Source organism: Haemaphysalis longicornis, unplaced genomic scaffold (assembly GCF_048455015.1).
Source record: "Haemaphysalis longicornis isolate Haplotype H1 unplaced genomic scaffold, Haemaphysalis longicornis Haplotype H1 scaffold_10, whole genome shotgun sequence".
Classification (NCBI taxonomy): Eukaryota; Metazoa; Arthropoda; class Arachnida; order Ixodida; family Ixodidae; genus Haemaphysalis; species Haemaphysalis longicornis.
This window is the reverse complement of record NW_027526204.1, coordinates 23,576,677-23,647,653: the sequence shown is the minus strand read 5'-3', so window position 1 is coordinate 23,647,653 and position 70,977 is coordinate 23,576,677. Positions and strand designations below refer to the sequence as shown.

General features: G+C 46.5%; 3 protein-coding genes across 5 annotated transcripts; 2 read left to right on the top strand and 1 right to left on the bottom strand.

The window, feature by feature from the left end:
* The first annotated feature begins 1,909 nt into the window (after positions 1-1,909).
* LOC144159762 (acyl-coenzyme A thioesterase 13-like) lies at positions 1,910-13,122 on the top strand. Its single transcript, XM_077691455.1, has 2 exons — positions 1,910-2,118; positions 9,652-13,122. The coding sequence occupies exons 1-2, from the start codon at positions 1,910-1,912 to the stop codon at positions 9,818-9,820; spliced, it is 378 nt and encodes a 125-aa protein (XP_077547581.1). The 3' UTR covers positions 9,821-13,122.
* Positions 13,123-21,976: 8,854 nt separating this feature from the next.
* On the top strand, positions 21,977-60,202 carry LOC144158295 (acyl-coenzyme A thioesterase 13-like). 3 transcript variants are annotated; one of them, XM_077689098.1, is made up of 4 exons: positions 21,977-22,118; positions 41,048-41,235; positions 49,408-49,522; positions 60,065-60,202. In XM_077689098.1, the coding sequence occupies exons 1-4, from the start codon at positions 22,047-22,049 to the stop codon at positions 60,077-60,079; spliced, it is 390 nt and encodes a 129-aa protein (XP_077545224.1). In that variant the 5' UTR covers positions 21,977-22,046; the 3' UTR covers positions 60,080-60,202. The 3 variants fall into 3 exon arrangements, with proteins under 3 accessions (XP_077545224.1, XP_077545223.1, XP_077545226.1); XM_077689097.1 differs by lacking the exon at positions 60,065-60,202 and having other exon boundaries at positions 49,408-51,443; XM_077689100.1 differs by lacking the exons at positions 21,977-22,118; positions 60,065-60,202 and adding an exon at positions 32,594-32,816 and having other exon boundaries at positions 49,408-51,449.
* LOC144158294 (uncharacterized) lies at positions 54,671-60,511 on the bottom strand. Its single transcript, XM_077689096.1, has 2 exons — positions 60,044-60,511; positions 54,671-55,589 (listed from the first exon to the last, which is right to left on the bottom strand). The coding sequence occupies exons 1-2, from the start codon at positions 60,469-60,471 to the stop codon at positions 55,235-55,237; spliced, it is 783 nt and encodes a 260-aa protein (XP_077545222.1). The 5' UTR covers positions 60,472-60,511; the 3' UTR covers positions 54,671-55,234.
* Between the last annotated feature and the right edge of the window lie 10,466 nt (positions 60,512-70,977).

Genomic DNA, 70,977 nt, shown 5'->3' with positions numbered 1-70,977 from the left:
ACAGAACGAACATGACCTGGACTTTGCACTGTGTGCAGAGTTTGAAAGACCCATTTTCGAAGCAGAGCCCATGATTTTTTTTGTGTAAGAATTTTTTTAAAACCACGAATGAATGCATGAAACAAAAGAGGCGCAGACAAAATAATGCTGCCAGCATAACTGGAGGGAAAGACAAAAATGAAGTGGTGAAACTGGATGCATCGTCTGCTCAAATTTCAGCAAGGAATGAACAACAAAAGGTGCAATATCTGTCGAACAATTGCAATAATAAAAAAATTATCCACTTTCGTATTCACCTATGGTATTCTTGGTGTGCCTTGATATTGAATACTGGCGAATAAAGTGCCTTTTTACTCCCAAAAGTGCAGCTTCTAAGTCAGGATATTTAGTTTGTACGAAGTTCGGTTCAAGTTTGAAGTAAATTTTAATCCAAAGTAGTCATATTCGCATTGTGCTTATGCTTTTTAGGTTAACAGCAAACTTCTTCGAGGTCATGTTTAGAGCTTGTCGGACTGGGGACGGCCAGCTCCGGCTTATTTTATTGAAATATGCCGGGCTTTGGCCTGGTTCGGGCTTATAGTACTGAAGTTTATAAACCTCAGGCCGAGCTTGGGCGCAGATTTTAAAAATTCGTCGGGCTCAGGCCGGGCTCGGGCTCACATTTCAAAAATTTGTCGGGCCCGGGCCGCGTCGGGCCGGGCCTAGAAATCGCGGCCCATGCAGTGCTCTACTCTGCTTTCTTCACCCACTCTGTTATGTTCTCAACGCAAAAATTTTGCTGACGTGCCGATCTATTACCCGCACAAAAAAGGAAAAATGCCAGCCGCTGAGCACCCACACATGCACGACAACATATCCACATAGGGGATTGGCCATTGCTTTGCTAGGAATATCCGAAGAACTGTCCACCGAAATGCATGCTTGCACCAAGGATTTTCGTTCGATGACACCTTCAAGAATTACTGTATAGAATACTGCTGTTGGAGAATTATTAAGGCGACAGCCTTAAGTTCCCCGTTCTGCGAAAAAGCGCCGCTGTTGTTATTGACTGGGCAAGAAAATGACCACCGCTGTAATGAGCTAAGTAAAAAAAAAATTAAAGCCATCCCACTTTGTCAGCAGGCCATAGCAGTGACTCGCCGTAATGGGCTGTGGCGCCGTTATCCGCTCACTCTTTCCACCCATCGCACTCTTCACCGCCCTGTCTCATTCCTCTCCTGGTGAATTCCACGGAGGTTTGTCCAATGCATTTCAAATTTCCCGCCTTCACAGTGCTCGCGTGCCCCTGCCTGAAACTGCACCAGCGGGAGTTCCGTTGTTCTTGTCCTTGCTTTCCCTCCCACACGTGCCAGCGTTGCACTGCCACTCTTTTTGCTTACTGCCGGAAAAACCATCCCAACGAGTGTTCCTAACTAAATGAGTGCTGCCGGGTAATTACGTATATTTTGCCTCAGATGTACCTGCAGTTTTCTTTGCGCTAGACAACGGGGAGATGTACGACAAGCACCAGCAGTTCACGATACATATTACCAGCGGAAAAACAGACAGGGACGAGGAAAGAAGCAGATGGGACACTCGCTAGACTTCAACTGAAAAGTTTACACAAGAAACATGTAATATATGAAAATGCCAACAGACAAGGATGATAGACCTTGGAAGTGATAAAAACAAACTCTATCATCCTTGTCTGTTGGCATTTTCAGCTTATTTTGGTTGGTGTGATGTCCTATAGCGATTTTAATCTCTAGATCGTGTAGTCCCGGCTGGGTTTCCATTGAGGGCTCTCAACTGTGTCTCTTATTCCGTGTGAAAATTTCATGACCCCGCAACCAACCAGCGTATGGTACACCGTTATCTTGCACCCTTTGTTACGCTGTGTGAGTTGGCAACTTATCCTTTTTTTACGTCTATGTTTCTGGTGCTGCCTCAGGTGAAACTTGCGTCCTGCGAGCAAGAGGTGGCCCACTTTGAGATGCTGGTGGAAAAGCCCCACTGCAACTTGAGCGGCACGCTTCATGGTGGCATGGCGGCCACCCTGGTGGATTTCTACACCTGTGTCCTGCTGAGCACAGCCTACGACAGGAGGGTGCTGTTTGTCAGCACCGAGCTTAAGACGAGGTCAGTAACTGGGGATCCCTGCACTGTATGGGAATGGGCAAGTTCGTGAGGTGACCCGCCGCGGTGGCTCAGTGGCTGAGGCGTTGCGCTGCTGAGCATGAGGTCGTGGGTTCAATTCCCGGCTGCAACAGCAGCTTTTCTCATGGAGGTGAAAAGCAAAAACGCGCGTGTGTAGAGATTTTCGCGCACGTTAAAGATCCCCAGGTGGTCAAAATTAATCCGGAGCCCTCCACTACGGCGCGCTTCCTCGCCTGCGTTGCGTCGTCGCGTTAAACCCTACAATCAATCAAGTTCGTGAGGTGGCCAACTTTACACCGAAGATGCGAGCACAGCTGAAGCTTACAAGTTTGAAGGTTGCCCGTTTTTAAGTGTTGAAGGTAAAAACGTAGCACTTTGCAAAGGTGGTGCAGTGAGCAGTGTATGGGGGGTAATAAGATAAATACAAACAATGGGAGCACATAGCCTCTGACTCATATTGTACCGTCTGACCGCAACTTCGGCAAACTGCACACATGCACAGTTCTTACTGAGCTTTTGAGAGTGTGGTCTAGGGAAGTGCTTGATGAAGAAGTGACACCAGTAATTTATTTTGAGGCGCCTTTGCGCCAGAGGCTGTGTGCTCCATTGTTCGTATTTCTTTTTATCCGTCCGCCCTGCACATAAAAGGTTGGGGTGAATAAAAAGTGCAATTTGTTGGTCTTTAAACTCTCCAACACTACTTGCCAACTTGCTTTTCAGAATCAAACGGCATTTATACACACCTGGTGTTCTCTACTCCCATCATATTTTGATTTGTAGTTCTTTGTGTAATCTGATAACTGTGGAGGAAAAATGCAAGCATTGCTCGACCCTTTACTTTTTTTCAGCCCGAAATGCTGTTGTGAGCCAAAAATCCAGCCAATGATGACCGGTTTTAAGTATTGACCTGCAACCGGCCCGCTTTTTAAAGAAAACCAGTTGGGATGGTCAAAAACCAGGCAGGTGGAAAGCCTAGTCAGCACCCTGTAACGACTGTTGATATGTTAGCCCCTGGTTTTTTGATAGTCATTTCTTGACTAGCTCTTCTGTGATAATTAGCCCCTTAACTTCCACAAATTGGATGTGTGATGATGGACAAATGCAATGTTTTGACAACCGACCTCCACTGTTGTTTCCCTGGCATTTCAAAAAGTTTGTTGTTCGTTAGGTAATTTTACGTTTTTTACTTTGCAATAACGCCCGTGGAAAGACATCAGTGGCAAGTGTGACTACAATCATGAAAGATACAGAGAACAAACTGTATTTATCCCCATAAGAGGGGAATTTATATTTACTATACTGCAGACTGCTTGAGTTGAGTTTAAAATACATGTACTTAGATAATTTACACAGTGAGGGAATTTGTCAAAATCTTATTTGGGGCTGCATCGTGGAGTTTATTGAACCCGTATGATTTATTATATGATTATTGGCACAAGTGCAGATTCCTAGTACACTGTAATGGGTGCCAGGAGAGAGAGAAAACACCACACACCATTGAAATCATCTCACCAACTGCTGTAATGATGTCCCACTGGTTTTTACTGGGTTTTCATGCTGCATCAGCTTAAAGATTTCAATTTTCACCCATTTTATGGTACAGATTGGCTAGCTGTTTGTTTGCGCATTGCCATACATAAGTAAATATTCTATCAACCTGCTAATGCTTGCCCTGGGGTTGTTCCAATACATTGTCAGTGCTGACACCAGCTAATTAGTGGGAAGGGTGGTTTTGGATGCACCTTTATTTTTAAAAAAAGGTGTCTAAACGGGCTGAAAGAGCTCCAGGAATGGCCTATTTTATTTATTTATTTATTTGAATACCCTAAAGGCCCCGAGAGGCATTACAAAGGGGGGGATACTATCCATACAATGCATACGTCAACACGCATAAAAAAGACCGCACTGAGAGAACAGACAACTGGGCGAAAGAAACATTCGTAAAAAAAGGAAGGAAAAAAAAGAAGAACAAGAAGCGACATGGAGTTACCACACAGCGCATCTCATACCCGCAGTACATTCCAATGCCAAGAACTACACATGGCAGCCGAACATCAACGCTGCACTGGCACACAAGATACAACAGGGAACAAAAGAAGTATCACTCGGAACTTTCCACATTCAGAAATTTGCGCAGAGCAGATTGGAAGTTAGACGGGTCATCCACCGCTACAATCTCGCGGGGTAGCTCGTTCCACTCGCTTATGGATAGCACAAAAGGGGAATTTTGGTACTTTTTGGTTCTTGCGAATATGGGCAAGACTTTACGATCGTGGTCAGTGCGATTGGACACATAATGGGCTGGAAAAATATGAGCACACGAAAATGATGTAACACCATGATAAAGAGAGTGAAAAAAGGTCAAACGGAAGAATTTACGACGAGTGCTAAGGTCTGGAAGATTAAGAATCTGTTTTAATGCCGATACACTTTGGTATGGCGAGTACGAGCGCAGAATGAACCGGGCAGCCTTATTTTGAATGGACTCGATACAGTCGGACAGAATAGCTGTGTGAGGGTTCCAAAAAATAGAAGCATAGTCGAGGGTTGTACGGACGAGGGAAATGTATGCTCGAAGTCTGGTGACATGGTTTGCAAGATATAAACGGCGCTTTAGAAAGCCAAGTTTTTTTAGTGCCTTGTTTGTTATGTGCTCAATATGCATGGTCCAGTTTAAATCAGGAGTAAATATCACACCTAGATACTTGAAAGGATGGGTTCGTTCAATTGTTGAACTGCATAACGTGTATTGATGAAATGGAGTATTTAGCTTCGAAGAAAATGTCATTACCTTAGTTTTCTCGGTATTAATTTCCATTTTCCACACGTGGCACCATTCTGCGAGGGTATTTAAATCACTTTGTGAAATAGCTACGTCATCGGTGGTAGTGATCTGCCTATAAATTATACAATCATCGGCAAATAGCCGTATTGTTGATGTTATATTGTTCGCAATGTCATTAATATATATCAGGAATAATAAATGCCCTAAAACTGATCCTTGAGGTACTCCTGACCTAACACAACCAGAACTGGAGAGATTATTATTTATATTTACTTTTTGAGAGCGACCAGATAGAAATTCATTAATCCAGCGGGTAGTTTTTACGTCTAACTCTAGGCAATTTATTTTTTGGATAAGCCGTTTGTGGGGAACGCGGTCGAAGGCTTTGGAGAAATCGATAAATACTGCATGTGTATAAACCAATTTGTGCAAAGAGTCGTGTAAGTCCGTGGTTAATTCAAACAACTGTGTTTGGCAAGAACGCTTGTACCTGAACCCATGCTGATTATCGAATAACAATTTATTAGTATTGAGATGTCGCATAATGTGGGAGTAAATTATGTGTTCAAGGAGTTTACAACAAACCGATGTGAGGGAAATCGGGCGGTAGTTTTTTGGACATGAGGGTTCACCAGATTTATAAATGGGTTTGACATGACCAGATTTCCAATCGTCAGGGACGCACCCAGAATCAAGCGATTGTTGAAAAATAAGGCACAATAAAAACGAGGATACGTGACTTGTTAACTTTAGCAGCTTTGAGCTGATGCCGTCAGGTCCAGGGCTGGAGCGAAGCGGAAGTCTAGCAATTGCACGGGATACACCAACTTCAGTAACGATGATAGGCTCGCTTGGGTAAGTTATTGTGGTAGGAGCGACGGTACAGGACTCGTCAAGGGGGGGTTCGTCGGTAAAAACTTCACTAAAGACACTGTTTAATACGTGGGCACATTCTGAGGTGGGTACAATGCAACCATTTGCGTCCTTTAGTGTTATTACACTGTCCGTATCTTTGGGGTTAATTATGCGCCAAAACTTTTTTGGATCAGATTTTAACAAATGCGGCAGCGTATCATTAAAATAATAATTCTTAGCTTCTTTAATCGCTTTTTCCGACTCCCGAGCTAATTCTTTATACTTGTTCCAAGTACTGACACTGTTGCTTTGCGAAGCCTTCTTGTAGGCTCTTTTCTTTTTATTTAGGCACTGTTTAACCTTTTTCGTAAACCAAGGAGCACTTGTTTGTGATGTGAAGGAAACCACTGGAATACACGTATTTTCAATTTTCTTAAGGAAGTCACGAAAAACTATCCAGTTTTCATTAGTTGTACGATTATTAAATTCACTCGAAAAGGAGCTCGAAAACTCAGTTAGCATACAGTTAATTTTTTCACAATCAGCTTTTTTGTAATTACGTATGTGTTTAGGCTTTGTTTCCTTGTTAGGAAGTGGGAGAGGGTGGGAACAGTGTATTACTCTGTGGTCACTAATTTCATCAAGGACATGGACTACAACGTTTGTCGGATTGTTTGTAAAAATTAAGTCGAGAATGCGTTCACCCCTCGTAGGTGCAGTTACCAACTGAGTTAGGTGAAACAGTTTTAACGTACGAAGGAAGCGGGATATCTCAAGACCGACAGATAATGATGGCGATGATGGTGTGACCCAGGTAATGGAGGGGTAATTGAAATCACCGCCAAGCACCAAAACACACTGAGGAAATTTGTTATAAATTAATTCGAGTACATGGGTAAGGTGATCAACAAAATCTGGTTTGCTGTCGGGGGGTCGATAACAGACCCCGATTATACACGTGCAACCTTCAAATTCGGTTTTTACACAGAGCAGCTCGAGAGGGGTATCAATGGCAACAAGGGAAGGTTGATAAGAGCTCCTTATTGCTATCAGCACGCCACCGCCACGAGATGAAGTTCTATCTTTACGGAAGACAGTGAAATAATGTGGAAGCAATAATTCACTATTGCATATGTCTTCGCGGAGCCACGTTTCAGTGCCTAGAATGATATCAGCGGAGCATGCGTGACCTACGGAAAGCAACGAGTCAACTTTATTTATAATGCTACGGAAATTAGCGAGAAGAACGGATAAATTATGTACTTTTGTTTTTATAGGCTTGATTCGGACTGTTTGTCAATCCGTGATGCGCATTTGCGGTGGGTCTGCCTGAACTACTCTTGCAGAAACTGCATCATAGTAGTATATGTGTCCTTTAAGCTTCAGTTTGTTATACCGTATGCTGTAGCGGTCATCCTTCTCTTTGTTCGCTTTAGCGAAATCACGAAGCATTTTTCTTGCGAACTGTATTTTAGGGGAGAAGTCTTCCTCAAGCCAGATTTTAGGTTCAATGTCTTTGAGTTTATGCCCATTTCGAAGGAGAGAATCCTTTGTCTTGAAATTTAGGAACTTTATTATCAACGGGCGCGTAAAGTCGGGACGAGGTTACCCGATTCGATGCGCCCTTTCAATGTCACCGGGTTGCAAGTTTATTTTTAGATGTGTAGAACAGAAATCCTTGACTAATTTTTCGCTAGCCTCATAGTCCTCTTTGTCGACTTCCGCTAAACCTTTGATTAACAAGTTATTTCTGCGTGAACGATTATTTAGGTCATCGACAACATCTTCTAGGCCACCATTAGTCCGCGACAAAGTCATTTTAACTTCCTCAAGTGTGTCATTGACTGCTTTGACGCCAGTGCCTATTTCGGGTACTATAGGTAGATTTTTTTCAACTGCGCAAACTCGGGACCTAATATCAGCAATATCTCGTTGTATTTCTTTCAAGGTATTTGCAGTGGCGTCAAAGTTTACTTTGTTGGCTATGCATTCTTTCAGCAAGGCATACACATCATCTACTTTGGGGCCTGGATTGGCCTCAATGTCCCCAGCACAGAGCAAAAGCAGCGCTAGACAGAATGATAGTGCAAGAGAGGGTTTGGGGCACAAGACACAGAGTAGGCGGGCCTCTGCATGAGGGCGTTCAGCAACCCCTATCCTATTTCTGCAGCAGTTTCTGAAGGCTCCGATACGAACCCTGTAGGTTGCAATGTCAACCCCCATGACTCAACAGACCACAGGAGGGTGAGGCAAGTACAACAGTATGGGGATCAGCAGCCACAGAAAAAAGTAAAAAAAAAACAAAAACAAAAAAACAAGGGTTCAAGTGCATACCTATAACAGAGCAGGAAAGCGTTTGAATCCTGTCGTGCGTGGCCGCATATCCCGGTGGGTCAGGGGCGAGCAGTCCTTTTATGTTGAGCGGTGGCGCTGCGCCAGCAGCTTCCTCTTCTTAGACCGTGACGTCAGACAGGCGACACGATGGCTCAGCCCCTATCTCTTCCCAGGCAGGAGCAAGACGGCGCACGAGCAGCAGGCGGTGGTGATGGCCGATATCTATAACAGAGCAGGAAAGCGTTTGAATCCTGTCGTGCGTGGCCGCATATCCCGGTGGGTCAGGGGCGAGCAGTCCTTTTATGTTGAGCGGTGGCGCTGCGCCAGCAGCTTCCTCTTCTTAGACCGTGACGTCAGACAGGCGACACGATGGCTCAGCCCCTATCTCTTCCCAGGCAGGAGCAAGACGGCGCACGAGCAGCAGGCGGTGGTGATGGCCGATATCAATAACAGAGCAGGAAAGCGTTTGAATCCTGTCGTGCGTGGCCGCATATCCTATGCATGCGTGGCCGCATAGCCTATGCATTCAAAACTTTAATCTGGTGAGGTAGTTAAACAATGTTTACTGCTCTCTGCAGTGTTCCTTTAAAGCCAACTGCATTCAAATTTCAGCTGGGCCAAATTTAGTTTTAACGTACAGTACGTACCACCAAACGAACCGAGGCATGACTGGTAGCACCGTGAAATGCGTTGTTAATCAGTTAGAAACATTTTGTTAAAAGTAACTCCGTCGCAGACGACGCTGCACCTGCTGGTGGATCGCGCAAATAGCCATGAAGCGGAAGTGACATGCCGGTTGGCCCGGTGCTCCATTTTCCGGCTTTTTTTCCATTTTCCAGCTTTTTGCTCCATTTGCTCCAGCTATCCAGCCGCTCCGGGCGCTCGCTTGCCAGCTGCAATGTCACTCCAGCCTGGCTGCAATGGCCACACTTTTCTCAATTTCAATTCCAAATTGCCGATTTTTGCTGGTAGTTTGTGCCGTGCACACGCGTATTTGAGCCATGATATTTTGTATCGCAGTTTTTCTATCAGGCAATATGGAAAGCGGGTTTTCAAGGGGTTGAAATTTTGAGTGCAGTTGGCCTTTAAGCTGTGCTGCTGCAGCGGGCGAGGCAGAAGTTGCATGATCAGTAGCGGGGCTCAACAACGGTGCGCTACTTCTTACAACCCTCCAACGCTGCCGCATGGCTCACTAGGCAATGTTTGGAGCTATGCAACTGCATTCGTTCTAGTTAATGTGTATGTCAGCCTATGGTTATGAGCTCCCCCAGACCTCTCCGTCATCTCATTTTAATCTGAGCTCAGCTGGAAGGCATTGTTACGGAAACTAGTAACAGTGTCACTGCATTGCAAACCGTACACCGATACTCAGAGCACTTTATAATTTAATGTTATTGTTAGTTCCGGGGCAGACGAAAGGTACCTCAGAAGGAGCACGATTCGAGAAGAAAAAGTTAAGGGGGGGGGTAAATTTTTTTTTCACAGTAATAGCAGGTTGTTGGTGTACAGAAACTCAAACAGGTGGCTGTCTTTTGTTTCAGATTTCTGGGCCCTGCCAAGATGGGAGACACTATCCTTATGGAAACCCGGATTATCCATGCTGGGCGGACATTAGCGTGTGCCGAAATGGACATTCTTGACAAGGCATCGAGGAAGATCCTAGTTCAAGGAACACATACTGCGTTCATAGTTCCAGACGAAGGGAAGTGATTGTGTTTGGACCAGGTACATGATCCTGGCAAGTACAACTTCTGCTCGGGAAGCAAGGCATGGTGTGTGAGGACCTCCAGCAAACTAGTTTAATTCTCTGGGGAATCATTCTTCGTTACGGCTTTGCCATGTCTTGGTCATGTCAAGTAGTCTTGTTTGGGCTTGGACGAATTGTTGTACGTTGCTTGACTCTTTAGAGGCAGCAATGTGGACCACTTTACTCTGCAACTATCTGCTGTCTTTCTTTCTTTTTTTGTGATGGGTCAGTTATATACAGTTGCTGACCGTTTTTTCGGACCCGACGGGACCCGCCGATAAGTCCGAAGAAAAGGGTTCACTGAAAAAAAAACTTTATTGGCCCAATGGCTCGAAAAACGTTATGCACGTCTGTACACACCTCTGCCTACACGCGACTAAGTCCGCCTCTATTTCCGCCAGCGTTTGTCCGTCACTGTAGGCAGACAATAGCACTGTTAGGGCTCGCGCTAGATCAGTATTTGGTGCCTCTGGCGTTGGTGGCACGTGAACGTCGGAGTCGCTGTCCACCTGCGCCGTTTCAAGGACCTGGCGTACGATTTTGTCATCATCCAACTCGGCACACAGCAGGACGACACTATCAATGTTGGTGAAATCTTGAAACGTAGCCGCTCCCACATCGACACCGCTAGCACGGAGGTCATCGAAAATGTCGGATGCTGCGGCAGGCGGCATCTCAGCTGTGGGGTTCTGGCCTGTGTGACTATCCTCGTCCTCATTTCCAACCACAAATCCCGCATGCTGAAAGCAGTTGCGGATCATGTCCTGCGTCACTGCCGTCCAAGCATCAGACAGGATGATGATAGCCAACAGCACATCCAAAGCGTAGCTTTTGTCACTGTCCACACGCAGCAGCACACAATTCAGAAGGCGCGATCGGTAGTGCAGCTTCAAGTTCTTGATGACACCTTGGTCCATGGGCTGCAACACACTTGTGGTATTCGGCGGCAAAAATTTCAAGGTGATCGCTTTCTGGTTGCCGGTGTGCCCGTGGGCACCACAGTTATCAACGAACATAAGCACCTTGCTCTTCTGTTGCTTGTACTTACGGTCGAGCTTCCACATGTACTGCTCAAAGAGGTACTGCGTAATCCAGGCCTTCGAGTTCGCTTCGTACCAAACTGGGAGCGATTTAAGTCCTTTAAAACATCTCGGGTTTCTTGATTTGCCTATGACGAGGAGTGGAAGCTTCTCAGTCCCCGACATGTTGGCTCCCACGACAACCGTCAATCGCTCCTTATTTTGCTTCCCGCCGTGGCAGGGTTCGCCAGAGAAGGCAATCGTCTTCTCAGGCAACATCTTGTAAAACAAGCCAGTCTCATCACAGTTGAATATGTTGTCTGGGGTGTACTGGCACAGCAGGGAACAGCTTGTCAGCGCGGTAATTTTCCACAAGGTTTTCGTCGACAGCACTGCTCTCGCCACACATGCATTTAAAGGCCAGGTCGTATCTTTTCTTGAAGTTGCGCAGCCAGCCATCGCTGAACTTGCAGTCCGTAATATCCATGCTCAGGGCGAGCGTCTCTGCCTTTTTCCTAAGCATATTTCCGAAACCGACACCTTTCTAGCCAAAGTTGCGCGCAGCCAAAGGTGCGCGCTGCCTCTTCCAGCTTTGGGTGGCTGCCGTCTCGGAGATTCTTCTTCTTCACTGCAGACACTTTTTCCGCTGCCTGCAGGATTTTCTCCTTGTTCTTTAAGTGATCGAAGACAATTTGCTTTGAAACCAAAAATTCGCGAGCAACTTCGCATTGCGGTCAGCCGCTTTCAACTTGACGGATAGTGGCAGCTTTTTTCTCCACCGTGAGTGTCTGGTAGTTGCCTCGTTTCTTTGTAACTCGGGATAGTTCCTGACGGCGCAGTCCTGACGGCGCAGGTGGTCGTGGTGGCGCGGGTGGTGTCGGGGCCATTTCAGAAGATCAGTCTTAGCCGGCCAAGCAGCAGACTCAACGTTACACAAAGCACACAAAACGACTGACCGTGACGATGGCCAAAATGCGCAAATGTGTATCAGGTAGTCCGACAACTGCCTTGTGTTGTGTTGCGTCTCCGCCAGGTGGCGACACAGGTCCCTTGAGAGCTCCGAAGCTGAAGTCCGAAAAATCGAACGGTGGGCTGTGCAGCGTCCGAAATATCGGTCGTGGATATACATGTACTTCAATGGGACGAGTGGCCATGCCGCGAAGGTGTCCGAATAAACAAGCGTGTCCGAATTGTCGGCGTCCGAATAAACGGTCGGCGACTGTAGTCACTTATATGTAGGCGAAAGGCAAAAACGCCCGTGTGTACGAGATTTCGGTGCACGTTTAAAGATCTCCAGGTGGTCGAAATTAATCCAGAGCCTTCCACTAAGGTGCTCCTCATCGCCTGCATTGCGTCGACGTGTTAAGCTCTACAATCAATCAATCTAAAGTAGCTTCAAAATACAGTAAGCCCTTGCTGTAGCGAAGTTGCTTTATCAAAATTCTTTATTTTTGTAAGTTTTTTCCGGTGCCAACTACAGTCCAGGAAGAGCAAATCGTCTCCACTTTTAACAAAACACTGCTTATAACAAAGTGTCCCGCTTGAAGGCTTGGTTATGGCAAAAGCTTCTGTATAATGTGATGTGTAATATACATTATTTCTGTCAATCTGCCAATATGTGTAGTACCTAGTCTGTTCACATCGCCGTGTTGTAATGCAATTATAGAATTGCTGTTCACGACCTTGTTATCTGTCTGTTAGACACTTCAGCTCTGTGGTAGTGGGGTTAATTCTTTTGAAAGAAATTTATTTTTAAGACCAGTGTTCAATGGGCTTCTACTTGCTGTTATAACAAAGTCAGTGTCCTGCTTAAGGACTTGGTTATAGCAAGTGTTTCTGTATAATGTGATATGTAGGATATATAATTTGTATCAATCTACAAATATATGTAGTGCCTAGTATTTTGTTCATATCGCTGTGTTGTAATACAGTTTCAGAGTTGCTTTTCAGAACTTTTTTTATCTATCTGTTGAACATTTCAGCTCATTGGTAGTGGGGTTAATTCTTTTGAAAGAAACTCGCTTGTCAGGCCAGTGGGCTTCCACTTGCAATGCAGTGTGTATTATTTTAGGGAGAACATTTTAATTGTGAGTTCTTGTTGAGAACTATGTTACATTGTTTTGTAATAGTGGAGCCAGTTGTGTAAGTGCACGAGTGTTTTGATAAAAAGCATAAATGGTTCGTTGAATGGAAAAGCTCCAGAGTCGACGTCTAGTCAGAGCGAAATGCTTCTGAAATGGCTGGTGGCGCTGAGAGAATAAAAGTAAAATGCTTGAGTTGAAAAGAAAATTTGTGAAATTTAGAATTAAATTGGAATCAAAGCCAATGCCTCCGGATGCAAATTGAGCAGTACTTTGGACACTACGGCTGTGTCGCTCTAGTTGACTAGCAGAAGACCCAGTGAGTGCATTGTGGCCTTTGACTTTAAAATTTTGGATGACCAGTACATGCAGCTTCGCGTACAATGAGTTTCATGTTGCTTGGCACACATGTAGTTGAACAAAGTGTTTAGGTAACCCCATGTAAGTCTGAATATCGTTAGACAACATACTCAACTCAGATGGATTGGCCAACGACGATGACAGCTGTCATCAGCGGCTCACAGCCAAATTACCAATAGCCATTGGCTGAAATTTCGGTGTGCACACTTGAAGAAGCCCTCTGCACTGTTCAATTGGGCATGAATGCTTTTTGCATTTGCAGGTCCTAAAAAGATATCCTTTTGAACTACAAACACCGAAATTAATAGTATTGACTAGATTTCAGGGCTATATGCATTCCTTTTTGACCTAGATCTCTAGGAGGCTTGCTAATAATTGTGCATGACCTGCATTTTCAGTGTAACATCATAACTTGTGCACCTAACTCACTCTTCCAGCAATGCGTTATTATGAAGCAAGACACTGTGTGTATGGTACAAGCCTCACTGGTTAGCTGCTTTACAAACGGAACCACATATCTGGCTCTTAAACCTTCTTTGAAAGCCTGTCGTTTGAGCAGCATGATCTAACAAGCCCGCCAAGCTGCTCTCCAATTACAAACTGCCACATTGACAAAGAAATTCCTTGTCTTGGGACTATCTAGCTTATGGGACGGGCTACAAGAAGCTCACAACTTGGCCCAACTTCACGGCCTACTACTGGCTCGACCATGTCAACAGGGGCTGCGAGCCTTGGTTTATTAGCCAGTACCACTGAAAAACCACAGGAAGTGTATCCCACTCGCCATTTGGACAACATCCACGTAGCACCCATACTTCGCAATACACGCCCCAGGCAATGCAGGGAAAAGAACCACCAGGGAAAGGGCCCAGACCAATTATTATATCAATAATGCTGATACGTTATCATCCGATATCACTATCATCATCCGCTAGCATAATGATATGTTATCATCCTGCCCTCATCATCCAGTCCGCGTAGCCAGTGTAGTCAGTGGTGCAGGCCTACAAGTAACAGCCATGGGAGCAACCACAACATCTATCAACACAGCAGAAGAGACTGCAATAGTGTTGACAGCCACCACGAAGAACGAAGCCGTCACCATAATAACAAACTTGCAATTTATGTGCTGAAGCTAGTGACTGGGGAGAATTTCTGCACTTGCTTTGCACAATTTTACGTAATCTGGATACCGAGCCGTGCTGCCGTCACTGATAATGCTCGTGCCGTGGCTGACGAGTTGGTACTACAGGTCATTTTCAAAATTGGCGGCAACAGTAAAAGACCTCCAAGACCCGCTGCAGTGGATTAGAATACAGTAGAATCTCGATAAACGGAAATCGCTTAAACGGAATTGCCGCTTAAACGGAACAGTAGCCTGTAAGTTGGTTGGTTTTGTATTCAGATGATGTAAAAAAAACTCTCGGTAATTGGAACTAAAATTTCCGCATCACCGTGTAAATGGAACCAGAAATGGAACTTCTTGTGTAACTTGTTTGCATGAGAATTAGCGTTTTACGGTTCTGGCTGTTTCGGTTTTTTTTTTCTTCCTCCACATTTTTTTAGCCTCGTAAGCCTTGTCTCGTTTGTGGTCAGCCGTGTTAGCGCAACGAATGCAACATCGCAGTTCTTGTTCCAGTCGTTCGGTCTTGACTCAAGACGCCGAGGTTACAGGGCTCACCTTCTGCCGCCTCGTTCGTGCCATCGTGGTGCTGTTCGTGCTTCATTACCGCGTTGCTGTCTTCTAAATTCGGTGGCCCGTGAGAACTCATGAAGTTGACGCCTCTAGCTTCCGTGAAGATGCAGTTGCAAGGACTCAAACAAAAATAATTGACGCATTTTGTAGTGGAAAGCGACTCATTGTTGCCAAATAAACTTTGTGAATGCTGTTCCTAAACCTCCTGTCGTTTTCTTGCTTTCTGAAAAACTATCAGCTGCATTCCCCTTCTAGTGCTTTGAGTTCCATGAAATGGTATTAAGAGTGTGTACGCACATAAATTTGCACTTTCACACGTCTATCTCCATAAATGGAACTCCTGTTAAATGGAACTAATTTTTTCGGCCCCTTGAAGTTCCGTTTATTGAGAGTCTACTGTATATTGACATGCTGGAACATTACTGCTGTGGACGTTGCAAGTTCCCACACCCACCCTGGCACCTCATGATAGAGGAATCTGTTATGCTTAGAAGACTCCCGACCAGCAAACACCCAACACGAGAAATCTTAATCTTGCAGGATGTCTGTTGTGAACAAATACTCGAGGTTTGTCAGTTGAAACATTTAGTATTCTCACCTGCGGTGAACTGATGTAGATGCTGGCTGTGATGATGGATTATTTATTGATACTCCTTGCATGGTTATACAAATGTCCGGAATATGAATGAATACGTCAGATTATAGGCGTATTATACCCCAGTGAATTACTTTTAAATGCCTTTTATATAAATATTGAGGGTTGTTTTAGTTAATATTGTCCCTAGTCAACATTAGGGTAGCGAATTAGTACTTTTAAATGCCTTCTGTATAAATATTGAGATTTTAGTTTTTATTGTCCCTATTTTACATTAAGTTTTATTTTATACTTACCATAATATTGGGACACATTCATTCAACGTTCGTCTCACTCTGAATGCTTTGTACTTCTGTACAAACACCCTGGCACAAGGTGTTCATAGTGTTTTACTTTCCGTTCTTCATTCCAGCTTTGTGATACAGTTAAAGTCTGCTTTCAGAATGCTTTGAATATACCAATCACTTGAGTTCCAACTGGCTGTCGCAGATACTAAACTACCTAGTACTGCCCATGATAGCTGCTCTTCCGCAAGTGCCTATTAACTTTTCCTAAGGCTAACCTTTTATTTTTTTCAAATTCAACAATCTCTCATCCACCAAATGAAATGCTTAGTTATTTGTGTTTAGCTCAGTGAGTAAATTATCTTGTAGATATATCAGTAAATCAGTAAGTCCCATCTTTCTGCAAAGAAGAACCAGGTACGAGGTACCAGGAACAATGCTCCTTGATGTGTGTTTTATTTTTTTTTATTAATATAGTGGGTGTTTTTCAACATGACAATGCTCCCAACAGCATTGAAGACATTAAGTAGATTTTCGGATTTGAAAAAGTGAGACTTGGTGATTAGTATGCGACTGAATGTATTTTAAATTAATAGCTAATACTTTCTTGCCTATTCGTAGGACTCCTGTTCTAGTCGTGCTACAGCAACGTCGTCCACTTTTTTTTTTTTTTGAAGTGCTGAAATACTCATGTAATCCGAGATACCAGCCACAAAATACTGTTGTCAGGTGCATTGGCTTTTTGGTCAAATAAAGTACGTATTGGCCATGTCACGTGTGCCCAAACCAACGTTGCAAAATGTACCTCATTAGCTTAATCACAACATTGCATAATTTATAGACGCGGGAGACCGAGTTCCAGTAGAACATGTACTTTTATCAAACATTCACGCTTTGAATGTGTTGTTAAAACCGACTCAAGACAGTACCTGCCTTTTATTCAACAATTCAGACTGTGGCTGTAAGAAAAAGTACACAACACTCCAAGGTTATACTTTTGGTAAAATTTATTACTAGATACGGTTAACTTTTCTTTGATGTCTGTCACCTTGACAAAGTGATAGGGCGCATGTTTGTGTTGCAATAGGGCCATTGCATGATTAATTTTATGGGTCTATAGATGCTGTTTAAATCTATACATTCTCTTCCCTCCACCCAAACATGCCGGGTCTCAAAGAACTGACCAAATTGACTTAAATCTATAGCAGACATGACCAATTGTTCTGAATGAATGAGGCAAACGTGTTGCTTCCTGGCAATGGCTTACACTATGAACATATTTGCAACTTCAGATACATTGACTCTTTCAGTGTTTCTGTGTAGGTATAGAGTGGGCCGTAAATGAAGTTTATGTGACAAAATAAATAATTTTGCTCTGCCTTTTGACCTGTCTTTTTTTGTGTATTCTTGGTGGTTACAAACTTTTAATCAGTGCTGTTTCATTAAACCTGTATCCACAAAAATATCACTTTATTTTCTATGGCAGGCTGGGGTGTAGAAATCGCCATGCCTCTGCCACCATACAGCAAGTAAGCTTGTTTTATAGGCAGCGTAAGTATTTTACTACGCATCGAAATCTCACTGATTCCAACACTTATTCCATATGACCAGTACACATTAGCTCTGAAATACAAAGCATTAGCTCTGAAATACAAAGCTCTTCCCTGTTGTTCTTAGATGCTGTTACTAAATAAAAAATATGTCATAAAAAGATTAAAGCAGTTCCACTCCATGTGGAAGCTGTCGGAAGTGCAGAGTAGTGATTCACCATTGGGGCTGTCAGGCCGTTCTCCGCTCCTTGCTACCACATCTCACGGTCCTCCCCTTCCTGTTTTACTGCTCCCTTGATGAATTCAACAGAGTTTTGTTCAATGAAATTCAATTTTCCCGCTTTCTCCCGGGACAGCTTGCATCCTTTTCTTTATCTTTTGTTTCTTCTTTTGCCTGCAGTTGGACGAGTGGAAGTTCTGTTCTTTTTGTGCTTGTTTTCATCTCACACCTGCTGCCTTTAGGTGCCATTTTGAACACGTCGACTTTTTTCTACCGTGGCCACTCTTTTTCGCTTACTATCGTAAAAACCAACCCAACGAGCATTCCTAAGTGAATGCGGGGACTGTTGGTTAAGTGCATATATTTTGCCTCAAATCTACCTGCAGTTTTCTTTGCGCTTAACAATGGGGATATGTACGACTAATGCGAGCAGTTCCAGGAGTTTCGATAGGTTGTCCGTATACAAACCTCTTTTTTAAGTATCCTCTTAACTTTTGGCCGGAAGGCTGAATCGATGAACAGGCGGGTAACCTTTCAAAGCCTCTGTTTGGGTGCGTGACACCGCGGGACTAGTGGCTGGTTAGTGTAGTCTCAAACGATCTACGACGACAAGCCAGGCCCCTAAAGGGCTGTGCACTGGGTCTTTGACACATCGTCTTTTGCCTTCACGAGGCAGAAAATATAACATACCTTCCTCTTACGGCGCTGTCTGCCGCATCACAGAGCTCTATGATTGGATGAGTGAAGTGCTCCACTGGCAACCAAATAAGGCATGCATGCACACGTCTGCTCAGTAACGGAATAAAACTTGCCTTTAGTCCTGTTCTGTTATGAGGTGGTAACATCTTTTGCAACATATATAACATAAAAGTTGGGCTGTGCTAATAGTGATGTTTGCTTCCAAAGTGAATATATGAAGCAAATAATGGTTTTGTTCGAATAGTTGCGAATCGAAGCGAACATTGAGTGATTTCCAGTCAGAAAAGTGAAATTTCCAATTTCTGAAGCATGCTTCAGTAACTAACCTGAAGAAAAATAAAAGGCTCAGGTAAATAAAGGTTTTGCAAGCTTTTCACGTTGCATGAAACAAGCACGAGGAAGCTATCGTGTTGCTTTTAGCTGTACTATTATTAGATTTTACGTAAAGGCTCCTTTCACCTCTTGTGGTGACTTCAAACTCAAGTGCTGAGGTGTATTAGCGTAGTTATAAAGTTTAACTATATATTTTGACGAGCTATATGATTATCACAGTTGCCTTATGGTCAAGAAATGTAAATGGCAATTTCTTATGTGTCAGCTCTAAGAAGGAAAAACAATACCTTGGCATATGTGGCAACGTAAGGCATGAAAAATGAGCCTGATTCTTAAACCCTCCTCTACATGCCTTCGTGGCGTGGTGGTATGATCCTCGCTTCGCACTTGCTTGCGGCTCCATTTCCCAGTACTAGCGGAGTACTCATGAATTTTGCATGTAAAGAGCACTTACGTTTTAAAAGCATACGCCCACAAGAATCTGAAATATGGGTTCTGAGAAGGGTGTGTCATGCCTAATATAAATGTTTAGAAAGAGTTTGACCAAAATCGGCGCACGTGCGTAATAACAGACTCAATTGTGTGATCGCAAATATATGCACGGCAAACCAGCTCCGCGCAAATGCCACAGCATAGAGAAACGAAAAATTATCAGTATTTCTTTCTCTATGGCCACAGTGTCAACGCCTGCTTATCAAGAATGTTCTGTCTCGGTGTCTAGGAGCGTGAAGCTGGACTATTTCATAGTTTTTTCTAGTGGCCCGTGTAGAAAAAATAGCATCACGGATTTTAACTAAAAGATCGATTGGCACATTATTTGATCAGGAAACCGGGGCTCTGGGCCTATGACAATACGAAGCTGGGCTAGAGAGCGTTTAATTATGCATCTCGATCGCGACCACGTTATCAGGATGCGAAAAGAAAAGCATGAGGACGGTGTTGGCCAGATGACAAGGAGGTAAGAGGCTCTGCCCAAAGGCAGCTTTCTCTTTCCGCTTGTTTAGCCACACGTCAGAGGAGCCGTGCGGGGAAGCCCGACGCCGCAGTGGTGAGCAGAGCTCTGCATAGAGCTCTGTGGGGGTATAACAAATATGAAGTAGTAAGAGGAATGTGGAAAGGAGTAATGGTTCCGGGTCTCACGTTTGCGAATGCTGTACTCTGCTTAAAATCAGACGTTCTATCAGGCCTTGAAGTAAACCAGAGAACGGTAGGACGTTTGGCCTTAGGCGCGCATGGAAAAACAACTAACGAAGCAGTTCAGGGAGATATGGGCTGGGCGTCGTTTGAAGTTAGAGAAGCTCAGAGTAAAATATGCTTTGAGATGAGGTTGAGGGCAATGGATCAACGAAGGTGGGCAGCTAAGGTTTTTAGGTACCTATACTTGAAAAGCGTGGACACGCAGTGGTTAAGAAAGACTAGAAGGCTAACGATGAAATACGGAAAGAACAGTGGGCAATCCAAAACAGCCAAGGTAACCAAAAAAGAGGCAAGGCAGATTGAAACGAATAAATGGAGGGAAAAAATGGAAGCTAAAACGTCGTTAGAGATGTAGAGGGCTGAGAAGATGAACATCAGAAAGGAAAATTTCTACGATAATTTCCAGGGCAGTGCTTTGCTTTTTGAGGCTAGAGCAGGTTGCCTGCGAACTAAGAGTTTTGTAGGGAAGTATTCACAAAATGATGCGGTATGCGTGGTCTGCGGAAAAGAAACAGAAACTATGCGGCACATCGTGTTAGAATGTGAGGGTATCCATCCAAATCTACATGAAGGGAATATTGGGCTTTCAGAAGCCCTAGGATTTAAGGGTATCACAGAGGAAGTTACCTTCAAGGCTGTCGAGGGGACGAAAAGAAGATTAGAATTCTGGTGGACGAAAAGCAGAGAGGGGAATATTGCCTAGCACAGTTACCACCTGTAACAGGAAAAAAAAAGCATTTTGTGCCTTATAAGCTTTTTGTGCCAGCCCTAAGCAGCGCTAGTATTAAACCAAAAGTGTAAAACATATGTATATTAGTCCTTTTTAGTAAGATGACATGTCATCACCCCGATACAAAGGGGAAACCAATAGAAATCAATCAATCAATCAAGCACCGGAGCATGTTCTCGAACTTCTAATTAATTGAAAAATTTACTTGCAATTTCCAAATAGTGCATCATGTTTGGAAGCTGAAACGAACAGTGCTATTCGCTTCGATATTCAAATGTCTCGAATATTCGTCCACCCATACATAAAAGGCTATCAGCATGAAAGAAATATGTCAGCGAGAAGACAGCAGGTATTGACACGGCCCTTATCCAGCCTGCCCCGGCAGACCTGTAAGCTATGGCTTCAAAATACACATTTCGCACAAGAGTGGTTGCTTGAACGAGAAGCCACCAAAGCAAAGAGAAACTCTGGGAAGTGAATATCCTTAGGGTTCCCGTTTGAAATATGGTATGTACAAGCTCGAAGCAGGTGTAAGCAAACAACTGGTTTTTTTTTCTGCGCTCAATAGCTTCTGTTTTCATTAGTAGCTGCTTCATTACACACTGCCACTGTCAAACTCCTCCAATGAGGCGAAAGCTCTCAATTTCATCAAAGCGGGAGTTTTATCTATTCAAAGACGCCTAAAATTCTAGATTTTTTTTGTCGTTCATTAAAATCGATAAAAGCGGGATCGCAAGTAACCACGTTTGACTGCGGCTAGGCAGTATATTTCAGTGAGAATTTAGCGCCTAAAACACACCTGGGGCGGTATTCTCGTAACTGTCCCTTTTGAAAACGTCCCTTTTGCGTCCCTTTCATCGTGACCTACTTCCGGTTAAGCAGTGGGCCTTTGGTTCAAATATCGTAACTGTTCTTGCAAACGCATTTTAAAGAACTGAAACCGTATCAGAGTATCTTTTATGTGTTTATTGTTCCGCGAGCGAACCTACAAAAAGGCGACGAAAAATCGTCTGCTCCAAATCGTCTGCTCTGAGTAGCCACGGCTCATAGCTCCGCCGTGCTTGCATGGCGTCACATCCGGGTGTTCGCTTTTAGCCAATCAGGGCTCGCTCAAAAGGGACACTTTTGAAAGGGACACAAAAGGGACAAAACAAGGGAATACTAGCCTAGTGACTCTAGGGAATACCACTTCTGGACAGACACTGTAAACAGTAACTCTGTTCAAGCTTCGCGCCTCCGTTACGGCTGCGCAGAGGTTTCTTCGAATCCATTCCCATCCGCGCGCGGAGTCGGCGAGAATCCAGCGCTTCCCGCACACGCGAACAGCTGACGCAGTTGTAGAGTTCGGCAAGTTCGGGAGTTTTGAGTTAGCATTTGGCTCGTCTGGACAACGCGGGCTCCCCCACCAATATCAGGACATCCAACATGCAGCGAGCAAGCGCAACCATCAGCAGGTGGCTGAAGGATTTGCCCTATTGCGAAGATATTTACGATAAGGTAAGTTGGCGGTCTGTTCAAGGTCTGTTTTCGGCGGTCGTTATCAACGGAAGAAAAGTTCTTGGGTAACCGTTTCAGGCTGTGTACGCAGTCAGTAAGTCTTGCAATGCTTAAACGAGCAGTCTGCACAAAAGTCGATAGCTGCTCGTCAACACGTTTCAAACTGTCTCAGCGCATTAAGCTGTTATTTTCTGGAGAAACGTTCTACGTAACGTGGTACAAAGTAGTTGCACCAAATAGTGGCGATGCAAAATTAAGCGGCAATGATTTCTGATCTTTATTAAATTGCTAAAGTCGATGTTTCGTTCGAAACACGGGTCTACTGGAACCGAAAAATAAGCGGCAAAACGGCCACCGCTACCCTCAAACCGCAAACGGCTACCCTCGTGTATAAAAAGGAACGGGAAAACGATATTGCAATCGGTAGTCGTACTGCCAAACTCAGCAACTGGGCGAAGGGAACGCGCTGTAAACGTTTGTCATTAGTTAGAAAAGACCAAGATCTGACTGTGCCACCGAATAGGGATGTGGGAAGCAAAATGGTTTTGCCAGTCTGGAACTTGTGGCAGTGAAATTAACCCAAGCCCTTCTGCTTACTGTGTGGAGGGAAGGTATAAATATGCGCTTTCTATTCCGGTTTTAAAGGTGCCATGCAGAAAAAATACGAGTTTGTGTTATTCGAAAGATTCGGTGTTTTATAGTGCCTCCAGCACTTTTCCGGCAGCAATTGATTCACCGAGAAATCAATCGATTTAAGTTGAAATTTTGATTCTCGCGCGAAATTGTGTGTTTCTGGACATCTACTATGACGTCACAATGGAAGGATCTTCAAGTGAACTTCAAATGCTTATTTCAGTATGCGGCGGCTTCCGAAGTCTTGTTTACCATTATCCCTCGTAGATGGTGTCCCCATACTGCCCGCACCGCCTTTGCTTTGTTTTTTACCGCATTTGCAACCTGGAGTGTTTTTGTTACGGTAGGAAGTAATTGTTTTGTGAAACATGGGGTATGTTGGACAAATTGAATCTTGTAGACAATGTCGCTTACGCCAATCGGCCACTATCTTCTGAGACCACCCGAAAGCGCGAGACTAGTGCGGACAGTACCAACAGCAGCATGCACTGATTCTTCTGTTTACTTTTGTAACTTCCATTGCTTCAGACCCGCCGCGGTGGCTCAGTGGCTAAGGTGTTGCGCCGCTGAGCACGAGGTCGCGGGTTCGATTCCCGGCCGCGGCGGCCGCTTTTCTGATGGAGGCGAAAAGCAAAAACGCCCGTGTGTTCGAGATTTCGCGTACGTTAAAGATCCCCAGGTGGTCAAAATTAATCCGGAGCCCTCCACTACAGGGCGCCTCATCGCCTGCATTGCGTCGGCGCGTTAAACCCTACAATCAATCATCAATCAATTCTATTGCTTCACCCGCCATTTTTACTGCTATAAAAGTAAAATGGCTGCTATAAAAGTAATGGTCTTTACACTTAAGCGAAAATAGCTGGTTCAGCAAGCTTATAAGCCCTGCCTAATTTGCGTTCGCTTTTGCCACCCTCAGCCAATCGCACGCCTGTTCAAATGACATCACATTTTCAAGTGCGGGAAATGAGCTTGTGGGTCACATGGCCATTCCCTTTTTTCCTAATTATGTAGCTTATTTGAGCGAAGTGTGCTTTAATAGTGGTGTGAGTATGATTCTAACGAGGCAATCTTTCGAACGAACCAAACGTCTGTTTTGTCAGCTTGGTTAAGTTCTATTTCACGAGGAAGGAGAAATATTCATGCGGCTTGCAAATTTCGCTGAAATGGGATAAAGAGCAGCGAAAAAAGAAGACACGTGTTTGAGATATCTGGTTTTTGGTGGGAAGGTTGGAAGCCACGAGCCCCGTAGCTGCTCCATTACTATGAATGAAGGGTCATAAATATGCCTGGAAATACAAAGTCAGGAGTTCACGATAAAAATGTTCGAGAGTTCATGTTCATGAGATTATGTCTTGAGTTCGTGTTCAGAGGATTGCGATGCGAGGCAAATTTACACTGTCGGTCAATATATATATTGAGGCGATGCTTGTGGATTCGAAATATGCGTTTAAGGCACGGAAAACCACATTTTAATGGCCAGCAGCAGCCCATGGCCTGAATAATGTTGCCAGACACACAAGTTGATGACTAGGTACAACGCCGAGCAGCGTACAATGTATTCGTCCCTTTTTTATAATTGGCCGCGTATCTCTTTTTTTTTTCTGCGCGAGGCGATAGTCGACTGGCGCCCCTGGCAAGTAAATGCATCCCTTCTCTCTCCCGCTCGCCTCTCATGCTGTTCCTCTCCCATCTCGTACCTTCCTATATAACACGCTAGGGGTTAGCTTGAGTCAATCTAAATTTACCGCATTCCAGTGCTCCAAGTGGGGTGCCTCGATGCCAGCGCTGCCGTACGGTGGAGATGCGTGTTAATCGAGACACCCGACTGCAACGTTTATAGAACCACGTTGTCCTAATCCACAAGCGTTCCAAGCGGAACGTGGAACCTATCTAGTGAAACCTTTCGTTGCTGTTGCAGTTTCATTTTTTCGAATTCTGCAAGTAGCGTGGGCAACAGCAGGCGATGGTTTTCTTCAGTTGATGTAGTATTTTATTTGCCATCGCAAAAAGCAAGCATGCGTAAATTTTTAATAAAGGGACACATTGCAAATATCACCCATGTATTGATTTTCTGCTTTATATTTGCGTAATGTCTTGTTCTTGTTCAACAATGTTGACAAGTATGAGCATTAACACCGGATTTCGACGTTTAGATTTGGCTGTGAGTATATAAGACTATTGCGCAGCATTCGTTTCACTTTGGCCAGCTGACTGAATTGAGTGACAGGCAGACAGACAGACATACAGACCTCAGAACAAAATTTTCCCGTTGAAGTAGCCCAAGAAAGACTGTAGTCATTAAAAAAAACATTTCACAGTAGCTCCACCTTCATTTGGAACTGTAGGGTAGGATTTATTACGCACAGCGTTGGGTGCTTCACCGCATCATCAAACCATGCCTCTGTCGACGTCGGCAGACACAGCTTCCGTATATTAGCTGCTTATGTCGTCAGTGAAAAGTGACGGCTGTCATCGGCTTCGAAATCAAGATAATCGCTGTGACAGGTGGCACAATTTATTGTCATGCCTTTTGCTGCAAGAACTGTGGTGCTCTTTTAGCCACACCAGAAAAAAAGAGTAAAAGGGCTGCGTACCTAAATGGTTTACAAAATGGGAATCATCACAGGTCTTCTTTCTGAGATCGGGGGTTGGACGGAGGCCCGTCTGGTCGGAAAAACGCATGGCAACAATAAAACCTTGTGCCGACCAAGAATGCTCATATAAATCCAAAGAAAGACGTTTCAGCACTCGTACGGAAGATGAAACGTCTTTTTTGGCATTTTTTATAAGCATTCTTGCTCGGTGCCAGTTTTTATTGCTGCCATAACTTCTTTCTCTACATAAAACAGCTTAAGACGAAAAACAGAACAGGCAGACACAGCGCAGTGTTAACTGTAAAACGCGATAAAGCATAGGCCTCAAGTAATGGCTTAGTTTCCCCTCCAGAAGAGCGCTGTATAAGGCGTGCTGCCTGCTGCAGTGATAAAAACAGCTGTGTGGACAAGCAGATTCATGGGTAACTGAAAAAGTCGAGGCCTTGTCCATACTGGAGTGCATGCTGTGAGGGCTTCTCAATTCCGGCAGCCAAGTAAAATAGTTGGGACAGGTTCGATGCTCTTTTTTTTTCTGGTTCCCTGAGAGTCTGTTGTCATCCATGAGATGAAGAAAAATTCCTACAGATAGCCATGAGGTCACCTATGTCCTTGCAGGTGCTTGCCCAGGGAGCCAGTAATGATTAATTGATATACATCGTAAGTCTCACATTTGCTAGGGGAGGGAGTTGCTTACATCCAAAGTGGCTTTGTACCCTAGCATCGGAATTGGCTATGAAGTGAATTCACCGATGGACCAATAAATAAGCAGTGCGCATCAGCACCACTATTTTACATATCAAAACAGAGAGCTAAGCGATTCGGTTTATGTTAATCTTTGAAAGGAGAAGAAAGAATTGGCCGTGTATCTGCCCGCTTCACTACAAATGTCGTCTAAAGATGATACGTTTTAACGTGTTTCATTTGTTTGGTATCACCAAAATTACACCCACGTCTATTTTTAATTAAAGGAACAGTGGAACTATTAGTTATGCATTTATGTTTCACCTCATGTTTTCTTTTTGTTGAACATTGCGCTGCTGAGCACGAGGATGCGGGTTCGATTCCCGGCTGCGGCGGCCGCTTTTCTGATGGAGGTGAAAAGCGAAAACGCCCGTGTGTGCGAGATTTCGGCTCACGTTAAAGATCCCCTGGAGGCGGTCAAAATTAATCCAGAGCCCTCCACTACGGCGCGCCTCATCGCCTGTGTAGCCTCGTTGCGTTGAACCATACAATCAATCAATCAATCTTTTTGTTGAACAGTTTTGGCATGCACTTATTAAGTGTTTCCAGATTTAGTATTTTGGAAATTTTTTGCCTATATAAATGCCTCGTTCAAGAATTCTTTTATCTTTTGGCTGGATGGCTGTGAATTGAGGGACAGACAGATCGACAAACCAAAATTTTGGCATTTAATTAGCCCAAGGAAAGCTATTGTCTTTAGAGCACAAAGGAGGGTTGAGGGAAACTTGACGGTGTTCTGTTTATTCATCCCCAAATCTTTGTTCGTGGGTCTTTCTTGTGCCTTTTTTTAAAATGTTGGGCCAAATCTTGACTATGTAAATTCTCCATGCATTCGCCATCTTGACTGGAAGCTTCCTTTTTTTGGCTTCCACTTATGTCATGCACCTGCTTCCGGCTTGCAAAGTGATTGTGTGTGCATTTGTCATTATTACATTTCATGACATTTTAATGGCACCAATTCTAGGTGTACATTTTTTTCCCACTGCTGGAAGTGCATAATTCTTGGCCAGCATTGAAAAACTAGAAAAAAATGCAATGGACATGACGATGTAGGCTTGTTTTGGCTATTTGACAAAAATATTGCCTGTAGTCCACCCGCTCTTCGTGATTGGCTGAGATGTGTCGCAAGGTTAACAGTTAGTGGGTCGTTAATGTCACACATTGGAAGCTCCAGCTTGCGTGAGGGTCATGGAAGTTTATGCAAGAAATTGCAAATGTCAGTTGCAATGGCCCGGGATGGGGCAGAAAATTTTATGGCCCTTTGACACTGTGAATGCTTCGTGAATTTGCAGCACCCGCCGTTTTTCACAACACCACGCTGTTTAGAACTGTTTGCTAACAACAAAATTTTAACTCCTTTCAGCAAAAGATAGAAGAGCATGAACGTAACATTTTATATTTTGTTTTTACGAGTAGCAATGAACTCGTGGGTGTCAGCTTGATGTAACGGCGTCACGAGGGGCAGGCCTCTTCATTACAAAGAACCCAAAATGCTTCGTGCTTCTAGTAAATCTGTAAATCACAGATTAAAATGGAAGAGAAACAAAAAAAGCAAAATGGCTGTTTTATTTATTATAGTTTTTTATTATCAAGGAAGGAGTTTCGCGTGTAATTTGCATCGCAAAACCGACAGTCACAGCCTGCTTTTTCTGTGGTCACGGCGTAAACTTCGTGCAACAGAGCAGCGGATGATAGGTGGGGTGACAGCCATGAAAGTGAGTATGCGAAATACACTTTACAAGTGGAGCTCAGTTATGTTACTCAAAATGATAAAGGAAAAAAATGGGTACGGAAAAAGGGTTCTGATGTTTTTCAGTTCAGAGCACAGCTTGTGCTTGCAATTGGATCAACGTTACTGGAGCACCTTGTGGTTAAATTTTTGTCGTTATTTCTAAAATGCATATTAAGTGTTTCTATCACCTTTTGTGCACAATATCAGATAGCTTTGAGGGGATTATCTTGAGCGAAGCTTCAAATTGCATGATGTTTTGTCAGGGCTGGGCATGCCGTTACAATTGGGCACGGTGGGCACGGCGAAATCCGCGGAAACATTGCCAAACCATTCCTCTGCCTTGTTCAGGGCTTGCTACTCTGCGTCCCCAACGTATCTCCGGAATCTACAACGGCCACCACTGGATACCCGCCGTTTTCGCACCAACAATTTCCTTTCTGCAAGTCACAGCCGCCCCACGCGGAACCATGTGGCGTCATCACTAAGCTACTGCCGCCTGGTAGTGCTTGGTCCGTGACGTCATCCGATCATCGACTACTTAAAGACATCCGGAACCCCCCATCCTTCAGTGGGCACGGCGAAATCCGTGGAAACATGGCTAAACCATTCCTCTGCCTTGTGCAGGGCTTGCTGTTCTGCGTTCCCAACGTATCTCCGGAATCTACAACGGCCACCACTGGATACCCGCCGTTTTCGCACCAACAATTTCCTTTCTGCAAGTCACAGCCGCCCCACGCGGAACCATGTGGCGTCATCACTAAGCTGCTGCCGCCTGGTAGTGCTTGGTCCGTGACGTCATCCGATCATCGACTACTTAAAGACATCCGGAACCCCCCATCCTTCAGTGGGCACGGTGAAATCCATGGAAACATGGCTAAACCATTCCTCTGCCTTGTGCAGGTTAGTAAGGTGTATAGCTCATTTCGAAGCGATTGCCGCTGTTTGGTTGTTATGCCGTGCCCACGCCAGTGTCGTAAAATTGCATATGATTGTTTTTGTGTACTTTAGTTACTACTTTGTGGTGATGTCGAACAAAACCCTGGACCTACCAACCAGGAATTGTTCGCTAAACTTTTAGAGGGTCAAAAAGCTCTCCGTAGTGAGGTAGCAGACCTTACAACTAAAACGGAAAACATGTTAGCGGACCTTACACGGCGTCTCTCAGAAATTGAGGCCCATGTGGCTGAAATGAAAATTAAAAATTCTAAATTAGATGATCTGGACAACCTTCTTAAGGTGTACACAAACTCAATGAATTTCCAGGCCCGAAAGCTAACGGATCTTGAAGATAGAGGCAGACGTTCAAACTTGATTGTTTTTGGTATCCCAGAAAAGCCGGAAGAAACTGAATCTGATCTTAAAAAGAAAGTCATTTCTGAATCGTTTCATAGCAAGCTCGGCGTTAAATGCACTTCTGTTGCCCGGATTCATAGGCTTGGTAGATCAGGCTCGAACAGACCAATTATTTTGTATCTTCAAGATTTCACCGAAAAGCAAGCTGTGCTGAAAAAGGCGAGCAAACTAAAGGGTACTAACATCTTCATTCAGAACGACTACTCAAAGCCGACGTTGGCAAAACGGAAAAAACTGTGGGAAAGTGCAAAAGCCGACAAAGAACAAGGCAAGAAGGCATTTTTGGTGCACGATAAGTTGCGTGTAGATGACGATCTGTTTATTTGGAATGACGTAACAAACGAACGTCAGTTAATTGAAAGCCGTCGGAGTACCACGCCATCGCCTGAGTCTATCGACAGTGCACCTGATAACGAAAGTACGAATAGTAAGTGTTGACCGGCTGCGCAGGAGCAAGTTAGGCTGATTAATATGAATGCTCGAAGCATCGTAAATAAAACCGATCAACTTGAAGCTGTACTCCTAGCATACAACCCTCATGTAGTTGTTATAACTGAAACGTGGCTCCATAGTGAAATTTGTGACCAATACTTAGTACCTCCAGATTACGAAATGTACCGCAGAGATAGGGCCTCCAGAGGTGGTGGAGTTGCAGTACTTGTAAAAACAGGGATTAATGTCACCCGTTTACCTGACGCTGACAATACGGAAAGCGTGTGCTTGAGGCTTTCACTCTTCAATAAGTATTTTATATTGTATGCAGTGTACAGGCCGCCGAATTCGTTGCCGGATTATTTGTTCAATTTGAAAACCCATATAGAAACATATATTAATCAAAAGCTAATTGTTACCGGTGACTTCAATCTGCCTAATATTGATTGGAGCCAAATGCAGTCGACATCTGATTCGCTTAATGCAAATATTCTGTTCGATATAATGATGTCCCACAATCTCGCCCAAATCGTTCAACAACCGACACGTGTTGGTAATGCTTCGTCCTCGTTACTAGATCTTGTGTTCATGCACCGCTCTATTCTTGATTCCTGTGTTTGTGTTGAACCCGGTTTATCTGATCATGACATGGTCACAGTTTCTTTTCCTTTGCATTGTAGTCGTTCTAATAGCCCACCGAAATCTAAACAGGTCAAAAATTTTTCCCGTGCTAACGATACGGACATCCAAGATTATCTTGAATTTGAATTCGTGAATTTTGATGGCGACGATGCTGCTGTTCTCTGGGATAAGTTTAAGAAATTATGCTTCCACTGCATTGAACGGTTTGTACCAAACAAAACAAAGAAACCCCCAAAGTTCACACCATGGATAACTAGGACGATAATACAAATGAAGCGTAAAGCCAAGCGCTATCAGAAAAAAGGTGCTTCTGCTCACGTTCTCAAGGAAATTCGTAGCTCCCTCTCCGAAGCTATTAAAAGTGCCAAGAATTTCTATTTTATTGTTAAGTTGCCAAACTTCATCAAAGAAGACCCTCAAAAATACTGGAATTTTATTAGGGACCGTAAAAGCTCTGTAAACCGAATCATGTTTAACGGCACTATAATTGAGGATCCCCTAGCGATTGCGAAAAAATTCAACGACTATTTTCATAGTGTTTTTTTAGCTTCTACTCTGCCTGTCTCAATTAGCATTGATGCTTCTGATTCGGATCCTAACCTTATTTCATTTGATGGTGTCCTAAATTTAATACTGAGATTAAAAGTTAAATCATCCCCTGGACCAGACAACATACCTAATGCTTTTCTCCGGCGATATGCCGAAATATTGGCCAAGTACCTTGTGATCTTCCGAGCCTCAATAAGTTCAGCAACTTTACCCTTTGATTGGAAATTGGCACGAGTTCTGCCCTTTGTGAAAAAAGGGGACCCACAGTGCATACCAAACTACCGACCAATTTCTATGACTTCCGCATGTTGCAAAATGCTGGAACACATAATTGCCACTCGTATCAACAGCTTCTTAGATGATAACCACATTTTATCTTCCTTTCAACATGGTTTTAGAAAACGGTTTTCCACAGTCACTCAGTTGGTTTCTGTTGTTCATCACATTGCTTCTGTTTTAGACAAAGCTGGTCAGGTCGATGTACTGTTTTTAGATTTCAGTAAAGCCTTCGACCGTGTTCCCCATAATAAACTTATCGAGAAATTACAGACTATAGGGCTTCCAAACTACCTAGTGTCGTGGGTGTCTGCTTACCTGAACGGCCGGAAACAGTATGTCGACGTCTGTGGACAGACATCACCTCATCTCCCAGTAGATTCCGGCGTACCGCAAGGTAGTGTTCTAGGACCACGGCTTTTTTTAATTTATTGCAATGATATTGTTAGTGTTATTACTGATCCGGTTAAGATAAGACTGTTTGCAGACGACTGTATCATTTTCACTGATGTACACTCGCCAGATGACCAAATCGCTCTTAACACTGCCCTTAGCAATATTCTTTTGTGGTGTGACAAATGGGGCATGGTGCTCAATTTCGACAAATCTGTTTTTCTTCGAATTTCTAACAAGAAAAATCCGCTTCAGTTTTCCTATTCCTCCTATAGCCAGCCCTTAAAGGAAGTTAGTCAATATAAATACCTAGGTTTAACGATAACGAATAAGTTGTCTTGGAATGCACACATTGCCGATGTTTCATCGTCGGCTTTCCGTAAACTGTGTCTTCTAAGGCACAAACTCAGAGACGCCCCCTCGCAAGTGAAACTATTAGCATATAACACTTTAATACGTCCAAAGCTAGAATACGCTTGTATTGTGTGGGATCCGCATACTAAGTCTAACATATATTCCCTCGAAAAGATTCAAAGGCGAGCAGTCCGTTTTATTTTTTCGAAGTATGGTCGCGGTACATCAGTTACTAAACTAATGCAAGATAATGAATTCCAAACACTACAATCGCGGCGCCAACTTCTACGTCTAAAATTTTTGTACTCACTAATTAACAACAAACTTGGTCTAGACCCATCACATTACGTTACCCCACTTTCGACCAGGCAAACACGACATTCGCATGTCCTATCTTTAACTCCGTATTTTGCGCGGACAGATTTATTTAGGTTTTCCTTTTTTCCGAGAACTGTCACAGAATGGAATAACTTGCCCTCTGATTACCTCCAAAGCTTAGATCTTCATGAACCAAATGTTTAATTCTGTGAATGATTATTGCTTATTATTGCCTCTCAGATTATTGCTTGCTTTTTTTTGCTGTTGTGATGTTTTTCTTCTACTCGCTATCCTCTTACGCAGATGTATTTTAGTCAAGCTGTGTCACTCATGTACTGATCTTGTAGTTGTGTTTGTGCCCCTCCTGCTTGGGCCTTTTTGGCCTGCAGTATTCCACAAATAAATAAATAAATAAATAAATAAATTTAGCTGTGACGTTCCTTGTGTATGTTTATTCGCAAGCTAGCATCGCGAGTGGTGCAGACTCATCATCCAGCCAAACCACAGAGGCATCGGGGTCTCTGCACCTTTCTCAACGAGCGCCTTTGGAGGCAACTTCCGTCTGCAAGCGGCTTACCGGCCACGCTACCTCAGTGACGCTGGCCGTGCTCCTGCGCCCGGCTCTAACAACAGGGGCCAGCGGTGGAGATGAACTTCACGGAACTTAGTGCACTGTCTGTGGTGGGTGCGAGGCATTTCTGTACTGAGTTTTGCCAGGCTTCAGTGGATAGTAAGTGGAGCACGTCTTTGTTGCGGGGGTTATTCAAGCAAGACTATTTTGGTGCAGTGGGAAAGGCAGTTCTTTAGACGGCCATGAACTTGAAAAGGTTAGAAAATAAAACAGTTGGTGGAGCTTGCAAAACAATTTTGCCTGGATGTTGTTTTTGACGAGCTTGAAAGTCCGAGTACATGAGGCTATGCTTGTAGGAGGCTGACGATGACAAGATGGGAGACCGCTGGGCATCAGTCTGCACTGTCCGAACACCGGCGAGAGAAACAGCAACAGGAACTTGAGATAGAAAAGTGAGGAACTCGAATGTGGAAGACTCTGGCAAGAAGAAAGGAAGTGAGAATGGGAAATGGAGCTGAATCGGCTCAAGCTTGAGATGTCACGCCTTCAAGTTGAGGGTGACAGCAGCGTGCGGTCCACAACGGCTGAGTGGCTTACGTCTCGAATGACTAACCTAATGAGACCCTATGAGGTAGGACAGGACACACGTTGTCTTTTGGTTGATTTTTATTGTATGTGCAAGAAGGCCCAATTTGCTCATGAGACATGGCTGCAATGCTTACCTGCGCTTTTGCAAGCGAGGCATCTGACTTGCTTGCCAAAAGATGAGATGGAAGATTACCATAGGGCTACATCAAGTCTTCTGCGTTAGCGCAAGCTTTCAGCTGAGGTACAGTAAAGCCCACTTATATCGAACACGGATATATTGAATTGTTGCCTATATCGAACTCTTGTATAATTCTAGTAAAAATTACATGCATTTAAAACTTTTTATATCGAACGCTATTTTGCTCACAATGGATATACAGTCGAGTCCACTTATAACGATACCGTTTATAACAATATATTGGATATAACGATGAACAGCTATGGCACCGTCAACTTTTGTATTCTTTCTACGGTAAAATAAACCGCTTATTACAATGCTCCAGTGCCACGATATCGGATTTAACGATTGAATCCGGTGATATTGTGCACCAAAAGTGCAACAGTGACGACTCTAATGACGCGGTTGCGCAGCCTATTCAGGTAGTGTCTTCGTAGGAGGCCCAACGCATGGCACAGTCCCTCGGGGACTTTTGTTTCCGCCAAGGACATTTACCTCAGCTAGGGGAAGCACCTATAGATGCTCTTGGAAAATATTTGCGCTAGCTTCACACGCGGCAAACAAAGGTGACCGACTGTGGCTTCTTTTCCCCTCAATTTAGTAGTAGTACGACCTTGCCATACGGCATGCGAATAAAATGTTTTGAGCTCTGTTTCATCTTTTTATTTCGCAACCCGCTTATAACAATTATCGGTTATAACGATGGGATTTCCTTGGCACTTGGATATTGTTATAAGTGGATTAGACTGCATTGAACTCTCCCATGCGGGATTTTTCGCTCTCCTTGGGCATGCGGGAGGCTTTCCTGCAATACATCGGCGTGCAGCGGTGGCACGGGTGTCACTTGCGACTCCCGCGCGAGCTCGGGCGCGTTCAAACCGGCTGTGGCAGAGTGGACCAGCTCCACGCATGCATGCTGTCGGAGCCGAAAGCGCCACATTGGGCGCTGCGGGCTGCGGTGTCACTAAACTTCAAGTCCGCGCCACTCGCTGCGCGCACTTGCTCGGTTCGCTGGGTTCGCCGTTATTCGGTTGTGTCCACGCTTGTCTCCGCTCTGTCGAAGACACGGAGGACTCCGTACCGCTTCCGAGCACGAGCGAAGCCATCGCTGCCATGGTCCTGCTACGGCGATACTGCAGTGCCATTGAGGGCAGCGGTCTTGTGCTTGTCGACTGTTTAGATACCGTGCAGCAAGCAGTCACCAGCAAGGCGTTGCGCTCCAAAAAGCAGGCTAAACTCACGCAGTTCTTCCGCCCCAATAAATTAATGTTTTCTTTCCGAGAAATTATCATATCAATAGTGAACTGCAGGGTGGTAAGAGCTCAGCGTTAGCTCGTTACTTCGTCGGCAAGATTGCTGTCATGTAAGCTTTTTTTGCTTCACTTTCAATATCGAATTTTTGCTATATCGAACTATTTTGCAATCCTTGTGCTGTTCGATATAAGCGGGCTTTACTGAATTTTGCTAAAAGTTCCGTAAAATCGAGAAAGAAAAGGCCAGTTGTACTCCAAGTTTACTTACAAGCTCATGGCTAACCTGGAAGAGTGCCTCAAGGTAGTAAAGGCTTTCAATGAGCACGAGAAAATGGTTCAGTGCTTCAGTGCTTCAGTCTGGAACAGTTTTACTGCAGGCTACTGGAAAATGTGAGGTGCTGGGGGCAGGACTGGCCGGACGTAGGCACTACACATAAAGCAGCTCCCCGCACAGGTCACCTTAAACGTTTGTGGTGACAGTGGGTGGTGACAGCCTTAACCCCGAGCCCGCCCACTTATTTTGTAACCTACCATGACAAGGAGCTGAAAGGTAAAGGGACAGAAACCGCAGAAAGTGGCCTTCGGAGCTTTGATCAAGCTATGGCTAATGGACTTCCTGTCTTTATACCAGTCAGGGAACTCCTAGACGTGGCTGGGCATCAACCAACAAAAATCCAGGCTATCGCTCCGAAGTATCATTGCCTCACTTTCCAACCATTATCTTTGTTTTCCCGTGATTAAATCGGTTGATACAGCAAAGCCCGTTGCGTGCAGCCCGTATTTCTGTTTTCTAAATTTCTAGGAAGCATCATAGGTAAGTCGTATAAATCTGAAAAACTTACAACCAGAGAGCTCAGAGTTGCAATTAATAGCGACAAGCAAGCCAGAAACCTCCTCAACCAAACCTGCATGGTCGATCTAGAAAACGAGGCTCTCACGTCTCAACTGTTCTCATGTTGTGATATCCGAGTCAAATCTTATGAGCGAGACAGAACCCGATCTGCTAAGGCCGTCTGCGAGAAGGCCTTAAAGATCAGTGCGTGACAGCAGTGGGGCACATTGTTATGCGGAGAGACAACAAAGAAATTCCCAATAGATCATCCTGAGTTTTAACTGCTGCACGCACCCCGAATAGAGCAATGCAGGCATTATCTGTTGTTCTGTCAGACCCTATATCCCTAACCCGCACCATTGTTTGAAGTTTCAGCATTTTCGGTACACAACCAACTCCTGTTATGGCTGACTTCTCTGTGCAAAGTCTTCAACACACAACCACCTCTCAGGAAACCGTTAGGATCAACATTCCACTCGTAGCAACTGCCGTGGATCACACCATGCATATTCCCGGGCCTGTGAGACTTTCAGCTTCAGAAAAAAATTTGGCTGACAATTACGATACTCCCTAATGTGAAATTTGAACACAGTGCAAACTGCAGCGTCTTCTCGGCTGTGGCGCATATCTGCCGCTGCGGCAGCGCTCACCTTTGGATTCTGGTGTTAGCAGCGCTGAGCCACTGCTTGGGCAGCTCAATATTGAGCTGCAGCGGCAGACAAAGTGATTGCGTTACTGGCGAACGTACCGCGGTGCGTGCTATTGTAGCATCACCTTGTAGCACGTCGCCACCACAGGGTACGTCTCACATGGCGGCCATAGCATACTGTCCTCCCCCTCACACTTTTGCCGTACTTTCCTTCTCCGATATCCTCCTCGCTCTAGCTTCGTGTCCTCTTCGTTCACTCGGTTACAACGACGCTGACAGTGACACGAAACCACAGAAGTGGGTGCTTAAAAGCTGCGCTCTAAAAAATAATAAACATGGAAATAACTGAGAGCATCTTTCCAGAGGCGCGAAAGAAGTTCGCCTCTTTCTCCTTGGGGAGTTACTCTGAGGAGGATCGCCAGGGGGTGGAGTGGCACCAAGCTTCAGCATCGACTCATTACCTGTCCCTCGGCGCTCCCCAGGTGGTCAAAATTACTTTGGAGCCCTCCACTACGGCACGCCTCATCGCCTGTGTTGTGTTGGCACGTTAAACCCTACAATCAGTCAATCAATTAATCAGTCGTTACCTGTCCTGTTTGTGCCCTCCCACCGGGCTGCCTTCAACACGGTTGTCTGTCACAATGCCGCATGCTAAGCTTGCAACAGTTTTGGTTGCAACAACACCATTAGGAGTGATGCCACTGCTCTGTTACAGCTCCACCAGCCCCCAGTACACCTGAGGGAATGTAGCCGACGGACACGGGGTTCCCACAACAGCTCCCACCCTCGTTGCACTGCTTGTGCCACCAGTGTAACCCTTGATGCCCTCGGTGGTTGCAGCGAAGGCAAAGAGCACCCGAAAGGGTGCATGTCCCAGGAGCCCAATTCGTCGGGCACTCCTAGAACGTCCGATGACGACATGAACGTCGCACAATTCTTGCCTGCATCGCAGTGCAAGGAGTAGGCTACATCCAAGTCAACAAAGAAAACAAAACACCCTCCCCAAGAATCACTGTTTAATAGGCACCGCATAAACGCACCTATTCCAGTCGTTTTTAACACTAAGTAATAAGAACATGGACATACCACCGTGAACTGCGCCTCCGAGAACGCATGTGTGCATCTCGTATGAGTGGTGTACATTTCAGCACATTTTCTTGCACGCTCAGCATTTGTCTTGGAGGGTTGACTGCTGTCCTCTCATGCAATCACAACAGCCTCCAATGAACGGGTGTGTAGTGTTCGCGGAGCGCGAGAAACGTACAACCGACATGTCTGGCGTTCAGTCTGAGAGTGCCTTTATTTTTCGGTTCTCCTCCCTGGGTCGCGCCTTCGTAATTCCTTCGTTGGGCAGGCCGAGCCACCGGCTGCACGCTGTCGGCTCGGGTTTCCCTTGCGTCTTGGCATAAACACAGAACACAGGGTGCACCTATGGTGCTCTACAAAAATGGAGAACCCATGGCATTTAAAAGGTCTTAAAGGCCAACTGCACTCAAAATTTAAACCTCTTGAAAACACTATTCCCGTATAGTCTGCTGAAAAAGACAGGTAGATGCAAAATACAACAGCTGAAAATGTGTGTGGACGCCGCAAGCGGTCAGCAAAAATCTGCGATTTTGATGCCGAAATCGAGGAGAGCGCGGCCATTGAAGTGACGCTGCAGCTGTTCAGTGAGTGGCTGGACGGCCAGCAGCTCAAGAGCAAGCCTGCACGTGCAAGCTCTACGCGCGCACGGGGCAGCAAATGGGTGCAGCGTTGGCAGCAGAGCTCGACTGGTTCTCCAGCTGCATGGCTGGCCAGAGGAGGAAGCCCCAGCCGGCCGGAGCGTCACAGGCGCGTCATGGCTGTTTACGCAATCCACCGGCAGGTGCAGCGCGATCTGCGGCGGAGCTTTTTTAAATGCTTCTGACTCATTAACAAGTCTTTTCACGAGGCTACCACTCAAGTCCCAGCTGATTTTCGGGTACTTACTACACATTAAAGATAAATTTCGTTGAGGTGAAATTCGAGTGTACTTGGTCTCTAAGTTGATATTTGCTAAGCAAGAAGTGGCCTCTAGACTGCTGACTTTCTTTGGCCTTAATCTTCCTGACTCAGGTTTTGCCCTTTCCAATTGCATTAGCCATTTAAATTTGTGCCCTTGCCTAACGTACTGCTGGGCTAAAAATAGCTGTAGTAAGGTAATCACATTTTTGTGTTAGCAAATTACCTGGTAAAACTTCAGTGGGGATTTGCTTGTGCACTTGTTTTTGGAGGGGTTCTTGCTGTCACTCACCTGACCAAGCCCAGAGCTGTTCCAGCAAAACGCTTTGCCCTGAAGTGACCGACCGGAGAGGACTAACACCACGGCATCTTGAGCAGGGTTGCTTCTGAGACCAGCACAGTGTCAATTAACCAAGGCTCGGGGTTGAGCGCATGTCAGCGACATCTCAGAATGAGCATCCTTCCGGAAAATGGTTTCGGAAGGTTTCCTTGTCAATCGGGATCTCCCTCCCTTGCAAAAAAAGAAAAGCTGTTCCAAATCATCTGTGAATTAGTTGTAATGCGCCCCGTTGATGTTCGTTTGCAGGCTACTGTCGTGAGCAGCATACACTCATTGTTTAGCCAGGCTTGAGAGGCATTTGTGTCCTGGCACGACTCTCAACTGGCGCCATTGAGGCGCCTACAAAGACAACGCGACAACCATTGTGATCATCACACAGTAGCGCACTGTTAGTACAGCCAGCTGCAGCAATGCTGGTGTGTCTAAGCAAGCTTTTGCAAACAGTAACATGTACTCTTCTCAGAGACGTTGGCAAGGCCCGCATACAGCAAACTGCCACCACCTCCCCCTTGCCCGTTGGACCTGTGAGAGTTTTGTGTATACTGAATACAGCGTACTTAAGAGGCTCGCCTTGTCGTCGCCGCTCGCTCGCTGGACCCAAGTAGAGCCACGTGGCATTCTGTCATCGCGGCGTAACTGGCCAGGCGGTTTGAAATTCGTGAACCACTGGGGCTTGTCATACATCTCCCCGTTGTTTAGCACTACATTTGAGGCAAAATATGTGTAATTATTTGGCAGTGTCCGTGTTCATTTAGTTAGGAACGCTCGTTGGGTTGGTTTTTACGGTAGTAAGTGAAAAAAAAGTGGCAGTGCAACGCCGGCATGTGCGGAAGGAAAAGCAAGCACAAAAAGAACAGAACTCCCACTGGCGCAGTTTCGGGCAGGGGGTGCGCGAGCACTGCGAAGGCAGTTAATTTGAATTGCATTGGGTGGTACCAGTGAGTGGATAACGGCACTAGAGCCCATTATGGCAAATCACTGCTCTGCCCTTCTGATAGCCTTCACATTGAGTGAAACGGCTTTAATTTTTTTGTTTTTTTTTTGCTCCAGTTTGAAAACTCTGGTATGAGCCGTGCAAACACATTGGATGCGTTTTGACCGTTGTTTTAGTGACTCATCTTTTGGCGAGCAGTACCATCTGAGCTCGAGAATGTTTCCCTGCATCTTAGGAGTTTTCATGTTGCCGCACCCCAGTGTACCGTAATGGCTTACACTTCATCTAAGCAATAAACATGTTGAATTCATGGAGAATTCACTGTCGAGAATACAGCCCCAAAACTACACAGGTGGACGTACCGGGAAATTCTGAAATCATTTGTGAAATTACTTTGCGGTCGCTAAAATTTCCAGCACCTACATCACTGAGGTTGCCCCTTGGGTTTCTGAACATTTAGCTTTTCAAAATTACTGAGCAGCGTAAGGGTGTGTCACGCAGGAGCTGCTTTTGGTTCAAGTGTGAGCACAGAGTGACTCCAATTTTTACGGTTTCACTTTTATAGTTCTGGCTTGCTTTTCGTTGAGGACCCTCAACGGTATCCTTTACTTGGTGCGCAAATTTTATGACCCTGCAGTCGATCACTGTGCTGTACTTTTAAAGATGATAGTCTTCCTTGGGCTACTTAAACGGAGAAATTTTGGTCTGTCTGTCTGTGACTCGATTCAACCACCTGGCCAAAGTGAAACAGAAACTGTGCAATAGCCTTATATAGCCACAGCTAAATCTGATTGTGTAAGTCTGGTGTTGATGTTCATACTTGTCAACATTGTTGAACTACAACAAGACGTTACACAACCATAAGGCAGAGAATGAATACATAAGTGGTATTTGTAGTGCTCCCTTATTAAAAAAATGGGTGGATGCTTGGTTTTTATGATAGCAGATGAAATACCACATCAACTCTGACCTCCATCGGTGGATATGGGGACCCCACCACCGCTCCCTCCTTGCGTTTGTTCGCGAAACGGGATTTAACCTATACTTGTAGCATAGTATTTATGCCAACGGGCATACTGTCGCAAAAAAAAAACCCTGCAGAAAACCGTCGCCTGCTGTTGCCCGCGCTCCTAGCAACATTTAAGGAATCAAACGGCAACAGCAACGAAAGGGTCCACTAGATAGATTCCACGTTCTGCTTGGAATGCTCGTGGAGTAGGGCAACGTGGTTCTATAAACGTTGAAGTAGGGTGCCTCGATTCTTGTGCGCATCCGCCGTATGGCAGTGCTGGCATCCAGGCACTCGACCTAAAGCAGTGGAACGCAGTAAACTTAAATTGGCTTGAGCAAACCATCTTCATCTTGGGAGGAACAAGACGGGAGAGGAACAGCATGAGAGGCGAGTGGGAAAGAGAAGGGAGGCATTTACTTGCCATGGGCTGTAGTCGACTATCGTTCTTTGCCGACATTTGCAACGAAAGGAGCAGATACGCGGCCATTTTTTGTTATCTTGCGGCTCGTGTTACACCGTGTGAGTGGGGAACTTATCCTTTTTCATGTCTATGTTTCTGGTGCTGCCCTCAGGTGAAACTTGTATCCTGCGGAAACAACGTGGCCCACTTTGAGATGCAGGTGGAGAAGTCCCACTGCAACATGAACAGCGTGCTCCATGGCGGCATGGCCAGTACACTGATCGACATCTACACCTGTGTCGTCCTGAGCACGGCATACGAGAAACCAACACTGTTTGTCACCACCGAGCTGAAGACACGGTTAGTGGCTTGAGATTTCTATGCAATATGGGCATTAGTAAAATTGCATAATACCCGCCGCAATGGCTCAGTGGCTAAGGCGTTGTGCTGCTGAGCACGAGTACACGGGTTCGATTCCCAGCCGCGGTGGCCGCTTTTCTGATGGAGGTGAAAAGCACAAACGCCCGTGTGTACGAGATTTCGGCGCACGTTAAAGATCCCCAGGTGGTCGAAATAATCCGGAGCCCTCCACTACGGCACACCTCGTCGCCTGTGTTGCGTCGGCGCGTTAAACCCTACCAACGCCGCTTGTATAAACATTACCTAACGCGTGAGCAAAAAATGGCCAAACAGCCACTCTCCTGTTGCTCTCTCCTACCCTTTCCCCGCTCCGTAGCCTTCCTGCGTGTTTTCATGTCCGCCAGCCAACACCGCTTTTCGGAAACTATGCAAGATAGTTAAGTTTGTCTAGCGTTCCCTAGGTGGCGCTCCGACGCCTTCGAGGCAAGCTGACAGAAACATGCTGTAGAAGTGGGTGCAGTGTTTGCGACTCATGAGCAGTGACGTAAGGGTCCGCTGGCGCACGTCACATGGTAGAGTGGCTGAACTAAGCGTTTCTGCCCTTCCCATTGGAAAGCGAGCGACGCATCAGGCAGTGTTTATGTAGGCGGCGTTGAGCGTACAATCAATCGCTCAACCATCCAAATTATGTTGTTAAGTGTTTCTGTCAGCAAAATAGAAAAAGTTGCCGCAGTTATGCCCTCAGTGCCTGACAATGAGATCAAAGTACCGATCTGGCCAAGCAGAGAGCATTTTCAGAGGCCAAATCTTTCTCAGGCCACTGTGAGCATGGTTTTGTACAAATTGTTGCTGTGTGTGGTGATTCTTAACTCAGAGAAGCCGTTGTTTTTTCTGAATGCTGCTTTTTTGGCCTACACCAAGCTGTTGCAGCGGTCCGAAACGGGTGGGACAAGTACAGAGACAACCTTTGCGGCGCTGGAAGAGAGGAGATTTGACGTCACGACAATATAAGAACTGCACAAGAGTTTAAGCATATTAATTAGGCATATTTACTACACACACGAGTGACTAAAACAATATTACAATTTAGTATTAAAGTATTCTGACACTATATTGCGCATCATTCAGTTGTGAGATGTTGATGATTTATGAGCGCCTGCTTGCAAGGCTGCGCCACTGTGCCTTTACGGTAAAGAAGGACAATAGGTGAACACACATCCGGAAAAAAGACTGCTGTAGCAAAGATTCTTTATTGTGCATCACTGAGCCAAACACAGTTACAGGAGCAGTTTTTCTCAAAAAAAGTCATTTAGGTGCCCGTGTGTCATACGTGTAAGCTCTGCTGTAGCAGCGAGCAAAAGAAAGTGCGTGGTTGGCAGCTGGGCCTAACAGCAGCGCCGGTTCCCACAACCACCACACTGCCACCTGCCTCTACCAGCTAATGTTGGGAGCGGGGTTGCTGGATTTGTCCTACTAGTTACTACCGTATTTACTCGAATCTAGGCCAATACTTTTTTTTTTAAAAGTCGTTTGCGAAAGTCGGGGGTCGGCTTAGAATTGAGGATTTCCTGCCACCGCTAGACACTAAACGCCCTCTCGCGGCCACAGGCTTGCAGCTGGCAGGTTTGCAGGCTCCATTTTGCTTGTTTGAACATTTGTGAACCCAGCTCTTAGTATTATGTGCTTGCTTGCTTACGTCGCCGCGTGACCACAAGAAGTTCCCGTGTTCGCGGCACAATGGCGCCCACCAAGCGGTGTCACTACATTGCAGCCTTTAAGCGGAAGGTAGTCTTGGAGGATAAGAGAACTTCAAACCTTCAAGCACACTACGACACTACGACTTCGGCGTTGATGAGAAGAACATGCGCTAATGGCGGAAGCAGCAGAACACACTTTTCAAGCTGTCAAAGGAATGGCCTTCACAGCACCCAAGAAAGGTCGACACCACGAGGTGCAGAAAGAAGTCGCTGACTTTATCCAGCAGCAAAGTGCGGGTGGAATGCCTGTGATGACGGGGATGAGACAGGCGAAGGCGAGGGATATCACAAATGTACAAGGCATTGCGCAGACTCAGTTCAAGGCCAGTAGGGGCTGGATAATTCGCTTTATGAAGCAGTTTAGGTTCAGCCTGCGACGACAAACGTCTGTGGGCCAAAAGCTACCCCCTGACTTCAAGGAGAAGGTAGCCGCATTCTAGCACTCTGTTATCAAGAAGCGGGTTGAAAAGGAGTACCGACTGGGCCAGATCGATAACGCTGATTCGACTCCGGTATATATTGACATCCATGTGGCCTGCACCGTGAATGAAAAGGGCGCGAAAGAAGTGAAAGTCAAAACTGCAGGCTACGAGAAGCAGCGCATCACCGTGACGTTGTGTTGCACGGCCAATGGCAAAAAGTGCTGCCGTAGATTATTTTTAGGAGGAAGACTGACCAGCCGAGGAAGTTTTCCTTAAGAACGTCATTGTGCGAGCCTACGAGAATGGTTGGATGAGTGCGGCTCTCGTTGAACATTGGGTCAAGACTGTTTGGCAGCACCATGCTGGTGCTCTACTGTTTAAGGAGTCACTCCTGGGGCGGCATTCTCGTAACTGTCCCTTTCGAAAACGTCCCTTTTGCGTCCCTTTCATCGTGACGTACCTCCGGTTAAGCAGTGGGCCTTTTATTCAAATAGCGTAACTGTTCTTGAAAACGCATTTTAAAGAACTGAAACCGTATCAGAGTATCTTTTATGTGTTTATTGTTCCGTGAGCGAACCGCGACGAAAAATCGTCTGCTCCAAATCGTCTGCTCCGAGTAGCCACGACTCATAGCTCCTCCGTGCTTGCATGGCGTCACATCCGGGTGTTCGCTTTAAGCCAATCAGGGCTCGCTCAAAAGGGACACTTTTGAAAGGGACACAAAAGGGACAAAACACGGGAATACCGCCCCTGGGGCGGTATTCTCGTGTTTTGTCTTTTTTGCGTCCCTTTTAAAAGTGTCCCTTTTGCGAGCCCTGATTGGCTAAAAGCGAACAACCGGAAGTGACCTAACGCAAGCGCGGCAAACCTACTGCCAACGCTCATTGCTTAACCGGAAGTACGTCACAGTGAAAGGGACGCAAAAGGGACGTTTTCAAAAGGGACAGTTACGAGAATACCGCCCCTGGTTCTGGACTCTTACCGCGGCCACTTGACAGATGCCGTTAAGTCTGCGCTTTTGGAGGGCGGTACGGACATTGCGGTAATACCCGGCGGTATGACAAGCCAGCTACAACCGTTCGACGTGGCCATCAACTGTACAACCGCTCGACAGGCTACGGAAGCATTACAACGACTGGGTGACGTTGTAAGACCACCAACTGACACCGACCAGGCAGAGCAAACGCGCTTCACTCAGCCAACTTTTGAGCTGGGTCACTGCGACATGGGACGAAATTCCGGCCGTGCTAATTGTGCAGGCCTTCCGTAAGTGCAGCATGTCGAACGCACTGGAAGGAGGTGAGGACAGTGCGCTGTGGGAAGAGGACAGCGACAAAGAGGACACTATGTTGACGACGACGACGAGGCAGCATTGAACATGCTACGACAAGTGCCGCAAGGGTAATAAAGTGCATGTTGTAGTTTCAGTCCAGTTCCTTTTTTCATGCTGCTTACATTTGAGGTAAGCTTTTGTTTATTTTCTGACCATCTGAATTTCAAGGGTCGGCCTAGATTCGAGTACATATGGTATGTGCCTTAGCCTACGGGGATAAGCTCCCACAAATTCGTTCATCACGACGTTTTAAAATGTGTTGAGGTGAGCATGAAGATGCATTTACAGAAACTAGTAACAGCATCACTTCACTGCAAACTGCACGGCCTTCTTATAGCATTTTATGATTGGGTAGAAATCATAGGCGTGCGCACACGGGGGGCAAGGGGTGGCAGCTGCCCTGTTCCCTAATCATCTTAAGGGGACACTGAAGTGATTTGTAAACGTTGCGGGATTACTGGCGCAAATTGTAGTCCGGAGTCCATAGGCCATGCTTCGGCCACTCTGAGTGCGTTTATGCGAATTTATTTAGTAGAAAAATCAATTTGAAAATGCCGTCCTCCTCTTGCATCTTCGCCTATTTTCTGTGGCGTTTTCGTGTGACGTCAGGAGGAGATGACTCGGCTTGACTGCGCTACTGCACAGCTCGCCGACCTTCCGTCAGAGTCAGTCGGCCCAGCGTTTAGTCTGCCAGCCGCCGACGGTTCGTCAGTTGAAACTAAGCCACGACACGTTTGGGAGTGGAAGAATGTGCGTTTTTTTAGTTTGTTAGTTTGTACACTGAATCAAGCTCCAAGTCCAGGTCGCTCCACACAAGCGCTGCACAAGCGCACATGCGACGCTTCGCTGACTGGTGCGCTACTAGGAAAATCTATGGCCAATTGAAGGCGGGAGAAGTCAGCGAAGTCAATATAGGTTCTAAGGAAATAAAATCAACTGAAACTTTTACCATACAGTGTAAAACTAGGGAGCAGGAATCACTTTTTTTGCTGTGTGCACAAGCACAGTGGTCAGCAGCACGACCACACATCTGCGAACGCTTTTCCGTCTAAGAAATGCAATTGCTAGACGTGCGATGTTGTGGAAATTTGGGGGGCGCTTACTGCACGAGCGCTATACAACAAAGTCGCCAAAGCTGCTTGAAATGCTAAAACTAAATAAAAGTGTAAACTTGTTATACATTATACCGTATGTACTCGCGTAATTTGCGCGCTTTTTTTCGCGAATTTAGGGCCTCAAAAAGGGGGTCGCAAATTACGCAGGTATTATTGCGAAAAGTCCAAAATAACGTGTAAACGGTCCTAATGCGGACTATACGAATAAGAGAAAATCGAGTATGATAGCAAAAGCGAACGATACTCGTTTATTAAAACGCATGCACAGTCAAAAGTACACAGAAAAGTAGTTGAAAGTACACAGTCAAAAGTACTTACAAAAGTCCAGTCTGGTTGTTATCTAGTCGGAATCGTTCGTCGAGAAATCCGACTCCGAGTCGTCGTCACGGCCGCCATCACCACCCTCCCAAAGCGCATCGTCCTCAGTTCTGTCGAGTGCGTTCGACAGCCCCGTCTTTTTGAAGCTGTGCTCCACGATGCTGGGTGAGACCATGTCCCACGCTGCCACGATCCACTCGCAGACCGTCTCCAGTGGCGGTCACTTTATCCTCCCAGTGGGAGTGAGCCCGTGCTCTCCGCTGGCCATCCACTCGACGTACATCTTGCGCACGTAGTCCTTGAAGGGTTTGTTGACTGGCACATCCAAGGGCTGCAGGACAGATGTTAGGCCACCCAGAATAACGGCCAGGTGGGTCCGCATGTCGCACAACTTCTCCTTCACACTCTCCACAAGATGCCCTTTGAAGCTGTCGAGCACCAACAGCGATGGCAGTCGCAGTAAAGCCCCCGGTCTCTTGCCCCAGACAGTGTCGATCCAGTCCTGCATCAGCTCCTCGTTCATCCACTCGTTTCTTGAGCACGGATGTGAATGCGGGCCCCCAGCTTCATTTTGGGCACTGTCTTCCTCTTGAAGATGACGAAGGGCGGGAGTTTGCGGTCATCCGCTGTCACGGCAAGCATCACCGTGCAGCGTTGTTTTTCGCAGCCAGTGGTCTTGATGGGCACAGACGAGACGCCTTTCTCGCTCACTGTGCTGTTGGGCGGCATGTCGAACGTCAGTAGCGTTTCGTCAGCGTTCCCAATCTGGGACATGATGAAGTTCCCCGTTCGGCGTAATCCAATCACGAAGCGGTGAAACAACACAATTTTCTCCTCGTAGTCCTGCGGTAACCGCTGGCAAAGGGTCGTTCTCCGTCTGAGAGACAGTTGGTGGCGTCTCATGAAGCACGTCACCCAGCCTCTGCTCGCCTTGAATGCCGCAGCAGGGATCCCTTTCTCGTGCGCAATCTTCCTTGCTTCAAACTGTAGCATCTCGCACGACACGGCAAGACAGGACGACCTCATCTGTCGAACATACTTCAACAGCTCTTCTTCCACGGCAGGAAACTTTCCTTGTTTTGGTCCCCGAAACGCCCTCCTTCCAGGTTGGGTATTTTGGAGGGAACTCTTCTGCTTCTTCCAATACCACACGTGGCTCTCGTTCACGTTGAAGTGCTTTGCGGCGGCACGGTTCCCATTTTTCTCAGCAAATTCAATGACACTGAGTTTGAATTTCGCCGTATAGTTATTGTAGCCCATCGCTACTGTAGCAAAAGGTGACTGACTTTCGGCGACGGCAAAATGTGAACACAAAGGGAGGATTCCGTCACAGCGCGCACGCAGGAAAGAGGCAGAGGATTCTCTCGCAGCACGAACGCAGGAAAGAAAAGGCGGCAAGGCGACACCGCGGCAGGGCTGATACGCCCTCTCACACCTCCGATGCAGAAATTAGTGCTTCCGACTCCGCGTCTGCCTTTGTGTGCGTTGTGTGCGAGTTCTCACGGCGCAAAAGAAAGGAAAGGAGGAGGAAGGCGCACACTCGAGCAGTTTCGACTCCCAGCGGAAGGACGAGAGGAAGGGTGTGCATGTGTCGGGAAGGGCAGAGCAGGGGAATGTAGCCGGGTAGGGCGCCTGGACGTTCCTCCTCGCCTGCGCTCCGTCACGGAGGGGCGGAGTGGAGGCGCACCCAGACACGGAGAAGGGAAGAAGTGAGAAGAGAATGAAGGGACTATTGGCACGCAGCATCGTGTATCACTACTCTCCCATGCGCCATACCGCCGTCCAAAGCGTGCTTGTTTGTGCGCACGTGCCAATGGGTTCTCTTGGGCGAGACAGGGAGCACAAAATATGCGAGTAAATTTTTTTTTCTCTAAACTTGGAAAAAAACTTAAGGGTGCGCAAATTATGCGAGCAAATACGGTATACCTTATATTTCCAAGGCCGCCAGCGCTGGCCCAAGGCCGAGTGGTCTGGAGAGCTAGGCGTATGGATTTTTCAAGTTGCAAGTTCGAATCCCCCAGGAACATTTTTTTTTGTAAGTTGATTTTTTCATTTTCGGCCGATGTTATCTATACTGAGTTCACCTTTTTTGAGATATAACGTCCACTGCTCCACGAGCGAGTTCGCAGAATACGCACAGACTGACACTGACGCGTTAGTGAGTTCTCGTTGGTGTGCTGTTGCCATAAGCACTGACTGCTTGCGGGCAGTGTGCACAGACTAGAATCAGCAGACCCTTGGCCTAGTGCGAACACGCTTTTTACGATACAGGCACGAGCCAGGCAATCTCCAAAGATAGGAGAAAAGCGCATCACATTTGAGCGTCTGTGGTGACGCGGAGGGCGTTCATCCACTGCGTAGGCCTCGGCTAGTGATTGCTACGATTCCAAGCTGTCCTGGGAGGCTTATCTTAGGCATTTTACAGCTGACAACATGGCAAAAGTGCGGTATGACGATTATTGAGGTAACGAGAATGCCCGTCCAACAATAACGTCGTATATCAAGCATGTTATTACAGAACCGAAACCGAAACTTGTTTGAATGCTAATCTTGAACGTCGTCCAATCATGATGCACCTCCTCCCGATGTCACAGCGTTTAGTTGGTGCGGCTGCCGCAGACCGCGCATGGTAGTTTTTCTTCTTTCGGGCTTTATAAAATAATTACCAACTTATCAACCGTATAAGCGATGAAAAGTGTGGTAAATTGATCCAGTCTACGCAGTGCAAGCAAAAACGGGAGCTTAACAAATTCACTTCAGTGTCCTGTTAAGGGGAGGGTGGATGGGGGGGGGGGTGCAAATTTGCCCTATAACTTGCCGATGGTACACATGAAAGTAAAAACTTGTGCTAAGAAATATTTTGTATGCGTTGCAATTGCATCTCATTGGCGTTGCAATTGCATCTCATTGAAAATAAATTTATAATCATTCCTCATGGACTGCGTTCTGACTGTTAGGCGTTCAGTAGGAAATAATCGGAATTTGCCGAGAGGGAGGGGGGGGGCTGCGGTGAGACTTCACCCCCTCCCTCACCCCCCCCCCTGTAATTGAGACCCCTGCACACGCCTGTGGTAAAAATGATGAAACTTTTTGAATAGACAAGAAGTGCATTTCGAAAAGCGCAAGTTCATACTTTTGGAAGATATCAGTTCGTGGGATAGTAACTTCTTTTCACAAGCCATAGCAGCTTGCCACCAGCTCATGAGTACTTAATGGTTGTGTTTCAGATTTCTGGGCCCTGCCAAGCTGGGAGACACTATTCTCATGGAGGCCCGGGCTATCCAAGCTGGCCGGACATTAGCCTTTGCCGAAATGTACATTCTCGACAAGGCAACAAAGAAGGTTCTGGTTCAAGGAACACACACTGCCTTCGTTGTTCCCGAATTACCGTAAAATACCGAGCAAGCGCACTCCCTCGACGTGGGGATAATTCAGAGAATTTCGCAGAGGGGGCCCTTGTTCGGAACTGTCTCGTAATTCAAACTGGCGGCATGGAAATGTTAACCCCCCCCCCCTTACCCTCGTCTTCCAGAAAAAGAAAACAATAATGCAGTGCATTCAAGAGCAACACGTTTTAAATTAAGATGAAGGAGACCGTGAAGCCCGTCTTGGTGTAACCAGTGTTAGCAGTTTGCACGGTGTTCTCGCCAGCCACGTTGTTGGTCCTGTGAGCCAGCGAATCCATTCTAACAATAGTCTGGTCCAGTTTTGAGATGTTGCACAAGGTGTGCTTGTGGCGTGTTCAGAGGGCGTTCACGGCCGAGCGAAAGGCCTTTGGTGCCCTGGAGAAATCTTCCAGTGTCCTCTGGCTGCCGTCAGTGGCACGACACATTCGAACACCAAACCGCTGTTTCTATTGCTTGATGTACTGGCTCGATGCAACAGAATTTGTGAGGGGCAAGCTGTGTGCTGTTTAAACAGCTTTTTCAGACAGAGGCCTGTTACTCACAGCGCGCCCTGCATTTCTTTCTCGTTAACGAAATTTAAGAAGAGTGCCATCCACTTCTCCACTTCACACCGGCACTCCATTGCTCAGCTTCCATGAAAGCTTGACCTTGCTTGTCCAGCAGCAGCAAACTCTTTTTCTTTTTGTCCCTCGTATCCCCTTTCAATCTTAACAGTAGTGCCAATATGTCACATACGTTTTTTTTTTCGGCAAGGCAATGCCTTTCCATGTCCTGGATTTTCTTCTTATCTGTATGCGAATGCATGTCACAAACCTCTGTTGTCACAAAGTTACAAGCACATTCGGCTCTGTCAGCTGACAATAACAAAATGGAAAGCATGTTCAGTAGTATTTACGGTAGGCCGTGTGTGTGTTCTTAGATTGGATTTTGGATTAGTCAAGTGCGCAATCTGGAGTGTTCCTGGGTGGTTTCGGTTTCCCTGGTTTGGGCCATAAGAGAGTGGTTGAAGGAGGGAGGGGGGAGGCGCTTGTTGGGTAGTACGCGAGAACTCGAAATACTTGGATTATGGGAGGGGGCGCTTGATCGGTATTTTACGGTGGAGCCCTGACTGCATTAGTACCAAATCCTTGTTCCGGGCAAGTTCAACTTATGCTCCGGAAGCAACACACGATGTGTGGAGACCTCTAGCAGTTTATTCTAATGGTTTGGTGAATTACTCTTCGTAGGTTCTTTCACCATGTCTTGAACTGCCATACATGCCTTTGTTTCGAGTAGTTTTGCGTGAGCTGGTACGCAAGAATTGTTTGGTATGTTAAAAAAAGTGGTACGGGCCACTTTTTTTGCAGCTAACTGACAAAGTTCTTTTTTGTAATAGGTTGTACGTGTAGTTTCAATGTATACTGTAATGCATTGGATATGTGTAACTTGTATCAACCTGCAAAGATGTGTGATGATGACCAGTGCGTTCATTGAGCCTTGTCGGGTACATGAAGTAATTCCTTATCACAACAAGCTTTGTTTAGGCTTTGTTGTTTCTCGCAGACGCTTCGCCCATGTGGCAGTAGCGTTGGGTCTCTTGAAACAAGCATTTCAAGTGCAGAGCACTTTAGGGGCTCGCCTTGTCGTAGCTCGCTCGCTGGGCCCAAGTAGAGCCACACGGCGTTCCATTGTTGCGGTGTAACCCAGAGGCTTCGAAAAACAAGCGGTTTATATTGTCATAACCGTTCGAAACACGTGAACCGCTAGCGCTTGTAATACATCTCCCCGTTGTTTAGCGCAAAGAAAACTGCAGGTACGTTTGAGGCGAAACATACGTAACTAACCAACAGCACCCGAGTTCATTTAGTTAGGAATGCTTGTTTGGTTGGTTTTTATGATGGTAAGCGAAAAAAAGTGGCAGTGCAAACGTCGGCACGTGTGGGAGAAAAAAGCAAGCACAAAAAGAACAGAACTCCCACTGGCGCAGTTTCAGGCAGGGGGCGCGTGAACACTGCGAAGGCGGGAAATTTGAAATGGATTGGACAAACCTCCGTTGATTCATTAGGAGAGGAATGAGAGAGGGCGGCGAAGAGCATGATGGGTGGTAGCAGTTAGCGGATAACGGCGCCACAGCCCATTATGGCGAATCACTGCTCTGCTCATCCGACAGCTTTCACATTGAGTGGGATGGGTTTAATTTTTTTTGTTTACTGGCCCTCGACTCAAAAAGTGATGTGAACTGCGGAGAACATGCATTATTGAATGTATTTCATTATTGCAAAGTAAGTGCACTGCTTCGTAATCTTACAGGCAGCTGTGTAGGTGGAGCTGTATTTTTACAGTTAAGCTGTCTAGCACTAAGTTCTGACCGAAATTGCGTGCGTCTATCGGGTCGTCTCGACAGATCATCACACGTGCTAGCTGCCGAGCTAGTGTATATTTTGTAGTTCTCAATCTATTGTATTGTTGCAAAGCACGCGAAAGATTTATTTGCAAATACACAGGAGAATCTTTATTTACAAATATATTTACAAGGCGGTTTCAAGCCAAGGCAGCTAGGTCGTTAGGATAAGTCCACTAAAGCACCACCATCGTCTTCGACGGCTCACGAATTCTGATAGTAGAGAGTTTTAGCTGGCCGTTTTCGACGGTCCGCTCCCGTATCGGCGGCATGGTCAGCGCAACCGGAACCAATGCCGTTCGCGGCCAAGCGCGCCACGCATGCGCAATGGCGCTCCTGCTTGCTATCGGAGCGGAGCGGACCATGAAAAACGGTCAGCTAAAACTCTCCAGTGTCCCACACAAATATGACACACAATCACGTAGGTGGATTGTCATCAGAGTGTCTGAACACTCAGCGATCTTCTAACTGTTCTTGTAACCGGCACCCTGTGGCAATATCTTGAAGAAAAAAAATACCATACTAAAATTGGCCATTGAAGCTTTGAACTGTGCGTAAAACATGTAGTGTTAACAGTGCTATTCCAATGAACCCACCTGCATTCTTCGTTAAGTCCAAGATAGCAGGAAACGTGGCAGCAAAGTTCATGTGATGGGAAATGGTGTAGGGATAATCCGTGGTGTCTACATTACAGTGGAAGGTCGCTACCTGTGGCTAAATTTTGTACAGTTAAACCTGGATGTAACAAACCTCTGCGTAACGAATTCCTGGATTTAACGAAGTTTTTCACTTCCCCATTGCCAGCCCCACTGAAACCCATGTGTTTGCGACCTCTATGCAACGAAGGCGTTGTGACGGTTAACTTTGATATAACGAATTCGCTACACTGATGAGGCATCGTCCTTTTCACTTTTTCCGAAACATCGTCTGGAGAAATGCACCAATACAGCGATGTTCGCCCGCACCGCAAACTACCATGCATTTCCAGTGTCAATGCGGTGTTCGTTAGGTGCTAGGCCTGCCTGTCAGTGTGTAATCGCGAGTCTTTACTGCTATCTGTTGTCGGTTCGTCGGTGATGAATTCTACTGCCAGAAAATAAACACTTTTGTCTTTCTGAGACCAACTCGCAATATTGAATGCCATCTCCACCGGCAAGAAAGAAGAACGTATCCGCCTGGTACAGTATAACAGCTAGCACCTTCTCACCAATTTTGAGTGCGGAAAAGAGCATTCAGTTTGCGAAAAGGCGCTTTTTCAGGATAAGTTGGGTCCTTGAATCGGGTTAAGGCACTGAAAAGTGTCAAAAGGCATACATGATACTTAAGTTATGTTTGCTTCTTTGGATTTACGTGTAGTGACTAAGTTTGTGGGGAACCAGTAGGTGCAAATCACGCAGTTTTTCACTGGGAAACAAATTCTTGATGGTGGGTTCACCATCACTGGTGTCTAGCATTTTGGCTTTGTTTCTGCTTTCATTCGCGCGAGCCTTAGCTCGAAACCTGCAAGTAACCTATTGGCTTTAACGAACGGTATTCTGTAATATGAGACAGAATCGCATAAATGTAATGCTCGGATTTTTATTCCAGAACACCTGAGGTTATTAGGTAGGTGGTCTCGGTTAGTAGTCAAAACGTTATGGGTATTATAAAGCCTAGTCTCGTCTCCAAACTTCTCTTACAATTATTATTGCCCCCCGAACCTGACAATATTCATTTTACAGCAGTAAAAGCGGTAGGGCAAGCAATGAAAGTTACGAAAATAGACGTAAACACAGAAGTACCGATGCACACTGCTGTTGGTACAGCGCGCAGTCCGCCGCTTTGGAGTTATCGTACACGACACTGGCCGATTGACATAAGCAACGTTGTCTTACATGACCCTGTCTGTCGAGGATAGCCCATGTTTCACGAAACGATTATTTTCTGCAGTAACAAAAACAAGCCAGGTGCAGATACGGTCAAAAATAAAGCAGCGGCGGGCAACGGCCCGCCGCCTCAGTATGGTAGCGCCATCTGGGGGGAATAACGGCAAGCAAGCTTGCAGAGCCCAATGACGCAGTGGAAGTTCGTTTCAATATGTGCACTTATGACTTCATTGCTGACGTCCCAAAAACACACAGTTTGGCGGGAGAATCAAAATTTTAACCTAAATGATTCATTTTTCAGTGATACGGCGTCATTTACTGCCAGACAAGCGCTGGGGGGCACTATAAAACACGAAATATTTCAAATAAAACAAACTTGTGGGTTGTCTGCATGGCCCCTTTAAGATATTTTCTTGTTTCACAGACAGGGCGACATTCACTTTCAGCTGACAAGGCCACACTCAAGTGCTAATTCATAAGAGAGCTTTTTTATTTAAATAAAAATTAAAAACCCTTCCCTCCGGATACAGGGGTGCACATGAAGCTTTACCTCAGTGCAAACAAAAACGATCAGAATAGAAACGCAATGACTGCAAAATGAAGGCCAAGACACTTCCGCCAACATCAAAAGGCAACGGCCAAAATGAAAGTACAGAACCATCAATCAACCAAAAACAAAACCCTTTCATTTCGCTGAACTTTTCCCAAACGCAAATGTTTTGTATATGTCATTGTAGATCATTCTTGTGCGATTATAGGGAACTATGTTACTCAATTTCTGCCCGCTCTTCAGGGGAGCGAGCCACGCGCGATCTACGCATGCCGCGCCCGAAGGTCAACTGCCTGACAAGAGCGAGCGACCGCACCTGCGATGTGGCGTGATGCGAGCGACGACGCTGATGGCTCCGTTGTGGCGACATAGCGCGACACTTGTGCCCACACGCCTGCACCAGCTGGGAAAGGCGAGCGATCGAGAGGTGCGCCCGAAGTGCTTGTGGATAAATTTAGCACAGTCAACACTTGATCCTTGCCCAATCCTTCCAAGTGGGTACGTACCTTACACTTCAAGGACATCATCATCATCATTAGGGCACGTTGATAAGGCTGGCTTTGCTCCGCGGCGTTGCAGCGTATGCCACCACCGATGGCGCAAGGCAGCCAATGCAAGCTTCGCTTGAATAATAATGGCAAATCTTATCTCTGATTACGTAATGCACGATGTGCATCATACACAGCTTTATTTTGCGGCATGTTAGGTCCAAGGCAAGAAGAAACGCAATGCCACCATGACAAAGTCAAACATCTTAAAAATAAGTGCCAATATATGATGCCCATTGGCAAAAGGTGACACGCAGAAGATGAATAAATAAAGCTTGACCATGAATCACTCCGGCACAGTCCACTACAGCGTAATCTGGCACTTGTCGACCGGATTCATGCGTGAGCCTCGCGGACACCGGAACACGCGGCCGAAGTCCCGGCTGTGCATGGCAGGCGTGTTGCACATGAGGGCCCCGTGCTCGGTGTCGCCGCAGTTGAGCCAGCAGGCGAACGCGAAGGCCAGCTCGTCGGCGGTGTACGACGGCAGAGGCTCGCGCAATGACCAGCCGTAGGCCCTCGTCTCATTGGCCTCCGTGTACACGTCCCAGATGACGGCGGCTGCCGCCACGGCCCCCAGGAGGTCGCGGTCCAAGTTTTCTTCGCCACCGGTATTGTTGGGCAGAAAGCAGCGCTGGATCTCCAGGTACCTGTTACTGCTGTCGGTGCACATCGAGCAGTCTCTTAGTGTATGGGGAAACCTTTATTTAGGCTGAACTGAGCGAGCTAGGCTACGTTAAAATCACGTGATAGGCTTACGTATGTATGTAGATCACGTTTTACTAGCATTTTTACCTCTTGAGTGGTACGTACTCCAGGCGCCATGATATATGCATGTTACGAAAAACCCATGTCATCGTCATCATGAGTGAAATGGGTAATGATAATTAGGGCCTCTTTTTTTACCCTTCAGTACGCTGTATGCCTGGCTCCAGATGAAAGTATTGTACTCGTATAATGGACTTGTATATTACCCCCGTGAAAATGGAAAGGGCATTTCCAGTAAGAAATCATAATTTCCGGCTTCATTTCTGACTAGAATATACGATTCTAGCCGAAATCGACAGCTTCTAACTAGAAAACTTCTTTGTCTATAGTTCATCTCACAAGCTAGCTGCAGCACTGTGGAGGCTACATTGTTGACCCCCTCAGGGCGCCTAACTCACCGCGAAGGAAGCGACAAAAGGCGCCGGGGCCGTGGGGTGCCACTTGCCGAGAGGGGAAAGGGAATGTCCTTTCAGGACCCCCTTCACGGCGGATTAGGCGCCCTCAGTGGGCGCTCTATTGATAACAATGTAGCCAAGGCCGTACCCAGAGGGGGGGGTTTGGGGTTCAAACCCCTCCCGAAATCTTTTCCAGGCAGCACGTAAACAATACTTACTCTTGCGTTCAGCAAAACTACCCCCTTCCCAAAATTCATAACCCCCCCCCCCCCGAAAAAAATTTCTGGGTACGGCCCTGAATGTTGCCTCCACAGTGCTGCCGCTAGGTTGTGAGATGAACTATAGATAGAGACGATTATTTCCAGCTTGCGGGTCTTTCTCCTTCTAGCTGGACTGACAAATGCTAGTGCAAGTAAATCTCAATCCAGCTAGAAAAGAACTAGAAACTGAATTTTTAGCTAAACATTCTGCTATTTCTAGCTAGAGGAAATTTCTTCTTCAATAATCCAACTAGAAAAAATATAGCCTTTACAATACTGACTGCTGTGAGTTTTTTTCTCCTTGCACTTGGTGGATGGCTGGCCACCAGGGGCCGAATTCTCTATAACGACGGGGCGTCGCTTTGAAATGACGGGGTAGCGCCATGCAAATGCATGTGTCCTGGGGTTGGAGCCGCCGCTTTGAGCAAGCTGTGCCCACAGTGTGAGCCGCAGAAAAGCACTGTAGCAAGGGCGCGAAGCGACGCCCACTGCCCCCCATCGTTTCACTTGTCGCTTCGCGCCCTTGCCACAGTGCTTTTCTGCGGCTCACACTGTGGGCACAGCTTGCTCAAAGCGGCGGCTCCAACCCCAGAACACATGCATTTGCATGGCGCTACCCCGTCATGTCAAAGCGACGCCCCGTCGTTATAGAGAATTCGGCCCCAGAAAACACTAAGACTGGTCACTTGCCTAATTGACGCATATTACTAACTTCCTGAAAACATCTACGTCTCTGTCATTGGTTGCTGCTCAGTAAATGGGACCCGCATCAAATGTGCAATAATGGTGGTTACATTAGCTTACCCTAAAATACCGATCAAGCTCCTCCACCCAAGCAAGCGCCCCCCTCCCCAACCAATTTCTTATGGCACAAACTGGCGAAACTGAAACCGCCCTGGAACAGTTCTGGATGCACTCTTGTCTACTCCAAATTGCAATTTTAAAACACACGGCCTACCGTAAATTCTGCTCTTCATTTTGTTATTGTCAGCTGGCAGTGCTGGATGTGCTTGTGACTTCCTGACGAGAGTGGTTCGTGACATGCACGCGTATACAGATAAACAGAAAATTGAGGTCGTGGAAAGGCATCGCCACGCCGCAAAAAAACGTGCGCGCATCTAGCCTCTTTGGTTAGGTTGAAAGAGGATATGCGAGCTGGACAAAAAGCATGAGAGTTTGCTGCCGCAGAACTTTGGTGGAAGTTGAGCAACGGAGCATCGGTGTTCAGTGAAAAAGTGGATGGCACCCTTTGAATTCCGTGGACGAGAAAGAAGCGCAGGGCGCCCTGGGAGAAACAGGCTTCTGTCTCAAGAAGCTATTTAAATAGCGCACAGCTTGTAGCTCACAAATTTTGTTGCGTCAAGCGAGTAGTACAGCAAGCAATAGCAACAGCGGTTTGGTACTAGAACGTGCCGTGCCAGGAACGAAAGCGAGGTTACACCTGATGATTTTTCGGAGGCACTAAAGGCCTTTCACTTCGCCGTGAATGCCCCTGAACACGACACGAGCACATTTTGTCCAACATCACAAAAATGGACCAGACGATGGTTAGAATGGTTTCTCTGGCAAACGTACAGGACCAACAATATGGTTGGCGAGAAGGCCATGCGAATTGCTAACACTGGTTGCGTGAAAAGGGGGTTCGCGGTCGCCTTCATCTTAGTTAAAAATGTGTTTCTCTCCAAAGCACTGCATATATTTTTTTTCTTTTCCAGGGAGGTGAGGGTGAGGGGGGTCAACATTTCCCCACCGCCAATTTGAATTATGGGGCAGTTCCGAACAAGGGCCTTCTTCCCAATATTCCCTGAACTGGGCTCACGTCGAGGGAGGGAGTGATTGCTCGGTGTTTTGCGGTATGTGTAAGTAAGGATGGACGCAGTAATACTTCCCAAGTGGGATGAGGGCTGGGACCCGATTTCAGCGCCCTTAGCGCATGTAACGTAGAAAATACGAAGAGGGGAACGTCAAGTGGCTAAGAGAACGCAGGAAAGCGTTAAAATTAAGACACTTGTCATTGTTAAACGACAGCTTGCACCTTTATCGTGTGGCTGTTGTGCGGGGTACCTGCGGAACACCGCCGGTTTCCATTGCGGCAAAAGCCGTGAATTTGAATCCGCTAGGATTATGTTTTAAGACTGTGGGTAATTAATGGGCTTCAATCTCCTTAAAACATGCACTGAAAGGTAATTGTCAGCCGGCAGTTAGTCAGGCGCTATAGTGACTAGGTTTAAGAAAAATTCTGAAAGGGGAGTGAGTTTCTGCAAAGAAAAGTTTGACATCCACCTGAAATTCAGCCATACAGCTAGAAAGTTATACCGAGAAAGCTCTCTCCTTTGTAGCTGAATGACTGCATGTTTGAGTATATGAGTATTTGATTTTTATTTCTTGGCAAAACGAAGGGGAGGCTGAGACTAAAGGCGGACGTGGCCTGACATAGGCCCCCACCCGATTTACAGTTTACGCATATAATAACAGCGCTGTTCACAAATTTAGGCATGATAGCACAATCTTAATAGAAAAACAGCACAAAGCAAAGTCATTACCACATTTGCGACGTATTATACAAAGCATAGGTCTAAAATTCGCAGAAGGATCACTGTGTGCACACAAACTTAGTAATTCGTATGAATTAACTTTCATCAATTACACTACCACGTCACAATTACGTATTAATGTATTTTAGTTTGTAGTTTTCTACCTTTGGGGGAACATATAGACATACTTCAAACACTAATTATATATCAATATTGCAAGCGTTTTGCTTAATGAACATTTCTTTGACCTGTTTTTTAAACGTGGGTTCACTAGCTTCGAAGTTTAGTTTTTCTCCCAATTTATTTAATATTTCAGTTGACTGGTACAGGAAAGATTGCTCACTATAGTTCGTTCTTACTTTTGGAGTGTGTCGTATTGTCAGATGTCAGATGTCAGATTTTTCTTGGTTGGCGGTATATTGTCAATTTTTTAATATTTTCCAATTCCTAGTAGCTTAACTGGTGAACGCACTCTCCGACACCCGCCATGCTGGCTTAGAGGCCAAGTCATTGCGCTGCTGAATTCGAGGTCGTGGTTGCGACTCCGGCCACCGTGGCTAATTTTCAGACGGCGGCTAAAGGCGAAAGTGCCCTCGTGTCGGGGTTTTAGAGCGCGTCAAAGATCACCAGGTGGTCAAAATTACCCGGAGCCCTCCAGCCATGGTGCGCCTCCATATAGCTCTGGTTCAGTAAATCCCGCAACCAATCACCACTTCTCCACCTTATATGGGACCGGTGAAAAGCGCAAAGGCTCACTGGCACGTCGTCTGCTCCCGGTACTTCCGGTTCGAGATCTCTCCTGCCCTTCAGGCACGTGTGTGCTTGTTATTTACTTGTCACAAGGTGCTTACCGTTCAGAGAAACTCCTAGTAGGGTCCGTTGTTACTTAGTAATTCCCCATGCCTGAGCGTTTTCTTTTCCGCGGTGGAAACAGAGAAACAACAAGCACAGACGCGTGGGAATTCCGACGGAGTATGGGATGTCCAAAGAGCTCCCGAACCGGAAGTGGCGGCACTCCGCGGGAGACAGCAATGTACCCATGGGCCTATGCACTTTTTAGCGGTCACGTATCTATACTGCGTATTCTAAGTATTTGGGGTATCTAAAAAGTACCGTCATCGTCCAAGTAGCGTCACAAGCGTCATCGTCCACGTACCTGTCGCTGCCTTCCTTGTAGGAGCGTTCGACGTAGTCGTAGAAAGTGACTCCGGCCAGCCTCATGCCGAGCCCGCCCAGCAGCACTCCGATGTGGGCGTCCGGGTGATACCAGGGGAAGCTCAGCATCTGCGGGTTGAGGCGGAAGTCGCTGAACAGCGTCGCATCCGTCTCTCCGTAGCCGGCGTACAACGGATGCCCCAGCTGGGAGGCCTTGTCCACTCTGCTGGAGAGGTAGCTGGACACGGCGATGCTGTTCCGCAGGGGTTCCTGGACAGGGCGCAGCCGTTTGTTCGCCGAGACGCCGGGGCCACAAAGCGACACGCCCTCCTTCGGAAGAGGACGGAAACAAGTCTGCAGCTCGAAAACTCGGCCCTCGATCAATGGCAGAAAAGGATATTCGGTCCAATAAATCAGTGATACAAGCATAAACCTAATGCCACTACAAATGGAAGCGCCTTCTATTGCTATCCCATACTGCATAATGTTAATCTATCTAACTGAACTCTAGGAGTGCCCTGAAACGGGCTTTCACGTGTTGCTGAAGTATGGCCAAAAGAAGGAAATGATGTTCTCCGCAGTCACAAATACAGTAGGCATACTCAGTTTTGGAATGGTATTTAACAATTTAAATAAGTTATTAAGGTTCACATTCACTGCCATTTCCCCTTTGTTCTGTCCCCCAACTTCTCTGTTATGTTGAGTAAGAAGGTCGAAACAATTACGCACCTGGATGTACATTCCGGGGAAGGACTCGTATATGTTGCGGATGACGTCATCCTTGGATGAATTTAGGATGCCGAACGCCTTATTCAAGTTCACGGGGGTGGGCTTTGGGCTCGGATCTCCAACGAGCAGCGACGAAAGGTTGCCAATCTCCAGAAGCCGTTGAAACGCCATGTCGATCCTCTCGACCAACCTCTGGACGTCCACCATGCCGCGTTGGGTGCTCGTCAACAGGAGGCTGTCGATGGCGTGGGCGAAGTACAGGTACGCCTTCCCGACGCACGCCCTGCGTTGCTCTCCGACGGCCACGTCTGAGGATCCGTAGAAGCTCTCTAGCAGGCTCGGGCTACTGAAGCTGATGAGCGCCTGCACCGCGAACCATCCCACGAAGCGGACCATCTTCTGGTCGCCGTACTCGTCGTGTAGGTCGAACAGCGCTTTGAACTGCCCCGCGCGGTCCACGAAGAATCCCGTCAGGTCGCCCAGCGAGGTTTTGAGGTAGCGATCCAGCACTCGGTTCCAGCGCTGCTCCTTCACTGATCGTGTCCAGCTGATTAGGTGGTCCGTATTGCTGTCGCTGTGTCCACGGTCGGAAGGTGGCGTGCGGTTGTCGAGAAAACGCTTCATTTCAATGAACTCGTTGAAAAGAAGTTCGCAGTGGGTATCGTTCATAGGTGCAAGGCTTTCGTACGAGGTGCGGAAGTGTTCCCTTGCGTGGATGGTTGTCACGTGCTGCGAGATCTGCTCGTAGATGTGGTCGAACTGCGACAAGATGGAAGGCCCTTGCTGGTGGCTCTAGTCCTTGCTTTTCGCCCATTCGAAGTTTAAAGCAGGTTTAAGGTGTTCTACTGGAACAACAATCTAAGGGAGTTTGTAAAATGTGAAACAATCCTGCCGTTTCAGATGAGTGCCCCGACATGCGTATGTCTAAGACAGTGATCATCAGTACATACCCATACCTCAAAACATCAAAACAACTACCTGAGCTAAACCAGGTTTTATGCTATTTAAGATTCGTTTAGAGGATCGCCGGTACGTCGTCCAACGCGACCAACATTGTACGACATTTCAGAGTGCTTCGGTTACAAACACAGTAAAGAGTACGTTTTATCATTACTGCAGTTTTGACCGAGGAGAACAGCGGACAGGCCCAGCTACTTTTCAAGACCTTAGTAAAAATTTACACAACAAAGGACAGGAAAGGCATAAGGCACAAGAAAAGATGTTGACAGCACAAGTGTAGGCTGGCAGACTTCAGCACAGGGCCTATTCTTAAGCATTATTTTGTAACTTCGAATTACTCTGACCGCGCCACTGAAGGTCATCTTGAGCGTTTGCGGTCCAGTCATCTCAGCCACCTCGACATTCAGAAACACTTGTTGCTGAACGAGGAGTGACATGTGGAATATGGATGCCACGAAGTCTTGTTGAGTGCCCTGCGCCGGCCATCGGATCCCGACTGAGGCCAAGGTGTCTTTCACTTCGCGCAAGTTGTTGCGTTTCAGAGGCAACAGGCAGGCCTTGATGTAGGTGACTGCCTTGTCGACAGGCCCCTGCTTAGCCCCAGTGGTCGGCGGTGTGGCATCCGAAAGTTTTGCGATCTGCACCAGGAATAAGTCCCAGTTCACCTGCAAATTCGAGTTTAATTCATATATCAGCAAATACCTGATGTAGAACAGAAAAAAATTGTCAAGGCACTTTGGTATGCTTACGTGATTTAAAGGTGAAAGTCTAGCCATACTTAGTAAAGGAGTACTGACACGAAATTTTCGTGCTAAGTTGTTTTCGATGTTATGGGTGCCTATTAACCCACTAATCATAGAATGGCACATTAGACAGTCGATAGCGGTATAAATAATTATTTCCAGCCTCATTTATGTGTGTCAGTTTCGGCTTCGGATAAACGAACACCGAAGCGGCCGCCATGATTGGAGGGCGCTCGTGACGTCACCACTCTCGTCGCACCACTGCCGGTGTGGACGCGCGCGCGCCCAGACCGGTCGTGGTCTCCGCCATCTCCACGCGCCGGGCAGCATGACGTCAGTCCCAAAACCGGGGCGTGATACACACGGAGGAACAGCGCGCTCCAATCGCAGCCAGCGCGTTGGCCACGTCACGGGAGCCCTCACGTCGTCACTTTGGGGCCAGGAGGAGCAGATATTCGCCCCGAGATCGAACACAACCAATATGTGTACTTGTTTGGCATTAAGAAATGCCAAACCTCGGCTTGCGCATTTCCTCTAGAGATGCAATAATAAGCGGCCGTTGCGGGTTAATGCGCTGGTTTAATTTCACGAAACATCTCCACCGTGGTGAAACGTGTTATAAACATTGCTTCGACGCATTGTATTTTTCTAATTGATGAATGCAGTCGTCTGCCGTTTCGGAAAAGGGAAAGGGTGCTTTTTCGAAGGTGGCGTGGTGGCTATTTAAAGGATAAAAGTTTATAGTACATGAAACGGGTAAGAAGCGACAAGACCTGTGCATACCCGTGCATTTTCCGCACCCTTGTAAAATTGCGCTGCGTCCTTATAGAAAGAAGAAACAAACAAAAGCAAATACACTGCACACGAGCAGTGCGCTATCGCCAATACATTGCCGGGGACGTATTTTAAACCCGCAAGCGCCTGTGGGATCGAATTCTTTCCGTACCTTTTCGAAAATATATACCATTTTTGGACAGTCATTGCTTATACTGTGTTGCTAATTTTACATATTATTTAAAATACGTTTCTGGGGACGCGCAAGAGTATTTCGGGGATTTTTAGGTAAAATTAAGCAGTTGTGAGTTTGCGTCTGTCTTGTGGCATTTCGTGTGTCGCTTTCATATATCCCATTTTCAAATCCCGACATGAATCAGCTTGTCCAGAAATGTGTTTCACTCAGCATAACCAAATGCCAATGTCACGTCTTAACCTCTTAAGGTGGACCTAAGTTTAAAGAGCGAGAAAAAATCGCGTAATATAATGTACGTTGTTGCCCACATGTGTGGAGGGTGTGTGCCGTGACTCGTTGGATTTTTTTTTTCCCCACAATGCTCGCTTTCAATATAAGTCTGAAAAAGGCCAGCCACAATTCCTGGACAATCGCGGGCAAGAATGGGACTAATCAGTTTTGAAAATGCCAGCGTCTACTCGTTGAAGTACTGCTTTTTCATCGCTACGGAACACGACGCCGAGCGTACTTTCAATTGCAAGTAATACTGACAACCAACGTTTGGCTTTTCGCGTTACATGCGTTGTCTTCTCGCGGCTCTTGGAACGTTGGCAGAACCCCCCCCCCCCCAAAAAAAAAACCCGAAATAAACAGAAAACGTTTCCGTGCCTTTTTTAGCCAATCCTCAAGAATTAAATGCCAAGACAACAGCGAGGTTCAGTTCACAACACAAATTAGTTACCGTGAACCCGTTTCGCGATTTCGTAACGATCGAGAAATAAAAAGGGAACGTTTTACTACATCTGCAATACGGCGACTTCATTTGTCATCTTTATGGTTCGTAAGCGACATTACGCAAGAATGCCAACACATCTCGCTGTTCTAGGCACCTGTTAGATTTTAAAAGGAACGCAAATGGTCAACAGTGCACCCGTAACAGAAAATATGTGTTCACTGTGAGGTCCAAGAAATTTGGTTGTAAACACTGTAAACCTGCTTGTAATTTTGCAAGTCTAGCTAAACATGAGATGTTGATTGTACTGCGAGCGTTAGCAATTTCATTCGCAAGTTCACTTCCGATGAAAGCCTTAAATGAGCGGTCTGACACCGTTATTCATCAAACCTGCCTTCAGAGTCGCTAAAATTTCATTTAACTAAAGCTGCACTCAAAAGACCTGTTAGAACGGTTGCATTTACATCTCTGCGCTGGTTAAAATTCAGTAGTTTTATGTATTACGTATTGAAATTTGGCCACCGACTTTCTGTGTCCTCCAAGCATGCTACCAGTGAAAGCGATTGAAACTTCTGTTGTAAACTGAATTCCGGAGTTCCAGACTTTTTGATTTGTTTCTATTTATGATTTTATTGAAGGCCCAAAGCCATAATTTGGAAATATCGAGCTTCATATACGAGCCACGGCGTACAAGTTCATTGTCATTAATGCGGCCGTTCTGAGGTTCCCGATGGATCGCCGCTTTTTTGGCGTAGTAATGAAAACTTATTGACGCTTCCATGCTATACATTGAACGTTGAGCAACCGAACTACAGCATACCACTCTTGTCTGCGCCTTTCGGGCGCACATACTGCGCGAGAAAGGCACGAAGCGCGCCCGCAGTGTGCATTCCTCCGGGCCGCTCAGCGGAGCATCCACACTGGCGGTGCGACGCTGTCGCCACCTACATGTCGATCTCGCGGCGAATAATGCTGATGCCGATTGCGAAAGGGTATCCGTTCTGAGATTTTTTGTGCGCGCAAAGACTAAAATGGATTTAAAATACGTTATACCGAGCGGTTACGGTTGAAACTTGCTGGAAGATATCTCCGTATACAAAGCCTTTTACATACTCATCCCAGCTCTCAAATTTCGCGTCAATATTTCTTTAAGGCGGAAGCTCTACATGTACCCTTTGACAGAGTGAGTCCTTACGATTTGGCGTCGACACAAGCGGTACAAAAACATGCAATATTATCACATGTCCCAAAGAAGTCCAGATGCGAATCAAAGCAGGCCAGCCATGCATTTTGCGGAAAGCTTTGACCCGATTAGCGTTTACCAAAGTAACTAACTATTGGTTAAGGATTGATAGTAACGATTAGTAAGGTGCAAATAATTCAGGTGGAATTTGGACAGATTAAGAATAACGCCTAATAGTAGTTATTTTCTAATGTAGATTGAGGGGGAAATACAGTGAATTGAGATGAATTAGGTGAATTTAGATAGTATACGGTGGATTAAGGTACAAATTAAGATGGATTAGGATGTAGTGTGGCAAATACAGGTAGAAATTATGGGGTGATAACTTTGGTGGGAGAGGATGTCGATTCCCTTTGAAACAGTAAAATCGCGACATGGTAAGATAGCGTTACTGCTGTGTGTAAGAGTAAACGTGTACGTAAATTGTATCCTGTATGCCTATGTAAAAAACGGTACCTTGAGCGCGGGAGGAACGATGGTTTAGAGTTCCTGTATATCGCGTAGCGCAAGAGTTGCGCGTCTGATTGCCACATGCCGCGGGTTCCACTTCGACAGGAAAGCCCTCACTGAGTGCTGCGCACACAACCACGTATTCAGTCGGTTCGCTCAACTGAGCATAGGCGGTTGTGGAAACGGGGGCAGCGGCGGCGGCTCAGCTGATAAGCAGCCGAGAATCGTGAGCCAGTTTTAAATGCAGAGCATTTCAGTAACTCACGATGTCACCCCCGTTGACGTCCGTAGTCGTCCGTAGTCGTAGTCCGCACCCCTCCCCCTACACTATATAAAAAAAATACCATCCGGCGCCTGGTTTCGATTCCTCGACCCTGCGGGCGGAACGCAATGTACATGGTGCTCTACCCACTGCGCCACAAAGCCGACACAGAATGGGAGGCTACGAACGCGCCTTATATCCTTGACTCATTCAAATTACTGCTGACGAGCGCTCTCTCGTCAGCAGTTGCCACAAGTGCAACAACATTAACGTAACGCAAACTACTTAACGTCGTGCGCCCCCGGAAATGCTCTGCATTTGATCGTGCCCCTCGCGAGGGGGATGTTTCACTGTGTCGCCATGCGAACAGTTTGCCATTATAGTTTCCGCCCGCTCCGGTCGGTGTCGCCACGGTTCAAACCACGGCAGGAAAGCTGCGCGGGCGTTCGTTGATCGGCGTGCGTTCCGGCGTGGTGGTTTGATGGTTGTGGCGAGTTCAGTCTGCACTTGGGATTTTTCCCACCTATATCTGATTTTTTTGTCTGGCCGCTCCCCGCCACTCCTCCTCGCCGCTGCCGCTGGCCCGGCCGCCCGGCGGCAGCTCCTACATGCGAGACGGGTGGCTTTCCCGCACGACCTGGAACTCAAGATGGCGGACGGACGCGCAACTCTGCTCCCCTAGGGGAGCTATATACAGGAACTCTAACGCTGGGTAAATTCGCCGCGCCATCTACACTGTGCACCGTGAGTGAAAACCGCCCTTGCCTCCGCGGCCGCGTTGGGAGTTTCTTGTTCCGCACGCCACGGCTGGTTGAGGTAGAGAGCTTTGCTTTAAAAACGCCGGATTCCGTGCGTCTGCTGGGGTGCGACGACTTCGGGGCAAACACTGGCTAGCTTCATATTTCCAACGCGGACTTTTAGCGTACTGTTAAATTATCGTCAGGCGAGGGCCGCGGCCACCGCACTTACGATGCATGCCATTGCCATGGTAGCTGCTGGGATGCACCTCCCTTTAGACATCGAATTTATGGAATCATTTGCTCGTAAACTGATAGCCCCGAGTTTACGAAGTTCTCGACTAAGAATATTTCGCGGTTCCCGGTGGCGTCGTTAGATCGCGTACTAACTATTAGGACAACTACCGGCCTCGCAGTGGAGGTCCATACCTGGTAGATGGGCTTCCCTCCGCTCCTGGTCCACGTTCCGCAGACGTACGCGTAGAAGTCGTCGCACGGCGTCGCGTCCGGGTCCATGGCGTTGGCCAACAGGTCGTCGTAGCTGGCGCACGTGTCACCGCTGCAGTGGCGCGCGCTGAAGCCTGCGGCCCGCCTGCTGAGTCGCGCGATGAGCGCGGACAGCACCGCGGCCATCACGGCCACCAGGGCCACGACGAGCAGCGAAACGAGCAGGCGGCTGCGGCGGCGTCCGCCTGTGGCCTCGGGTGTCCCGTCGGCTGAGCTCTGGCCTGATGTCTGCTACGAAGACAATGGCAGATCGGATGCACTTTACGGAGGGCGTGGGCCGCCACTCGAGTATGTTCACGGCACATGCATTAATGCCCTGGCTACATGTTTTTATCTCATGCCACGGAACATGAGGTTACACCTTTGAAGCAATGTCTGTACGTTTGCAATGTCTGATAAGCCTTGAGTGCCGTATCTCTACGCACAGTGATGGCTGAGCTGCAGCGCGGTTGTTTTGTAGGGACATCCAAGTGAGACAGTACTGCAGTTTGTAAGAGGGATTGCAAGTTTTGTTATGTGAAAGCTTTGCTTTCGATCGAACGTCTCCCCCAAGAAAGGGAGGTTGGTGGCTAAGCGACTGCTGCCATAACAGAGAGTTTTATCATTGTGGGTGCCGTCTGCTAACGCTACGGCGGCGGTTGGCGGGGCCCGACTGGCAGGTGCACATTCGTTCCGGTAGGGTGGGTTAGTTCCGCGGGCTGGCCTCGCCATGCCCGCGGATTCGTTCCGTTGAGGGGCAACCTCCTCACCCTCCACGCGCGCGCCTGCGCAGTCGGGTCCCGGGAACCAGCCGCCGTAGCGAGAGTCTCCGGGAGCCGCTATGCTAGAAATAAGCGGGGGGCACATGTCCGGCGAGCGAGGCGTATGCGCACGCGTATTCGCACTCTGGAAACCGCTTCGGCGGCTGCCAGGAGCACGCATGAGGGCTACATAACTGCTTGGGAGAGGGGAAAAACGCGAGAAGGAACGCGTCGCTCGCCGGACATGTGTTCGACCCTTAATACTGTATACCGTAGTCGCCGCAGACCTGTCGAGCGTCCTCGTAGCGTTGAGAGCACGAGGCAGTACATGTTTAGAGAAAGAGAGAGCGCGCTACGAGCCCCACCTAGTAAAATTGCATCCCTCGTTCTGTAGGGGTGTGAAGTCTGCCAATCAAAATGGCAGAGCGAAATAATGCCGAGCGAACAAAAGCGTCCCCTATAGTGGCTGAAAATGGTAGTGTCGCCTGAAAAGCGTCGCCAAAAAAAGCCGCACTAGCCACTACTGGCCTTTTCCACTTTCGGTTTCGTCGTGGACTGCCATTGTGCGCTTGAAGTGCGTCGTTGGCAAAATGGGTTAGGCACTAGGAAAACTCATAATTTAATACTGTGGACGCCGTCGGAGCTCATGTTACCCGTCGCCACGTGGAACAGAACATTCGCGAAAGCGCCCCAATGTACGGAAGCATGCGAAGTCTGCGGCGCGGCACCACCAAGTGTGATTCAGTCGTTCGCTCCGAACAGTTTAGGGTTCCGTTATAGGCCTCATGTGTCTACCTGTCGTAATACCGACAGGTAGATCAGACGGAGTGTGGAAAAGCAGAGAAAACAACGTTAGCGATTACAGCTCTGACTCGGAACGTATGCTCGGTCTGCGCCCTCAGCGAGCATCACGTTCCTTGCGAAGGGCACTCTCGAAGACACCATCATTGGAAATCTTGAGCGATACATTTCGCTGGGTAAGTGGCTAAAGTAGAATATTATATCGGCACATTTTTCAGCGTTGACCGATGCAGAGCCACAACTGATGCTTCACAAAATGGAAGTTCGCCACTTACACTCTCTAATTAAACCCTATGTGGCGTCCTAATAGGCGGCATACATGGTTATCGCAATTAAAGCGGAGAGTTGGGCGAGTTGGTTGCTGCTGACTAATGAACTCATACTTCTAGCGAACTTTAGCACAGGACGAAGAAAGCGTGTGTTTCGTCTTTTCTTTCTTCGTCCTGTGCTAAAGTTCGCTAGAAGTATGAGTTCATGGTTATCGCAGTCAGGCCATTAGGTCACAAATAAATAAAACTTGCTACATCAAATCTGACAAAAATTAACGCGCGAATGGATAAATAAAAATAACAACTAAGGACATATCGAAAAAGTTTCATTTCGCATATGCTACCAAACCAATTATGCAATGCATAATACAAAAATACAAAAAATGCTCGCATCCACAGCATTATCGCGCAGCTAGGTAAATATCTGTAAGTGTTAACAAAGATTGATCACCCGATTTGAGCGTTTTGAAGCTTGACTGTACGCGCTAAGTATTAGTTCTCGATTTGCTCGCGATCGCGCCTATAACGTTAATAGCCCTGCATATGCGATTTTTCCTGTTCGCTGTATGCGCCATATGGAAGTTTCAACATGTGTGTTTCCATAGCCTCAAATTAGGACATACCGAACAGGCAACAGCTGATAATGCGGAACAAATTTACAATGCAGACCGCGTCAGCTGTATGCCAGCTGGCAATTATAACGCTGAGCTCTGTAGCTTTTTCATCGCACGTTGGAACATGATGCAGCATAAAGGAGTAATACACAACTTCCACACCCATGAAGGGATTTTTTTTATTCCATATTCACATTCACAATATAATTGGTCCACGGCCAATCACTTTAGCGTATGCCGGAAAGGAAAACTTTCGAAACAAGCTTTAGAGCCTTATTAACACTCTAGAATAGTGTTTTATTACACGATGCCACAGCCCTTAGGCTTTTATTTCGTAACTAAGACAGTACGCAGAAATAGAAAACTGTGGTTGATTACTCTGTCACAGGAATCAGTAAAACACGAAAGTGAAATGTGCAGCGAAATCTGCAGCTGAGCATGATTTGCGCGTCGGCGGCTGTCTTGTGGGTGTGCGTGGCGAGAAACGTCCTGCTGGCGGATCGCTTCGGCAAAGGTGTACTGGCGTCACTTCCGTGACGGATATGACGTCAGTGAAATCTTGGAGTACCGCGTCATAAAACACGTTCGTGTTAAAATATAAAACCCGAAAACAAACAACCCCAAGTATAACGTACTCTTTAGTACTAAAGGTTGCTTCCCCGCAAGAAGACCCAGTGTGGAGGGGTGCACCCTTTACAGGCCGCTTGCTTCGTTGTACTGGCGTCACTTCCGTGACGGATATGACGTCAGCGAAATCTTCGTGTATCCGGGAATAAAACACTTTCGTGTTAAAAAAAAAACTACAGCCATCGACAGCTTTATTGGGACGAAACGCGTGAGCAGGAAACTATGCGACAAGCGCCAATCAAAACAGCGCTAAAACAACATTTATGCGGAATTTTTTGTGGCAAAGTAATCTTTGAACGTTAGCACGCCCTACATAATAGGACAACAAGTCCCCATTTCATAGCAACCCTCCAAAAAATTGTCAGACACGCTCGCCGAGCCGTGCCGGTGCTCGCCGATGCGCATGGGCACCAGCGAAGGCCACGGGGAGAAACTCGTTCTAAAAATTGGCCACGTATCTGCTCCTTTCGTTGCAAATGTCGTCAAAAGACGATAGTCTTTATCGACTTTTGCCAGGTAAACGCCTCCCTTCGCTTTCCCGCTCACCTCTCACGTTGTTCCTCTTGCGTCG

What these genes read in the sequence shown, in the direction of transcription:
- LOC144158295 (XM_077689097.1), top strand. Translation starts at nt 22,047, where the DNA reads ATGCAGCGAGCAAGCGCAACCATCAGCAGGTGGCTGAAGGATTTGCCC. An exon ending in GCGAAGATATTTACGATAAG is followed by an intron (nt 22,119 to 41,047) that starts GTAAGTTGGCGG and finishes TGCTGCCCTCAG; the next exon opens with GTGAAACTTGTATCCTGCGG. An exon ending in ACCACCGAGCTGAAGACACG is followed by an intron (nt 41,236 to 49,407) that starts GTTAGTGGCTTG and finishes GTTGTGTTTCAG; the next exon opens with ATTTCTGGGCCCTGCCAAGC.
- LOC144158294 (XM_077689096.1), bottom strand. Translation starts at nt 60,471, where the DNA reads ATGCTTGTATCACTGATTTATTGGACCGAATATCCTTTTCTGCCATTG. An exon ending in TACAAGGAAGGCAGCGACAG is followed by an intron (nt 55,590 to 60,043) that starts GTACGTGGACGA and finishes GTGCACCGACAG; the next exon opens with CAGTAACAGGTACCTGGAGA.
- LOC144159762 (XM_077691455.1), top strand. Translation starts at nt 1,910, where the DNA reads ATGTTTCTGGTGCTGCCTCAGGTGAAACTTGCGTCCTGCGAGCAAGAG. An exon ending in AGCACCGAGCTTAAGACGAG is followed by an intron (nt 2,119 to 9,651) that starts GTCAGTAACTGG and finishes CTTTTGTTTCAG; the next exon opens with ATTTCTGGGCCCTGCCAAGA.